This window comes from Mercurialis annua, linkage group LG4, assembly GCF_937616625.2.
Source record: "Mercurialis annua linkage group LG4, ddMerAnnu1.2, whole genome shotgun sequence".
Taxonomy (NCBI): domain Eukaryota; kingdom Viridiplantae; phylum Streptophyta; class Magnoliopsida; order Malpighiales; family Euphorbiaceae; genus Mercurialis; species Mercurialis annua.
In genome coordinates this window covers 15,549,576-15,603,119 of record NC_065573.1, presented here as the reverse complement: position 1 = coordinate 15,603,119, position 53,544 = coordinate 15,549,576, and the positions used below count along the sequence as shown (strand labels likewise).

The 53,544-nt window shown below is 37.1% G+C and overlaps 2 protein-coding genes across 7 annotated transcripts; one reads left to right on the top strand and one right to left on the bottom strand.

The window, feature by feature from the left end:
- Window positions 1–24,434: 24,434 nt before the first annotated feature.
- Window positions 24,435–28,547, bottom strand: LOC126676698 (amino acid transporter AVT1A-like). Its single transcript, XM_050370961.2, has 12 exons — window positions 28,257–28,547; window positions 27,645–27,898; window positions 26,888–27,102; window positions 26,770–26,793; window positions 26,513–26,693; window positions 26,212–26,431; window positions 26,004–26,139; window positions 25,886–25,903; window positions 25,461–25,608; window positions 25,237–25,280; window positions 24,762–24,824; window positions 24,435–24,672 (listed from the first exon to the last, which is right to left on the bottom strand). Exons 1-12 carry the CDS (start codon window positions 28,418–28,420, stop codon window positions 24,580–24,582), a joined length of 1,560 nt encoding a protein of 519 aa, XP_050226918.1. The 5' UTR covers window positions 28,421–28,547; the 3' UTR covers window positions 24,435–24,579.
- A 15,114-nt stretch (window positions 28,548–43,661) lies between these two features.
- On the top strand, window positions 43,662–49,679 carry LOC126678875 (RING-H2 finger protein ATL57-like). Of its 6 annotated transcripts, none has more exons than XR_007640757.2 (5): window positions 43,671–43,833; window positions 44,082–44,325; window positions 45,126–45,205; window positions 46,340–46,616; window positions 46,708–46,781. XR_007640757.2 is itself a non-coding variant. In XM_050373786.2 (4 exons), the coding sequence occupies exons 1-4, from the start codon at window positions 43,742–43,744 to the stop codon at window positions 49,644–49,646; spliced, it is 486 nt and encodes a 161-aa protein (XP_050229743.1). In that variant the 5' UTR covers window positions 43,662–43,741; the 3' UTR covers window positions 49,647–49,679. The 6 variants fall into 6 exon arrangements, 4 of the variants coding, with proteins under 4 accessions (XP_050229743.1, XP_050229742.1, XP_050229744.1 ...); XR_007640756.2 differs by lacking the exons at window positions 43,671–43,833; window positions 44,082–44,325; window positions 45,126–45,205; window positions 46,340–46,616; window positions 46,708–46,781 and adding exons at window positions 47,430–47,608; window positions 47,787–48,036; window positions 48,141–48,220; window positions 49,370–49,492; window positions 49,583–49,679; XM_050373786.2 differs by lacking the exons at window positions 44,082–44,325; window positions 45,126–45,205; window positions 46,340–46,616; window positions 46,708–46,781 and adding exons at window positions 47,787–48,036; window positions 48,141–48,220; window positions 49,583–49,679 and having other exon boundaries at window positions 43,662–43,833.
- The last annotated feature ends 3,865 nt before the right edge of the window (window positions 49,680–53,544 follow it).

Here is a 53,544-nt window from a genome sequence, read left to right as displayed (position 1 = left end):
CGGGATGATTTTCTCGAGCCGATTGGCTGTTCGGACCTGTGCCATTACTTATTCGGTGGATAAGGGACGAGAGTTTTTGAGTCTCCGGACACGAAAACGACATTGGTTTTAGTTTGCAAGCATGTGCAATTGGTGGCTGTGCGCCTCCCTGCTCCAGAAAACCAACAGTTGAACATTGACAAGATATAACGGGCCACACACTTACGATATGCTAGTGTCCACTCGTCACCATAGGAATTTTGGGATTACTCAAATTGCCGATTTTATTAGGACTCAAGTGTTGGGGCAGCGTGATATATGGATTAAGACGCTTATGGCGGGAATTTTAAAATCCTTAGGACTGGCCCTTCCATATAAATGGGTGTCGTATGGGAAGGAGAGGGCGATTAGCAGAGTCTATGAAAACTGGGAATATAACTACACGCAAATCACGAAATTCATGGATAACTTGGTCCTCGTGAATCCTGGATCCTTCTGGCATGCCGAAGGTATGAAATAAATCACTATTTTAAATTTAATATGTGTATAAAATTACATAATATCCTAACTATATCCATTTCCAACAGGCGGCCTAACTGATTACGGTGGGGTGGAATGTAGAATTTTTAAAATAATGTTTTGAACCTTTTTTCCGATGGTGGATGGATTTCCGTTTTGTAAGCCAGTTCTATTCATCGACGGGACGCATTTATATGGTAAATACAAATTGCACATGTTGATAGCGTCAGCTGTAGATGGCAACAACCACATAATGCCAGTGGCGTTTGCAATAGTTGAATCTGAATCTATTGAGAGTTTTGAATATTTCTTGGATCATCTTGGAGATCAAGTCATTCGTGATAGAAAGGTGGCCATTGTTTCAGATCACGCTTCCAGATTAATATCGGTTTTGAAGCGTCCAGAATGGGATGGGATTGATCACTTTTCAGCATTTGGCATTCAATGGCCAATTTCCACACTCATATCAGGAATAAGGATATGAAGACGCTGGCTGAGAAAGCATGTATTTTTCTATTACTCGCCAACATTTGTGGTTATTGAAAAAAATAGTTGTATAAATTTTGCACTAACAAGTACCCCATATTTATGTGTAGGTCGGGCGTTTCAATAGAAAAAGTACAAGAGATACATGGATAGTATGGCAATAAGATCTCCGGCGGGGTATGCTTATTTGACCGATGAGAGATATCTTAAGAAAGAACAGTGGGCTTTGCGTTGGGACACCAAGGCGCAACGGAACGGTGTAATGACAACGAACTACGCCGAGTCCATTAATGCGACGCAAAAGAATATAAGGGGGCTTCCAAACACAGCGATGATAGCTGCTATCTTTGACAGGCTCAGCGATATATTCGTCAAGCGTTGGGAAATGTATAAAGGGATAATCGCTCAAGGCGTCTTGTTCACTCCAATCTACAACACGCATATGAAAAACGCAACATTAAAGGCCCGCACCCATACTTGCAAGAAGTATAACCCGGACAACATAACCTGCAGGGTGACTACTAGGAAGGACAATTTTTGGGCAAAGGGAGGAAATATCCATAAGGTCAACCTTCGAAGAATGAAGTGCATGTGCGGTAAGTTTCAACACCGCCAGATCCCCTGCTCCCATGCCATGGCAGTCATTCACTAAGAAAATTTGAACCCTCACGACTTCGTAGGGTGGCGGTACCAAACCAAGAACGCCATACAAGCATGGAATACTCAGTTTAATCCATTACCTGCCGACGAGCTGTGGATTGGTTCTCGGGAGGTGCAATTTATTCCAGACGCTAACTTGATCAGAAAGAAGGGACGACCGATAAACCAAAGGATCAGAAACGATATGGACAATGGTATAGAGAGGACTGTTTGGGAGAGATAGGAGGTCGACAAGGACTGGTCAGAGCTCCTTTGTTACCACCAGTTGGTTGGTCGATCAGTTAGAAATTCACATGGTTACCTGAATCGGCTTCAGATGAGTAGGTAGACTGGGCAGTTCGGGCGTACTTGTTGATCCATCTACATACATTATGGACCATCAATTGGGGCTCGGCGGTTCTCGCACACCTGTACCACGAGATGTGCTTGTCCATGATGATTTTGGAGAGTAGGGCCAACATTGGGGCCGCTTTGGATTATCCAGCTATGGGCATTCGAGCGCCTTAGACCGTTCAGGCCGACGTTGAGACACCCTTCCATCACACCGCACTTACCGTTAGGTGATAGGTACATCATGTTATAAATACTTACATGAAAAATTATAACTAAGTTTTGTTTTTTTGTTGTAATTATAAATGTTTGACATCCGCAAATGGGCGGGCCCCCTAGATTTTTGACGGGTTCATCATCGCAATTTGGTGGCCATGAGATTATCACTTGATGTACCGCGATATTCAGATGTGAGTTATTTTTAAAACATTTCATTTTATAATTAGCACTTTACACAACACTATAACTAAGTTCTTGATTTTACGTGTGCAGATCTATTGACAGCCATCCTCCAAGGATGTTATCGGACAGCTACAACCTTATTTTTTGGATGATGCTCCGTTCTGGCGTGCGCGCGTGCCACTAATATACTATCATATTATCGAGTGGCACCAGCTGGACAGGGTGATGCAGCAGTTTGGATTGCTTCAGCATATTTCGGGCCCCCTTCGCAGCTCTACATCCACCACACCGTCCAATTCCGGAGAAGCTCAAGCTTTCAAAACACTTTCAGTGAGTTTGTCGCGATCTGGGACTCTAGGGAACTGTATTTGGTCCAAGGCCAGTTGCTCCAGCATCCGCCCCACTTCCATTCAGAGTACTTGGAGTGATACAGGCGCATCAGCAGGAGATGGATTTACCCATTACGGGGCAGAGACGGGTTCAGCTGTACGTAACCTAAATAATATTTATTTGAATTTTATTTTTCATTAAACATGATGCATGATTATCTATTTTAATTTTTAACAGCGTGATGCCATGGAGAGGATCCGCTTACAGTCAGCTGAGGCAAGGTCGAGCATTGGTACTTACGCTCGTAGTTACCAGTTTGGCAGCATGGAGGACCGGAGGGACGCACAATGGCCACCACCAGAGCCTGCTGTTCCGCCATAGCCATTACCTCGTATAAATCCCCTGACGGTCGATGTACAGCATATAGGAAGACGTCGTAGGGGCAGAGGCAGAGCTCAAGAGGAGACACGCGAGATGCCGGCGAACCCTATGCCACCACCGGTACGTTTCAATCTAAATTTACTTTTGTTTATTCTTAAATCAATAATTGTAATAAACAATTTGTTTTTTTAGGTCGACTTTCACGGGGATACCGAGGACTTCATCCGACAATATTACAGGTCTACGCGTATTACAGAAGCACCTCAGCGCAGACCTAGTGTCCACCAGCTTCATCCTTTTCGGTACCGCGTACGGACCCTCTCCTGGCACAGGTACGTTTCAATCTCAATTTAAATATTATTCATTCTAAAATCAATATTTATAAATACCAATTTTTGGCCGACTTATTTAGGGATACCAAGGACTTCATCTGGCGGTATCATGGGTCTACACAGTATCATAGGAGCACCTCAGCGCATACCTAGTGCCACCAGCTTCGTCTTTTGCGGTACCGCCTTCGTCTGTACCCTATGTAGACCCGTCATTTGGGCAGACGGATTATACTACTCCGCTGGCCATGCATCCTCCGCAGTTCTCCCAGCATTTGGGTTCCACTTTTACCCCATTTCATCACTCCGCCAGCGCAGACACCTCTGCTTCAGACACCTACATATTTGCCGACCGTTCTGGTATTTGATGATTCTTGGAACTCTACCTCCCTTACCACTCCCCCCTCACAATGGTCTCGGCTTCTTGAGGGCTACATTCCAACACCGCCAAGTGAAAATCCGGCCCCCTCTTCTCGCCCAACTCAGAGTCCCTCACAGATGCATTTTACTCTGGATGACCCGTGGATCTACAATTTGGATCAGGGCACACAGCCGTTTGGTGAGCTTCTAGAAATGAAGCCTCCTTCTTTTTCTCGGGGGTTAGGGTTGGGCCACTCCTCACAGCCTCCTGCTCCTGATGTCCGTGATGAGGACGAGACTGAGGATGTGGACAGTCCAGATGGTGATAGTAGCGAGAAAAGCACTGGGCCAGATGGAAGACGTTACCGCCGATTGACTGATACCCAGATGAGTTTCCGTGTGAACAAGGGTTACGGCTTGAGGACACGCTTATGGACTCCAGATAGATCAGACAATACTGAGTAGTTTATAATTGTTGAACAAATATTTATGTGTATGCACTATTAATTTATGTACGGTTACTTTTTATTGTTTTGTATGGTTTCTCTATAATTATGTATAATACATTATTAATTTATCTTTATCGCTTTCATATTAGACGGAACAACGCTTGACACGGTTAATATAACTATTTTTAATTATCGAAATTAAAATACAACTTAAATATATTTTATTTATAATATTTTAATTTTTAATTATTAAGTTTTAAAAAAATAACATTAAAAAAATAATAAGTTGTCAATGATTGGGGAGAGAAGCTCTCCAATCATTAGGGCTAAAACAGCCTGCAATGGCTCATTACGGGCTGTTTTAGCCACTAATCCAGCTGAGTAATCATCTGGATTAGTGCAACCCGCAATGGGCAATTGCTGGCTGCTGCCAGCTCGCAATGGCCCATTGCGGGTTAGGTGGGTCCCAGGCACAAAAATTATGTGACACAAAAATCAGAATTCCCCTTCTAAGGGGGAACAAAAATGTAAACAACCCACGAAACAAACCGGTGCAAGTTCAAGTTGTTTGAACTCTCAGGATATAGTTCAGCTCCCCTAGATCTTTAAGTGAAAATATATGTGGTAGTTGGGCAGTAAAGACTTGAATGACAGTAGAGTGATTTCCGGTGAGTATATATACAAGTAAATACATAATTTGAGGTCCGTAGATGTATTCAAAAAGAGATGTGTCACTCTTCGAGTTAGTAAACCCAATTACAAGAATAAAGGATGCAAGTTCATTATACCACGGGCGAGGAGCTTGACGAAGACCATATAGTGCTTTATATAATTTACAAATATAAGATGGGAACTGAGGATCCACAAGCCCTTGGGGTTGCTGCATGAAAACAGAGTCGGAATGAGTACCTTATAGAAAAGCATTATTAATATATAGTTATTTTAAGTTCCAACCGCGAGTGACTACAATAGTAAGAACAAAGCGTATAGTTGTTGATTTGATAACTGGACTGAAGATTTCAGTAAAATCAATATCAGGTTGTTGATGAAAGCCTTTAGCCAGGGGAAGAGCCTGAGATGGAATCATCTGAGTTTCTTTTGATTCAATCGACCTATTTACATCCTATAATATTTTGTGCGGGAGAAGGAGGTACCAAGGACCAAGTTTTGTTATGCTGAAGGGCTAGAAATTCCTCTTTCATAGCCTCCTGCTAATGAGAATATTTATTAGCTTGAGTGAAAGATGTGAGTTCGATGACACAAGAGGATGAAGCGGTTGCGGTGTGTAGAAAAAAAGAATTTTTAATTTGTGGATATTATTTTGAGCACGAGTGATCATACTGGATGGTGGAGCTAGTTAGGACGGTGAGGAAGAAGGAGATCTTGGTTCCGTGGGTTAGATAGGAGTATGACATGATATAAGACTTGTGTTAGTAGAATTAGATTGATGGTCGGTAGTGAAATGAATATAAGGGACAGAATTACTAACCTTTGTTAGAATTGGTCTGAGACATCCTGTGTTGGAGACGGAGTAGGTGGAATCACATGAGTAGATGATGATGATGTAGATGGCAGATGATTGAGAGAAGATTAAAAAACAAGAATTTAGGAAGGGACTCGATGTGGGAAAAATTCAGAGAGGGTGTCAAGAGGTGTATGAAAATGTATGGAAGAAGTTTGTATATTTTTGTTAGTAAAAGTAGACAGAATTTTGGAAAAAAATTGGCTAGTTATAAAAGATTAAGTATATGTGCGGTTTTATAAGGAAATTATTTTTCAAAAAATACAACATGTTTGGAAATAAAAGTACAATTTGATTTTATGTCAAAACATATATATGAATAATGAGAAAGAAAGAAACCTAGATACACACAGGGCGAGATCGTGGTTTGAGTTTATGGGTATTGTATGGTTTAAGCCATGCAACATAGGCTGTCAAAGACTTGAAGTGAAGTATATGTAGGATCTTGTCCAAATAGTTTACGGTATGGAGTTTCATGATTAAGAACAGACATGGGCTTGCAGTTAATAAGGTAAACATCACTTTGAAAAGCATAAGACCAAAATTTAATTGGTACATGTACGTTATACAAGAGTGTCAACCCTATTTCGGCTATATGCCGATGTTTACGTTCGGCAGATCCAACATGTTCTGGGGTATAAGGTGGTGAGGTTAAGTGTTGAATACTGTAGACACCTATTTTCCGGACAACTAAAAAGTGATAAGGAATTAAAGCGTCCAATGATGATTTCCAGAGAAATCCATCCGGGTGAAAAGCTATAGATTCACTTGCAGGAATCCAAGTAGGCGTAATCAGTGCAGTGCTGCAAATTTGGATGATTAAAACGTAATTAGGCGTAAATAGCCCATAAAAATCCAATGAGATTGTAGTCTAAGTCCAAAAATTGGACTAATTGCAATGTTTTAGAAGTTTATGAGTCAATTTGTAAGTTTTATGGACCGAAATTGACCATACCCAAACCCATCGGGTCCCAAGAGTCGTATTTAATATTTCGGGCACCAAATAAACACATTTAGACATAGTTATCACTTAATTGATTAATTAATACAAATTTAGCATGTAAAAATGTAAAGTAAATAATTTAAATCTAATTCTAATAATCTATCACTTAACACTTCTTTAAGTTTAAAATAAACTCTAATTAGATTAATAGTAATTTAAAACTAAGTTAATCTCTAGAAATCCCTAAGTTAGTCTTCACCCCTATAAATACCCCTGTTAGCTAGCCTAGCTGAAGATCGGCAATTAAACACCATAAATAGCATAGAAACCCTAGGAAAAATCCTACCCTGGCCGAACCAACAATACACACACACACACACACCAAATTGCACCAGTTTCTAGTACTAAAGCATCCTAGTATGTGTTAATTCTCGAAGAACGCAGCGCAAGCACCTGATTCGAAGCTGGATTCCGCATCCACTTTGCCAGCAGACGAGCCAAGGACTCAGATCGATAATTCTGAGGACCCTCTAATTAATTTCTTTTATTTTTCTATCTTTTTATTTGCCATGATCAATTAGGATGCATGTTAGATTTAAAGTTCTCATTTTTCCATAACTGCTGTCAAATTGTCATGATTTGCTGTAGAATTGTCATAATTAAATTTTATGTCTTTGCCATGAAATCATTGATAAGTGTGTTAATTAGCCATAATTAACTGTTTCAATGCTTAAATCCAAAAATCCAATTAGGTGTTTTTAGAGTGTTTTTGCCATAAAAATCAATGTTTTTAAAACCAGACCGGAGAGCGAACCGGCTTCACCGAGGGTTCACGGTTGGACCGGTTCAACCGGATTCGATCGGATTTTTTAATTTTAATAATTAATAATTTTTAAATTAAAATGATATTAATATATATAAAAAGATCAAATAGAAAATAGAAAATTAATTTTTGATATTATAATTTCATGTATATATTTTTAATTTTGTACAAATATTATATCTATACTATATATAAAAGCACGGATGGGGGGGGGCAAGCAAATTTACTGAATAATCCTTTTCAGTTTACTACTAAATAAAAGTTTTATAGTCATTAACTAATTAGTTATTTAATTAATCACTATTGTAATTAAAGTCCTAATTAGAATAGGTAGCTAAATTATTTCCAATTTAATTTCTAAATTGTCTCCAAATTAGTAGGAATACCTATCTTTTAGTTTGATTGAACTATAAAATTAAAATACTGTATTTGGTCAGTATATTATTATTTAAAAATTTATATCTTATTATTTTTAAAGATATTATTAATAAAATTAAGTTAATTTTTTTAATAATGGTTATTATAAAACCAAAAGAAGAATAAATTCAGTACGAAAAAAAATTTAATAACCGAATATATTAAATTTACTTTTACAAAAATTCTTAACTAATTTAATATTAATTATAAAAAATTGATATAATTATAATAAATTTACTAATATGTTCATTGACGAGTTACGTTACGAGCCACGTGCATAGCACGTAATGCGAAACTAGTCTTTTTAAAGTAATATAATATTGAAAATCATTTTTTAATTAATTTTATGATATAATAGTTTATTTATTAATCAAATCTTACAAATTTATGAGGTTAATTCGTATTTTATTTCATAAATATTGATTTTTAAATTAAAATAATTATAATATAAAAATTTCAAATAGGAAATATAATAAAATATATATTTATGATTTAATTACAATGTATATATTTTTAATTTTGTACAAGTACTACTATTTTCCTAAAAGTAAAATAATACAAAATCAAGTTTTCATTAATTTCATGATATATTAGTTATTATATTAATAAAATCTTACAAATTTATATGTTAATTCAGATTAGTTTTAATATTAGTTGGATTTCATACTATTAGAACATATTTAATTCTATATTTATTAATTTTAACAAAAACATTTGCAGGTATAACATTTAGTGTAAATTTATTTTAGTTTATTATTTTCTGGTTTTTCATGAGAATTGGGGACCCACTAAGGGACATTTCTTTCATTTAACTGCCACAGTAAAGCAATAAAAGTGGGTCCCGTTCTAAAAGTAACGGTTAAAATTGTCAAATTTCCTCTTTTTCCCTTTGTTAATCAAAAACCGGGATGGCCCATAAAGTGGCTTATAAATCCTTATATCCTCCTTTTTAGGAGTTATTCAGTAAATTTTGTAAAATGCGGCAACTACTGCTGAGAAACATTATATACTTCTATTTTTTCAAATAAATATAATAGTAAGTTTGACAAAAAAAACAAATGTAAGATATATTTTTTTTTAAAAAAAACATGTAGAACTTGTGTATTTTTTTTACATTAATTGGTCATGTTATCTTTAGATTTTTAATTTATAGTAAAATAAAAAACGCAGTATTACAATGATGATGAATAAAAAATAAAATACCAAAATCAGAAAATAATTATTATTTCCATATTTCTCACTATCTTTCCCAATAGACTTGTAGAATAACTATTTAATTTACAAATGTAATAAATTAATTAAAATAACTACTTAATTATTAATTAAAAAACCAATTCTATATAAGGGGCCTCCCAATCGGCCCCTCTAACTCCTTTTTTAGCAGATAACTCGGGAAGACTCCTCCAGCATCAGGTATGATTACACTAAACTATTATTTTATTTAATTTAAAAAAATAAATGAACATGTATGCTATGTTGAGGAACTTTTTCTAGATAGTTGTTCAATCTACGCTATTACATATTGCAATAAACTCACAAGATACTACTATTGTCATATTATTTATACTAACGGTATGTTTTTTTGTTTTTTTAATATTGCCAGTTTATTTTATCGTTCAACCATTTGTTTAACAAATTATTTAAACTTTGGTTTATCTTAATTTGTTAAATGGATGTGCATTTGGATGGCTTATATAGTAGCTACAAAGTCCACTTATTTTTATTTATTTATTTAAAGAATGGCTCATTTCCTTCATGTGATGGTCATTCTTCTATATACATATTTATATATTGTTACCTCTGGCAAAAAAAAATATCAAAAACCGGGATTGAACGAGTAACCGTCAACAACCGTCTTCTTCATTTGGTTTGCATGTTGCAATGGCCAACGTACTCTGATTTTATATGATAGTAATCCAAGAAGAAAGCAGATCCATGTTGATTTTAGAAGAAATCAGTAACCCATTCAACATTTGCAAATTCACATGATGGAACAACTTGAATACAAAGATAAGTAATTTTGTTTTGAACAAAAGAACTGAATTGTTATTTAGTTTACTTAGGTTGCACATTATTTATACAGATGGATTTGACTTTTGTCAATCCCATAAAATCTGTCATCTCCTTTTTTAAATTAGGAGAAATATATTCTATCCTAAAATAAAGCTAAAATCATGGGCTATACATAGAATAAAATCATGAGCTATACATGGAATAGAATATTCTAGATTTTCAACACTCCCCCTCAAACTGGTGAATATATGTTTTCCATTCCCAGCTTGCATGTAATTTCTTCAAAGTTGGAAGTTGATATTCCCTTAGTTAAGACATCCGTCAATTGATTACTCGATGATACATATGGAGTGCAAATCATGCCACTATCCAGCTTTTCTTTAATAAAATGTCTATCTACTTCAATGTGCTTCGTGCGGTCATGTTGCACTGGATTGTGCGCTATGTTGATGGCAGACTTGTTGTCACAATAGAGTTTCATAGGGCCTTCCCATTTGAGTTTAAGGTCATCAAGGATTATCTTGAGCCATAGTAATTCACAAACTCCATGAGCCATAGCTCTAAATTCGGCTTCTGTACTTGATCTTGCAACCACTGATTGCTTCTTACTCCTCCATGTCACTAGGTTCCCACCAACAAATGTACAATATCCTGAGGTTGATCTACGATCCACCACACAACCTGCATAATCAGCGTCAGTGTATGCCTCTATGGACAATCCATTTATCTTGAATAAAATTCCTCTACCAGGTGTAGCTTTGAGATAAGATAAGATTCTGTTCACAGCCTGCAAGTGTTTCTCTCTTGGATCATGCATAAATTGGCTTACTACACTTACAACATATGCTATATCCGGTCTTGTATGAGACAAGTATATCAATCTTCCAACCAATCGCTGATATCTTCCCTTCTCTACTGCATTATCATCCTTCTCTTCGCTCAATCTTAAGTTAGGTTCAACGGGTGTACTTGCTGCCTTGCATCCAAGATTCCCTGTTTCTTTAAGCAGGTCCAAGACATACTTTTGTTGAGAGATAAAGATGCCTTTACCTGAGTATGCCACCTCAATACCTAAAAAATATTTTAGCCTCCCAAGCTCTTTAATTTCAAATTCTTTTGCTAGGCAGCTTCTGAGTGATTCTCTCTCAAGCGGATCGTCCCGGGTGACGATGATATCATCTACATATACGAGTAGTGCCGTAACTCCTCTTTTTGAGTGTTTAACAAATAAAGTATGATCTCCTTGACTCTGTTTATATTGCATTGCTAGCATCACTTTAGTAAATCTTCTGAACCAGGCTCTTGGTGATTGCTTCAATCCGTATAGAGCTTTCTTTAACCTGCATATTTTCTTTCCATGGAAATTTTCATGAAACCCGGCGGAGGTTCCATGTACACCTCTTCTTCTAAATCCCCATGTAAGAACGCATTTTTAACATCGAATTGCTGTAAACACCAACCAAAATTAGCAGCTAAAGACAAGAGAACACGAACAGTATTCATTTTTGCTACGGGAGCAAAGGTTTCTTGGTAATCTACCCCATATGTTTGTGTATATCCTTTTGTAACCAACCGAGCCTTATACCTTTCTAGTGAAACATCAGCTCTATATTTCAGAGTAAACACCCATTTACACCCCACTGCTTTCTTTCCTTTAGGCAAGTCTACAATCTCCCAAGTCATATTTCTCTCTAGGGCATTCATCTCCTCTTTCTTAGCTTGTACCCAATTCTTATTTCTAAGGGCCTCTTCTAGTGTTTGAGGAATTGAAATAGAGTTGAGGGAGGTAAGGTAAGTTTTATGTTGTGGAGAAAGTCTATGAAATGACACAAAATTTGAGATTGGATACTTGGTGCATTCTCGGGTTCCTTTCCGAACCGCAATAGGCAGATCTAAATCATCAACTTTGCAAGGAACAAATTCAGATTGAACACACAAGGGAGAAGGTTCAGAAATAGTACCTGATTGCGGTATAGATTCTTGGATAGGCAGATCTGAATTATCAACTACACAAGGAATAAATTCAGATTGAACACGCACGAGAGAAGGATTAGAATTAGTACCTGATAGTATAGGTTCAGAATTAAGGACTTTCTTCCTTGAATAAACCTTAAGTGGCGTGGCAGGATTCAAACCAGTTTTAGCTCTTGCCAGCTCTGATTCAAGGGTAGTTTCAAGGGTAGAATCAGGTTCAATTTCATTATTAGCATGTTCAATTTCAGATTCAGCAATAGGTTCAACTTCAGGTGTAGGACCAGATTTGGAAGACTTCAAATTTGATCCAAGATTGAATTCTTCATCTTCCCACAAACTCTCCCCCTGAATATGAGCACTACTGCTATGAAAGTAAGGTACCTGTTCAACAAAAGTGACATCTATAGAGGTAAAAAACTTTTTAGAAGGCAGATGATAACACTTGTATCCTTTCTTTGTATTAGAGTATCCCACAAAAATACATTTTAGAGCTCGCGGATCGAGTTTTCCTCTATTATGTGCATGGATATGTATGAAAGCAACACAACCAAACACTTTTGGAGGCAATTTTCCAGAGGCATTAAAATCTGGATAAAAATCAGAAAGTACAGTTATAGGACTTCGATTATTCAATACTTTAGAAGGTACTCTATTTATCAAATATGTAGCAATTAAAACAGCCTCCCCCCAAAAGGATTTTGGAACTTTATGCTGAAATAAAATGGCTCGAGTGACATTAAGTAAGTGTCTATTTTTCCGTTCGGCAATCCCATTTTGTTGAGGTGTGTCTACACAAGATGACTCGTGTATTATACCTTCTTTATGAAAAAAAAGATGAAAGAGTTTGATTAAAATAATCTTTTGCATTGTCTGATCTTACTCTTTTAATTGAACTTCCAAATTGTGTATAAATCATTTTAATGAACATTTGAAAAATACTACCCACTTCAGATTTTACTTTCATAAGATATAACCAAGTAGTTCTAGTGCAATCATCAATGAATATGACAAACCATTTAGATTAAAAATACTAGAAATTCTACACGGACCCCAAATATCAGTATGTATCAAAGAGAAAGGTCTAGTAGATCGTGTATTACTTAATGGAAATGACGCTCGATGATGTTTAGCTATTTCACACGTATCACAATGAAAACTACTAAAATCTTCATTCTTAAAAAGCGAAGGAAACATGCTCTTAAGTAAAATAAAAGGTGGATGACCGAGACGGTAATGGTGAAGCCAAATTTCAGATTTATTAGATGGGTTACTTGAGGAACAGGTGAGGGATAGTTGATTGCTCTTGTTCTTGTTGTCACTCATGTCCTTTAAGTAATAAAGTCCATTGTTAACCTTAGCAAGTCCAATCATCCTCCCCGTAACCAGATCCTGAAAAACACAGTGAGTAGAATAGAAAGTTACTTTGCAATTTAGATCTTTGGTAATTTGATAAATGGACATAAGATTGGTAGATAATTTTGGTACATGCAACACATTATTTAGTGACAAAGAATCAGATATTTTTATTGTTCCTTGACCTGCAACAGTTATAGGAGATCCATCCGCAACAATAATTTTTCTATTTCCAGGTAATGGGTTATAGGAATTAAATCTAATTGGACTATGCGTCATATGGTCAGTGGCTCCGGAATCGATGACCCAAGAGCCTAGAGAGGACATACTCGAGGCACTTAAAGAATGAGAGTTGAGGCACTTACCTGACTGAGCTAATGAACACGTACCAGAAGACTTTTCAAGAGAACTTTCAAGGGAACTTAGAAGGTTTCTTAGCTTGTCAATTTCTTCCTTCTTAAGATCTCCAAAATCAATCTGGTTGGATTTTTCTGGATGTTGATCTTCGCTATTAGTTAAGTGGGCTTTTCCTCCTTTGAATCCACCTTTACGACTAAGGACTTGTTCCTTCCCATGGAGCTTGAAGCAATCCTCTCGCGTATGGCGTGATTTTTTGCAATAAGTGCACCAGATTAGGTCTTTGTTTGATTCTGGACGCCAATTACCAGTATTTGTTTCCTTATTCTTAAATTTTGTGGAAACCATTGCTGAGCCTTCTAATGTTTTGGACTCAAACATCACTTCTCTCCTATTCTCTTCAGCCCGAATCAGTGATATTGTCTCATTTAGAGATGGTAATTTCTCCTTCCCTAAAATCTGAACTTTTACCTGATCAAATTCCATATTGAGACCAGCAAGGAAATCATAAACTCTATCTTTTTCAATGAAGTTGTTCAAGGTGGCTGCATCTTCGCTACACAGCATCTGAACACATCGATATTGATCCATTTCCCGCCACAGATTTTGTAGAAGGTTAGCATACTGAGTGACCGAAAGATTACCTTGTTTAGTGGCTGCAATCTTCGTTTTGATCTCATAGATCAGGGCTGCATCTCCTGACTTTGAGTAGGTCTGTCGAACAGCATTCCATATGTCTTTAGCTGTTGGCAGGAACATACAAGTGTCACTTATTTCAGATAACATGGAATTCCACAACCATGACATGACCATGGAATCCTCTTCATCCCAAGCATTGAATTTAGGATCCTCCTCTTTTGGTCCAGTTCCAAGCAAGTGACTGAGTTTGCCTTTTCCTTTGAGGAATGTTTGAACAAATTGTGACCACTTTAAATAATTTTTTTGCATTCAGCCTATAGGCTGCCTGGATATTCTGTAAATCCCCTATTTGTTGAGCGTTTAATGACTCAGTACCAGAATTAATTTTTGACGTTTCTGACATGTTGAAGTTTTCAACAAGAACAGGAAGGGCAATCAAGGCCGAGAAAAGAAAAACCAGCAATGAAGGCTGAGAAAAACTGCACTTCACTTTAGAGGCTTTTAAGAAGAAAATACTCAGCAATGAAAGCTGATTAAAGGAGGTTCCAAGAGCAACAAGGCTCTGATACCATGAACAAAAGAACTAAATTGTTATTTAGTTTACTTAGGTTGTACATTATTTATACAGATGGATTTGACTTTTGTCAATCCCATAAAATCTGTCATCTCCTTTTTTAAATTAGGAGAAATATATTATATCCTAAAATAAAGCTAAAATCATGGGCTATACATAGAATAAAATCATGAGCTATACATGGAATAGAATATTCTAGATTTTCAACATGTTTTTATTTTCTTTCAATTTAAATTATCTGTTCATGTTTAATATTAGTATAGTTTTGCTGGACCAAAATTTAATTTCTTGTCTTCCAATAGCATTAGATTTTGCGAAGGACAATATCAATAACACAGTCCTCACATAATAATTTTTTCAACCTTCTAAATAGTTCCATCTTATATCACCGTAGTACTTCCTTTTTCTTTGTTTCTTCTTAAGTTATCTGCCCGATTTAAAATGTATGGTTTGGCCGTTTGGCCCAAGTCTGGGCATATTTGTGTCAAAAATGCATTAATGTCGCTGAGGAAATGCTGTAATAAGAATAGGTTGAGGAAATGCTGTAACAAGAATCAAATTCCATCATCTTCATCATATTGCTCCTCCACTGTTAGGTTTGAAATTTAACACTAATCATATATATCATTACGGTTTGTTTTAATCATTAATTTTATGTACAGTTATTGATAATCATATTTTTTTTAATCATTTGCTATACCATACTCCATATAATCAGTTTACAAAAATGATTTTTCTTTAAATCAACTTCCATGATTGTTGATGTCAACGGTGACACCGCTGATTAGTCGTTATCAATTGCTGTCATGTCTTGATGCTGCTGCTCTTTAACGGGATATAAATTTTCAAACTTTGATCTATAAAAATTGTTTACCAACAAATATAGAACATTTAAATTCTGCCCTTTTTTCAATATCAAACATTGATTAAAGAATAATATAATTGATTTTTGAGTGATTTTTTCTCGTGTTTTATGAGTTTTATTTAATCTTAAAATTACATATTTCTTTTGTATACTTTGTGAATTTTTTAGTCATCTTTTAAGAAATTTTTTATCCCCAATTGGGTGTTTATTGCCCCTTTATGGGTGTTTATATTACATATGGAAAATTTTCTTTCTCACGTTACTTATGCAAGAGGGGTTTCTCAATGGTGGAACTCCGCTATTATCAGGTAAGATTATATTGGTTTATTGTATTATTATTATTATTATAATTTAAATGATCAGGTAAGCTATGCTGGTGAGTATTATTCTGAATGATTCCGACATTTCAATTTTGCGCGTACTTTAGTCGATATCAACAGGGGCCTTATATGCGGCCCCTCTAACTTCCGCCATCCGCCGTCGATTGGTGGAACTCCTCTACTATCAGGTAAGTTTAACCTTAATTTTATATTATTTTTAAAATTAAATGATCAGGTGTGTACCGGTGTGCTTTGGTTTGGATAATCCAAACTTTTCAGTTTTTGCATTTCTACAAATCAAGGTAACAATATATTACTTTAGTCGGTGCCAGTAGTGAGTAATTTTTGTTTTTATTTATTTATTAGTATTGTTTCATATATATTCGTTCAGCAAATTATCCATATATGGGTATTTTAATTGGTTAAACAAATGTGTAATTGGATGGCTCAATTAGTAGCCGCTAAGTCTACTTTTATTTTCTTTGTTCAAGGTGGGTCATTTTCTTCATGAGATGGCCTATCTTTTTTTATATTTATATATTATTAAAAAAAGTCTAAATGTTTTACAAAATACTAATTTATAAATATAAATATTAATATTTAATTTAATTGTGTTTTTAGTTTTTTGGACATATACTTCTAAATGAGGGGCCTACCAAGCACTTCTTACTCTCTCCGTTGACAATTGGTGGTTTTTCTCTACTAATGGACCGCCTCTACTATAAGGTAAACTTTAAATTAAATTTTTTTACATACTATTTCATAATTTAAATGTTCAGGTAAGCTATGGCGGTGTCTTTTGTTCTGAATGGTTCCGACATTTCAGTAATGCGCTCTACAATGAAGGTAATACTTATACTAATATATTTTTTAACGGTAAGTAATTCCCTCTTTTAAGTTTTTATTGTTCTATATTGTTACCGTTCGTTTAGCAAATTATTTACGCTTTCGTATTCTAATTTGGTAAACGAATGTGTATTTGGATGACTCAATAGTAGCCGCGAAGTCCACTTTTATCTCTTTTGCTTAAGATTGGTTCATCATCTTCAGGAGATGACCTTTCTTCTTATATATTTATATATTGCTCTCTATGGCAAAAAAAAAATATCAAAAACCGGAGTTGTCCGTTTTTTCCATTGTTAACCAGATTTCACCGGTTTAATCCGGTTTTTTCCGATTTTTTTACTTTTAAAATCTTAGCATCTAACCGGACTGGAAGACAGACCGGTTCCCGGTTAATCCGGTCCGACCGTCCGGTCCGGTCAGCTTTTAATAACATTGATAAAAACACCCTAAAAATAGTTGTTGTCCACATATATAATTTTGTTCAAATCACGTAGAATCACTTCAATAGTGTATTTTTTAGATTCCTTGTTTAATTTTATGCGCTTTTGACTACTTTCGCATGAAAAACAGAGATGAAACGAGTGAGAACAGACAAAAAACCGAATACCCGGACCTGCTGACCAAAATGGCCGCCGCCATCACTGTTGGCGCCGTCGCTAAATAAAACTGGTGGCGCCGCCAATCCAATCTGTCGGCGCCTCCACCTTCTCTTGGCGCCGTTTTTTTGATGAATCATGTTTTCAAATTAACTCATAGATCTTCCAAACGACTCCCAGATCTTCAATTTAGGTTTATGCGCTCGTTTGAGCTCAGAATTAGATTTTGTTTAGATCCAGATTTATTTTTTTCATGTCTTTTATGTTCTTCCTTTGTAACGGGCCAAGCCCGATGTAAAACGGACTCAGAAGTCCCAGAAAGTAACATAGTGTATATACCTGGCCCACGAGCCCGAGGCCTAGCAAACCACCAACTTCCAGAGCCGATTCCAGGTTAACCTTAACTCAGAATTGACTCGAGAACAAACCAATAGAATCGGATGGACGAGACGCACAACTCTTGTGATCTGACCGAGAGTCAATTCCGACCAGACCAATGGTCAAAACCCGCGCGAGTAAAGTCAACGAGGTTAAAAAGTATCCCCAACCTTATATGTATATCAAAATTCCCTTGAGCATGGCAGCATTATTTACTGCTTTCCAAAAGCATATCAATCAACCGGTTAAAGGACTAATCACATAAATTAACCAAATAATGCAATTCCAGCCCATCACCTAGACATCGTAGGACTGCCATGAATGAGTAGTTACGGTTGTATAGGTTTTTCAAGATCAACAAATAAAATTAATCAATCAAACATTTACATCCGTTTTAGGCTTTGTGCATGTAAAATACCCAGACCAGCCATAATTTTGTTATTTGCTAGAGACCTTTATGGTTAGATGTATGTTTAGGAGTACATATTACTTGCCTCAAATGTCAGTCCAAATCGAGTCATATGCGCGTCAAACATATATTTACTGCTTTCATACTTGTTTATTTAAAGCTTTCATATCCCATGAACTGCATATACTGTTGAGTTGAGAATAAAATGAATATATCCAGTAAATAAAACCGGTAACAGATAAGCCTAACATAAAAGTCTCGGGGAGGTCCACAAACCCTAGTCTTCGGTCCGATGCACGGTAATCTTACCCATAAGCGAGTAAGGTTACCTAGTCAGTTAAAAGGCATTTCCTAGTTGAACTAGATGGCGACTCTGTTTTTCCAACCATTTTCAAATCAAGAAGTCAGCCATAAGCCTTGGGAGAGCGGCCCCAAACCCCGCTCTGCTCACAGTGGCGACTCCGCTGGGGATTAAAAACAACTGTTTTTAAAATATAAAATATTTTCATAATTGTTTTTAAAAACGGTTGTCATAGACCTAAACTGCACGGCTTGCTCCTTATCGATCACCTGCTTTATTTTCCAAACATATTCGCACCTACTTCATCACATTTCTCTTCTCACCTACTCTCTAGGAGTCCCTATCCAGTCCCGATATTCATAGCCGATCTCACGCTTTGGCGTTGCACTCCAATGTCCAGAATGTCTTATGCGGAGTAGTATCACTCACAGCCTAGTACCTCGGTTGTTTTAACTCGTAATTGAGGAGACCTATCAAAGGTATGTAAGTCTGTGGGAGCCTTAAACCGGTTACTACAAAAACCCATCGACTCAGCCCACATGCATCCACCTTAGACACTATCCTATAGGACCTACCCAATATAATGATTGTACTTGAGACATGACTGCCAATGTAAAGATTCTAAATCCGATTGTAATATCCCGGATGTTTCTTTTATTATTTTTAAATAATTTTTTAATTTTTATTCTAATTTTTGCATTACATTGAGCTTTAGGTAATTTGTTGTTATTATTAATAAATTTTTTTATTTAATTTTATTTGATTCGTCCGTTAAGTCGGTCGTAGTACGATTCTTATTTGGTTTGTATTATTAAATTAAATATGTTAACCATGCATAATGTTTATTCAAAATAAATAAAATAAAATATGTAAACCTAATGCATGTTGGCCATGCAAGTGCATTCACGCCTAAACTATTCATGTTACACTTTTTTTTACATTTCAAATTTTCCACTCTTTATATGGCCCATTCAATTGGTAGAAGGCTAGACCTATGAAGCCCATTCACGCATGGTCTTATTCTTCGATATAGAAACAGAAACTAATTTGGTAGCTTTAAAAATTGTGCTGCGTGTTTCTTATTCTCTCCCTAATATATACCTCATTTTAAACACCGATTTAAACCGTAATTCATACATCATATTCTCTAAATCCTAGCCGCCGCTCTCTATCGATAAACACTGAATTGTAACGTCCAAATACATCATCTTCTTGGTTGAAATTCGGTAAGTTCTTAATCTCAATTTCAGTTTTGGTTTAATAACGACTCTCCGTATTTTGATCCGACCTCGTTCGTTTTAGCACCGAATCGAGATCCGTTTATTTTCGGTCGTAGATAACTCACTCCTCTTCGAATTTAAAGTTTGAAATTGTAATTCAATACGTAATCTTATCCGTTATTAGTGCCGTCGTTTCATCATTTTATGAATATTCTTGGTTTCTGTTTTGATCTTAAGTTACCGCATGGCTTATTTCTTCCTAAGGCAATTTATATTGTTCCTAGGGTTTTATTCTGAAGCTTATTAATCATATCATTTTGGCTTTTCCTCATTGATTCTTGCTCTTGACATTGTTGGCTTCGGCTGTGTTGAATCCATTACTAACGTCAATTGTTACTATATTTTGAGTTTGTGATTTCAAATGTTTATTGTTAAATTCAATGGTCACTATGATAATTGTTAGGTTGAATTGATCGTTGTGGATTGAGATTTTGGTTAGTTTCGTGTTTTGCTTGGCCGTTGTAAATTGTTTTGTAACTGTTAAAAATTGGTTTTCAAGAAGATGATTATGCCTTTGTGTTTTGGTGAGTTCGTTACTCTTATTTTGCATGGGCCGTTATATTTGTTTCTAAATTTTAATTGGAGTATGATTTGGCTTAATGAATAAGTTGTATTATGAGCCTTGTTTTCTTTTAAGTTGTTGGGGTTTGATATTGTTTCGAATATTTATTTAGGTCATTTGGTCCTTATGATAAATTGGTTGGGTTTTAATTAGTAATTTAAAGTTATATGATGTCATGAAATATTGATTTTAAAGTCGGACTTTCAACTATCGTGTGACTTCTAAATTATTAATTCAATTATTATTTAAAGTGTTTTGAATATTTAATCGAAAACTATGATTATATTTTTAACCTATATTCGTATAATTATTTGGATAATTATGATTTATTTTAAATCTTTGGCTTAATGTGCCTATGCGGCTATGCTACGTTTTAGTTTTAAATTTACGTTTTAAGTTTTAAAACGTTTTCTTACCTTATTTTAGTTAAATACTTATTTGTGAATATTGATTACTTCCGTCTAAAGCTATTGAGTTCCGTTTTGACCGTGTTTGATATTTTATCAAAATTAATATTTTTAGAATTACATTATGTGGTTTATATTTTTGATAAAATGGTTGGGTCGGATTAGACATTGGTCGCCCAACATGTTAGAAGAAACTGAGTTACGTGTTGACTCAGTTGACTCACTACGTTGGAATTATTAAACTGGGTTTAATATTTTGATTTGGGTTTGAACCGTGCATTTAATTAAATATATGTTGTTTATATACACTGCTAGATATAGGTTGGAGTCTCACTTGCCCCCGAGCAAGTTCTATGCAAGTTTAATTGTGATGTTTAATGTTCCGCGAGGCTAATTACGGGTTTTGGTACGACCATACCCATACCCTGGCGCTGGTCACGATATCTGATTTTGGGTCGTGAAACCAATGTTTCAAAAACTGCTATTTCAATCTTAATCTTAGGTCTGGCCTAACGAACGTTTTCAGTCTCAAAATCGGTCTTTTCAAAAATATCCTGTTAGGCCAGGTCTAAAAGAATCAAATACAATCAAGTAAAACTCTTTTGCTTGATCAAACCTCCAGTTACTTGACTAGTGAAAACTCTGTTCACTATATACATCCGCAAGGCTAAATCAAACTCCAGATTTCAAAACGGACTTTTACGTCCACCCTACATGTTTCAACTCCTTCCATTAAGGATAAAGAATCGATACATTGACGAATGATGTCTATCTGCCTTAGAACTACAAAAGAGAGATTGCAGGTATACGCCGACTCTTGTATTGCCGCAAGGCTAAATTAAAATGAATGTTAGGTGTGTATACCTTAGTTATAAATGTTGTCTGTTCCCTTGAATGCTGCTAGCTTGCTTGTTTGTTTGAGAGCTTGTCATTATTTGAGTTGCCATTCCTCTCTTTTGGCATAAATCTTATTGATGGTGTTTGATCATAGCTATAATGTATGCTTTTGAGTTTGGTGTTTGAGATTACGGCCTCGCTTGGTTGGGGGTAAGTGAGTAAGGGAAGTTTAACTTTCCGGAAAGTAGCAAATTTTTTTTACTTGGTGCAACTTATACGTGTTACTTTCTGGGAAGTTAGCGATTTGACTTCCCGAGTCAAACCTAAGTAAATAGAACTTCCCTAGTTAACTTGATAAAAAAAATACAACTATATTCCTACATTTAATTAGCCTAGTTAGTTATTAAGGATAATATCGTCTTTAAACTTTAATTAATTAAAATAAAATACAACTTCCCGGAAAGTTAGTAAGTAAACCAAGTAAAACAATTATTAATTTCCTTTTTACTAACTTTCTCAGCAATTAACTTACCGGAATGTATACTTCCCAGGAAGTATATATTTACGAACCAAGTGAGGGCTACATTCTACTGGGTTTATGACAATGGAATTCCATATTTTGACTTGGTTATTTCATGTACTGTTTTGATAGAACTATTGTGATTTTGATTTACAAAAATAAATGATTTGTAATTCAGATTTGTGTATTATATGCATTTGATTCATTTGCCAGCCATGAACACCAAAGTTAACAAATAAACATGATCACACATAAATGATTGAGAGGATTTAAAAAAATGTTTTTGTTTATTTTTATGTTTGTGCTGAGATTTAGTTATAGAATAGCGTGATGTATAGTCTTGGTTATGAATGGCTTCTTTTTTCTCTAGCTATGAATACCAAAACTGAAATTCTATTTTTTTGTTGAAAATTTCTCTCTTTTGAGGAGAGTATCTCTTTTATTTTTATGCATTCTCATGATTGATTTTGAGATGTTACTTCTATCAGTTTTGAACTCCAAAACTGCTTGAAGGAGTTTACATTTTGGTTAAAGAGAATTTTTATGGTTAGACAGAGTTTTTAGAGAGTCTATGCTAAAGGAGAGGAGGAAAATAAAGACTTTGTTTTTCAGCTAAGTAGAAGAAAATGAAAGAAGAAAAAACTGAAGGAGTAGAGTTTCTTCGGGCATATTGCTATGTTATTTCCCGATGGTTATGAACAAGAGAAATGAGCATGTTTATGTAGGTAATGATAGTGGCAATTTTGTAAACATGAAAAATGTAATTAATTAGGTCTACTTGCATTTAATTAGATGTAATTTTGATTAAACCTTTTTTTTTGAATTCATCGGATCTCATTAAATTAAATATGAAACAGTTACGTTTGTAAGAAATTCGGGATAATTTGAAAACTAAACCCGATGACCTGACATGGAACAGACAACATGCTGCCTGATTCGCAGACCTTACTTACAAAAATAAAAATAAATTACTAATTGTTTCGCAAATTAAGTGCAGTCTTCAATCACTCTTCGTTCAAACTTCTCCAAACACCCGCAAACTCATAGCATCCGATTCAATCAACATTTGATATAACTTCTTCTAAAAAAGAGACAATAACTCCTTCTAAAAAGGAGACAACAAACATTTTACAGAGAAAGCACAACAAACGTTTCATAAAGAAAGGACAAAGTAAAACATTCATAAAAAAGACGAACAATAAAAAATAAATAAAACTAGTATATCTCATAGACGAATCCATTTTGTTACTGAAATATCTTCAATCTATCGTCGCTGCTTGATAATTGAATTGTGCTTCGTGATAAATTTTAATCCGTCAGAAAAATGAAAAAGAATTGGCTATTTATTATATTCTATGAAATTAAAATAACATAAACAAAAGGGGTGGCTACCGTCAATAGAAAAATTAAGCCATTGACGACTGCCGAAGAAAAAATAAGAAAAAAGCTATAGGCGGCTAGGGTTTGTTAGAGAGAAAAAAGAAGAAAAGGCGGCTAGGGTTTTTATCTATAACTCCAGAAAGCTTTTTTGATTAAACCTTTTTAAACCATATTTATAGCATTCAATTATGTTTAAGCTACAATGTTTTAACTATTCCGAAACACTGCGGCAAATAGTGTCACAAAAAACAAAATTTGGTAAATTGTTTGTTTTGGTCCGCCACCTTACCATATTGTCCAATTGGATACCTAGAGATATTAAATTTTGGCCCCTGATGTTCAAAAGTTCCAGAATCAGTCCTTGATCAAAAAAGGCATAATAGCCCGCTGGTTTATTTATATTGAGTCCTTGGAATGTAATTTTATTTTTACTTATTTTTTTATGTATTTGTATGTAATTTTGTGTAAAGTTAGTATTAATAAATTTTTTGATTGCTTTGACTTTTTATTTTATTTTATTTATTTGCTTGAATTGAGCTATTAGTTAAGTAAATCTAAAACAATCAATAAAATTATCGTCGTCAAAAATTGGAAATCAACAAACACGAACTTACAATTTTGGCAATGTCGAACACAATTTTTAAATTTTCGCAATTCAAAATACCGAGTAATTTTCCATCAAAAAATACTAACATAGACGCTACAATAATATTTATTCCGGTCAGTGTTTCGAATTGCAAAAAGAAAAGATAGTGCAAACAATGAAATAATTAATTCCTTTGAATTCCTCCAACGTCACACTCACTCACATGGCATAGATTGAAATGAATTCATATGAATTCACAGAGATATGATTTGCCCATGTTCAGTTTTAGATCTAAAACAATAGAAGAGAGAGTAATTCGCCCATTTTCATTTGGTGTTGGCATTTTATCAAACAGGTGGTGGTCAATTAAAAATGTTTTGCCAATAATAAATATGCAACAAAGGTTACCTTAAATCAACTTATGGATCTGAATAAACAATGAAATTTCAGTTTCAATACTGCTTAACAATTTCTGACAAGGATGAGTATGCTCCAAGGATTGCACAAATGATGCCCAATGTAGCAATCGTCCTGCTCCCGACGATCTGTAAGCAACGTGTTATACTATTAACAACACGAACATTGAAAACTTGAGCTGCACGAGTGGTATAATATTGAAGCAATGTGTACTTGCCTGTGATCTTGTAGCACTTTTCCCCTTTATCCGTAGAAAGCATAACGGCGGCAGAATTGCAGCCTGAATCATATGAAACAATGCAGAAAACGTAAAAATAAACCGATTAGTATATCTGTCGATTCTCATTAGAGAGAAGGCGGAGCTGAAGTTTTTTTCACAACTATCTAACTACTAGTCTATGTTTCAGAAACATTCAATTCCGTGGTTACGTACAAAATACAGTTGGAAACAAATGGAGAGTACACTTACCAAATGAATTTCTATGTAAACCAACCACAATTATACTAATTTAGAAATATGAAAAATAAATGAACTTTATTTGAACCAAACTCGCTATAAAAGCGTTGGCAAAATCTGTCGAAATAAATATATTATGAGTTGGTTTTGATAAACTATACAGGAAGGAATATTATATTTCCGAATCAGCAAATGATATATCAGAAAAGATGGCAATGGTAACTGAATTACATACCAAAAGTAAACAGAGGACGGAACCAATTAAAGCCATCACGAGACCTGCAATATATATATAAAAAAAAATATTTAACAACATTAATGTCAACAGAATGAGAAATTAGAGAACTTCATACATAACAATTGTTCTATTGAAAGTAGAGAAGAAAATAACACAACCCAAGATCATAGCCTGATCCGAAATCCTGTTTTCTAATGGCAGTAAGAAAACAAGCTGTTTACCGAAAAAGGGGAGAAGAAAAGCCACGATAACAGTAGAGAAGACGAGGGATGTTCTTAGAAGAATGAAGCACCACAAACTACTTGATATTCCAACAGGCAGTAGCTCCTCTATGCTCCTAGCCAAAGGGTTCATCAACAGTGCATATTTATGTATAGTTAAGGAATGCACAATTAAACAAAAGAAACTAACATGAAATTAAGCGAAAAAAGTGGTATGAAAAACTCAGGTATGAATTATGTTGCACGGAAATGAAAGTGCTGAAACACACAACGCTAAAACTGAAACAGCGAGATTATAGTCTGTACACACCGATTGGTGAGTACGGATTCTATAAGTTTCTGTGCAACATAGGCTAAGAGTTTGAGCATTGTTCATGTGAAGTGAGCTACTTAAAATTTCAGAACTTGACACAAAAAGGATATTTGGTGAGAGGGTTGATCACCTGTAAAAGATCAAGATCGAGATCAAGACATGTAAAGCTATCAAAAACCACATGATAAATCTCAGTAGCGGAAAAAAGATCCGAATCAAAGGATACTCACTGTAGTCCACAAGGCAACTTTTGAAGTGACGGAATGAGGTGGCATATTCAATGTTATCTGAGACAGTGTATTTTCACCAAACATGAGAAATCCCATCACAGAAACGCCTCCGTAGAGCAGAAAGCACAAGATAAAGCTGCAGAACAAGAAGAGAGTTAAGAGGCAACAAGAAAGAAAAACATCCATCAAAGGAATCAAAGTTTACTACCAAATTATTACTGCCTTGGTAAATTTTCTTTTATCGGCCATTGATTGATAGATATTCGGAAGAACTGCGTGCCCACCACAACAGAACCCGTACACACCAATTGCAAACGGAATGCCATTCCACTTCACCAATGGACTAGTGTGATGAAACCCGACTCCGCCTGCAGTTCCAAGGAAAAGCACAGAAAGAATAATCACCATAGTTGCTAAAACTCCACCAGCTGCAAAACAGAAACCAAAGCAAGGAATCAGATCACGAGCTTTCAGTCACTCGGAAGTTTCGAGCAAGATATTTGCATCACCTGAGAGGTACGAGATGACCTGGATATCCTTTAGCCAAACCGTTGGCAGAACAACAAAAGCAGTCAGAATTCCAAACAAGTGCATGGAGTCAAGACGAAAAGCAGCCAAATCCAATGATGTTCCAGGAAATAGCCTGCTAAGATTATCACCCTCCAGGGTAATAAATTCCACACAATATGTCTGCACAAAGAGAGGAATTCAGTGATTCCATAGCAAGTTGGAAAAGATATAAAATCCGTAAAACTACAATACTTACATATAGCTCTATGTAAAGAATTATCTGCATTAAAATTCAAGAAAACAATTAGAAACATAGAGTTCAAAACCAATAACCAAAAGTAGTAAATAAGAGCACATTAAAAAAGAAAGCTCACAGACACAGCAATCCGTCCATATTTGCCGAAAGCAGCTTCTCCTATATCCGGGTAGGTTATAATACCCTTTTTGCTCTCAAAGCAATGTCTCATAAGATTGGCTGTATAACAGAATGCCAATACAAAAATAGCAAGTACTATCAAATTTGCCCACCCTGCTTCTTTCATTGTAGATGGTGTAGATAGAAGCCCAACTCCAACCATTACATTAACCACTGTTGAAAGTGAAACAATTCCACAGTTTAAGTCCAACAATAAAACAAAATGTTCATGTCAAGGACTCAATCTAGCTAGATACCGTAAGCTGTCGTAAAATTTGCATTGACAGCACCTCAACTTCCTTCTCTCCCGTCATATATAGTCCTTTGTCATTATTTTGCAAGTTGTAATAATAATATACCTCAACTCTGATGTTACTGCATCAAGAATCTGTCAATGGTTTGACTCTATTTCCGTTAATTTTTAGACGATGTTACGATGAGCTAGACGCTTATATGAATAATTAAACTAGTTTCTAATCCATATGAATGTCACATATTAGAACCACATAACACCACGTCGGCTGTGACATGAGGAAATTGAGGGACCCTGAGTGCAAATTACCTAAAAACATTATTTCAATCATATATTCTCAAACCAATCTGAGCATGTGGATTTACTCAATTAACAATACAAATTTTCAGACATTTTACCATTGCAAAGACTTGAGATTAGGACATAAGCATGTAAATGGAAGTACAAACACTATAATCCTTACAATTGAAGACAGTCTGAGTGACGCTACATCCATGAGTAACGGGTGATTCGCCACTAGCAAATGGCAACTGAGCTTCTGTATTAAAGTCTTCCTTGTGATAATTATTTTCACTATGAGACAGCAATGGAGACTTGATCTCCTGCTCTAAACTACTGTCATGACGGCCCTGAATGCGTGAATATAAAAAGATTTGCGCACTTTCATGAAATCCGAACTTTGGTGACATTGAGATTGAATAAGAATCTGTTGCTTCTCTGCCACCCAAAAACAAAAAACAGAGCCAGTGGATCAGGCTCACATTGCTAATTCTAAGAAACATTCACACAGTTATCTTGTATTCTGCATGAATCAACAAATTAACATTTTTTTTTGTAAGCTCATCCAGTTTTCCAGGACTTCGCCCTGACTAATCCGAATCCGACCCGCGTCGAGTACCTGGCATGGTGGGTGAGTCTTACAGTAGGGATTTTCTGCATTCATAAGACTCGAACCCGAGACCTTGTGAATGCAGAATTTGTACATAATTTTTTGATATACAATGTAGTATCAAAATTGTACAAAAACAAAAGGATTCAACTAGATGGGCATAAAAAAAAAGATTAATCAAATGACCTGAAACTCTGTGGCCATTGCTGAGAAGAAGCGCCACCAATATCATTAACCTCTTCTCTGCTGCAGCTGCAACTGTTTGTACCACCGCCATCATCATCAGCATCACTGTCATTGAAGGAAAATTGTGTTGTTTGTGTATGTAGATCATTCCCCTGCAGGTCCATCAACACAACAGAACAATGCAAATTGAAGAAACACGAAACAGAAGAGGATTCGATTCAGAAAATTTATGGCTGGCAGCTCGGAATTTATATGCCAATTTGTTAAATTCCCTAACTAATAATGGTTCACCAGTCTACGTAATACTCTATCGTACACACATGCCACCCTCTTTAAAAGGTTATAAAATTGGCTAAACTTATCTTTAGGTCCTGTTTACACCGGCCCAAATAATTACTGGATAGGAGCTTCATGTGGGCTTACAAGGGATTCGGGCCCAACGAAAAGTCTTTTACTTATTGCTTTTTCTTCTTATTAGGAGTTTGAAACTCATTAGGAGTGTTTTATCTTTTAGAATTTTAGTCCTAGTTGAATTAGGAGTCTTAGTTATGAGGAGCTATAAATAGCTCAGAGCTTCATTATTTTTGTATCAACAAATCAATCAATTAAAAACCAAGCCCAGTGCTTTTTATCCCGCAATCTCCGGATTGTTTTAATTTAGGAGTAGTTTTCGGTATTAATCTCGCCTGAGTCCGTGACTCCCAGATTATTACTTCTTAAATCACGTGGTTAAGTGTCTTTAACCAAACAAGCCCTGTGAATATCTGCATAGGTTCGTTAAAGTATCAAACCTCAAACCGATCCCGATTATAAATTCAAAGATTCGAGTCCGGAATATTTCCAGGCGAACATCTTTTGGCGACTCCACTGGGGAACAGTTTATGGTTAGCACAAAAACGGACTTTAAAGACGATTCCAGGCACGCTCGGTCTATACGCCGACAACAACGGAAGGAAGGTGACATAGTAGACGAATCAGATTCGGATAGAGCAGAAACCATGGCCAAGGACAAACAGGTGAACCAATCAAGCAAGGCGCCGAATACAACGGACGCCGAGGGGAGCCTACCCAAGGACAAGGTCGACGACGCGACCGATGACATGATAGACTACTCACGCCAACTTCCTCCATCTCGCCCTTCTTTATCACAGGCCGACTTCTCGGCCATGAGGGGCGAAATAGCGCAAGAGAACAAGCAAATGTTCGACGGTGCTATGCATCAGATGTCCGAAGTAATGAGGAACATCATGGCCGACCAAACGTCGGTCCAGAGGCAGATCCAAGGGAACTTAGATGGCCTCAACAAGGCAATGGAGAACCTAGGGCGATTATTCTCTGGGCAATCCGCCAACGATCAAGGGTACAGAAGGGCCGAACAGAACCAAACACCGAGCCGTTTTGGTCAACCCGGTGGTTCGGCCGAACAACAACCCAACAAAATGGGGTATACATATGGTTCCGTTAAGCTCTTAACAAGGAACGAGGCCGAGTTCTCAGGAAGGGCCGATCATCCGGGAGCAAGCTCGTCCAACCCACAAGGCGAAGCTAGACCACAAGGGGAAGCTACTGGAGCCAACCCCCAGGAGCCCAACACGGGCGAACGATCGTATTCCGAGGGGGGCGATCCAAGTATATACAATCAAGGGCAACTCATGGACATGCTAGAAAGGCTCGGGGTGGACCTTCGGCCTATGCCTCGCCCATCGTACATGAAACCGTATCCAGACTGGATCGACAAGTTATATCCTTTCCCAAGGGGGTATAAAGTGCCAGAGTTCAGCTTGTTTTCGGGCGAGGAGAAGGGCCAATCGACGGTTGAACATGTCGCCCGGTTTTCAGCCCAATGCGGCGAAGCGGCCGCTCACGATTTCTGGAAGCTCCGGCTTTTCGCCAGCTCTTTGACGAAAATGGCGTTCACATGGTACTCTAGATTGTCGCCCAATTCGGTGGACACATGGAAGGATCTCGAGATCCTCTTCCACGAAGAGTTTTACAGAGCACCACCTGATGTCACCCTAGCTGACCTCGCCCGAATCTCACAGCTACCGAGTGAGTCGGTAGAAAAGTATATCGGCCGATTTAGGAATCTCAGGACTAGGTGCTCCACCAAAATGTCAGAGGCCGATTGCGTACCCATGGTGGTAAGAGGGATGAGTTTCGCCATGAGGGAACACTTCGAGGGCCACAGGTTTCGTGATTTGTTCGAGCTAACAAACAGGGTGACGAGCTACGAAAGACTCCTCCAGGAAAAAGAACAGAGGAGAGGCGCATCTAAAGGGACCTATTACAAAGACCAGCTTGACGTGGCCGTGGTGTCCGATAGCGAGGATAGTGGTTCCGAGGATGAAGTCAACATGGCCGAATTTTTGGGGACGAAACCCCTGGAATGTTCGGCCTTGCGAAAGCCTGGCTTTGTTAAAAGAAATAAGACCGCGGTGGTACAAAAAGAGTATTCATTCGACTTGACTAAGGCCGACGACATATTCGATGCCCTGTTGAAGGATGGGCAGATTGCCCTAAGCGAAGGACATACGATTCCGCCGTCGGAAGAGCTAGTCGGTAAAGATTATTGCAAGTACCATAATTCCTGGAGGCACAGTACGAACAACTGCGTAAACTTCAGAAATGTGGTTCAGAAGGCGATTAACGAAGGGAAACTTTTGTTCCCAACAAAGAAAGAGGCCGATGCCAAATACGTGTCTATTAACACAGTTCGGCCTCACTTTGATAGCTACCTGGAGCAAGGGCAGATACGGAGCAAGTGGAATCCAAGAAGACCCAAGCCAAGAGTAGAGACCGATGGTTCTAAGTGGCGAGGAGAAAAAAGGCAACCTCAACAACAGAAGAGGAAGCGATATAACTCGCCTACTGCAGATATGACGTGCCCATCATGCAGTACGTGTTTTAAAGTCAAGGGAAGCGATAGCACGAGGAAGCATCCCAAGACCTTTAAACCAAAATCGCCCACAGAACAGTGGCAGAGGCATGAGCCACAACGGAGGCCTGCCACTAATGTATTCAGGAGGATATTTCGGCCAACGGAGGAGACCCCTCGTATGACGAAAACCCAGAAGAGGCGAATGCAAAGGCTGCGACAAGAGTCACGGGCGAATCACGGGGCGGATTCGGCTCCCAGGGAGCAGCACGGGAGTAGGCCAATAACCGAGAGACTGGGGGCAAGGAACCAGGCCGACGCGGACACCAAATCACCTGATAGGCGAAATGCCAAGGTAAGGAAGGTATGGATGCCGAAGATCGAAAAACAAGCGGCCGATGTATCTGCTGCGGCAGTAGTCCACAAGGATGATGAAAATTCCAACGGCCGATCGTCCTACAAGGACGTACTGGTATCGCACCACGATGGCCAACTTAAAGCAAGATTGCCCAGAGACCGCGAGGTCGTCGTTTCGCACAAGAAAGGCATGTTGAAAGCCTGGGTCCCGGTGGTAAGGGACGAATACGGAGTGAAAGTGGTTACGCTTCCCAACTCGTACAGAAGCAAACCAGGGCAGAAGGCAACGTTGGAAGGCGATGTAATCGTACCAGAAGGAGATAGCGCCGATGATACCGCGGTAGTATCCCTCAGTAAACCTCCAACAAGGATGACCAGGCATATTCGGCCGCTATACATCAAGGCCGATCTAAACGGGGTGTCAATTAACAGAGTCCTCATCGACAACGGGGCTGGCGTCAACATACTACCGGCGAAAATGCTCAAGAAATTGGGCATAACTCGGGATCAGCTTGACCCAACCGACGTTTACATGACTGACTTCGCAGGGGGCGAGACGCCGGCCGAGGGGTACATTACCCTCAGAATCAAGGTAGGGCGAGTAGAAACCGAAGAAGGGTTTTTCGTGGTCAACGCCCGGAGCAACTACAACATTTTGCTCGGCCGCGATTGGATACACTCCAACATGTGTATACCCTCAACTATGCATCAGATGCTCTTCATATGGCGAGATGACGGCGAGGCCGAGGTTGTGCAGGGTGATCCCAACCCCTTCGGCGAGGACCATAACGTACTCGAAGCACGTTTGTACGATGAAGAGGTGCGCAACATACAATCCCTTAGTTCGAAAGGAGAAACGAGCGTTCCTCGCTTGCTTGTTAACTCGGATCGGCCGGTATCAGTGACCCTCGGGGGCAAAGGCCGATCCACCATCCTCAAAGATTCAAAATGATAGCACGACATAAAGAATTGAGAGAGAAAATTAGACAGTTAACCTCGCTGTACGATATCGATTCGGCCGAATGCATCTATGAGGACCAGGAGCAAGACCCAACAGGATCGCTGCGGATTGAGGACATACGATTGGCAACCGGGAAGTTAGAAGATGATCCCGCCCAAGTACAGGACGATCTCCTCGAAATCAATCTGGGGACAGGTGAATCGCCTAAACCCATATACATCAACGCAGGACTGGACGAAGGATTCAGAGAGCAACTGATCGCCCTACTCATTGAGTTCCGCGACTGTTTTGCCTGGTCGTACGAGGAAATGCCGGGCCTTGATCCTGATATCGCCGAACATAAGCTTCCATTAAAGAGTGGATTTCGGCCATTTCGGCAACCTCCCCGGCGAATGTCCAGGGAAGTGGATACTCTCATACAAGATGAGATTAAGCGGCTGGAAGATGCCAAGTTTATTCGGGAAGCCCAATACACCGAATGGCTCTCTAACATCGTACCAGTAATGAAGAAAAACGGGAAGCTACGAGTATGCGTTGATTTTCGGAACCTAAACCTGGCCACGCCCAAGGACGAATACCCAATGCCCGTGGCCGATATGCTGATTGACAGGGCAGCTGGACACACGATACTCAGTTTCCTCGATGCTCACTCCGGGTACAACCAAGTTCCAATCAGCAAGGAGGACATCTCCAAAACGGCTTTTAGATGCCCCGGGCCGATCGGAGCGTACGAATGGGTCGTGATGCCCTTTGGCTTGAAAAACGCAGGGGCAACATATCAGAGGGCGATGAACAAGATGTTCAGAGGCCTTGAATGCCTTGAGGTCTACATCGACGACGTCGTAATCAAATCAAACACCGGCGAAGTTCATTTGGCCGATCTCCGGAAAGGTTTCGAGCGTATACGACGTAATGGGTTAAAAATGAATCCTCTGAAATGCGCGTTCGGCGTTTCGGCTGGAAACTTCTTGGGTTTCTTGGTTCACCAGCGGGGAGTAGAAATAGACAAGAACAAAGCCAAGGCGATTATCAATGCCGAACCACCCAAAACCAAGAAGCAGCTCCAGAGGCTCATCGGTCAAATTAATTTCCTAAGAAGATTCATAGCAAACACAGCGGGCCGACTTCGCAGCTGGAGTGTTTTGCTAAGGGGAAAAGAGACCGACGAGTGGATATGGACGGACGAGCAACAGCGGGTTTTCGACGATTTGAAAGGTTACTTGGCGAAACCTCCGGTTATGACCCCTCCAAAGCCGAACAAGCCGTTGTTGCTATACCTATCGGCTGCACACGAGTCCCTAGGATGTATGCTCGCCCAAGAGGACGATGGGGTCGAGAGAGCAGTCTACTACTTAAGCCGAGGATTGACGGACACAGAGATTCGCTATACCGACATAGAAAAAATGTGTCTATGCCTGTACTTCACATGTTGCAAGCTGCGATACTATATGTTGCCGGTCGTAGTGTATGTATTATCCCAGACCGATATCATTAAGTATATCTTATCGAAGCCATACCTGAGGAATCGGATTGGAAAATGGGCGATTGCAATGTCCGAGTTTACATTGGTGTACGTTCCTCAAAGAGCAGTAAAAGGACAAGTATTGGCAGACTTCTTGGCCGATCACCCTGGTATTACCCTCAAGGAAGAGACACCTGGTCGAGTAGACATCACGTCCTTCGACATCGCCGTGTGGAAGATGTGGTTCGACGGATCCAGGACAAGCCAGGGGGCAGGCGCGGGAGTACACATCGTCACGCCCTTGGGGGCATCCTACCAGCTATCATTCAGACTCCAGTTCGAATGTACCAACAATCAGGCGGAATATGAGGCCCTCATATTCGGTTTTGAGATTTTAGCCGAGCTAGGGGCAAGGGCGATCAGTGTAAAAGGAGATTCTTTGCTAGTCATTAAACAAGTGACAGGAGAATTTAAATGCGAGTCCGAGCTATTGGTGAGGTATTGCAACAAGGCGAAACACCTGATCGAAGGCTTCCAAGAAACGAGAATAGAATACACGGAGAGGGCCGATAACGGCGTTGCAAACGACCTAGCTCAGCACGGTAGTGGGTACAAGGTAAACCGAGAGTTCGACGCCATAGAAAGGGAGACACCGAATCTCCACACCGGGGGCACCACGATCGACGAAAGACAATGCTCGGTTTACCAGCTGGACGTCACCCAAGATTGGAGGGACGAGCTCCTGAAGTGGTTCGAGAACCCAGACGCCACGAATAGGAGGTTGAGGACTTTAGCCCTTAGTTACGTAGTCTTAGCCGGCGAATTATATAAGAAAGGCTTTGAAGGGCTACTCTTCAGATGCATCGGTTCAAAAGAGGCGATGCTTGCTATGGCCGAGGTACACGAAGGTATAGCAGGCGCCCACCAGGCGGGCCCCAGAATGAGGTGGCTTATCCATAAATACGGCTTTTATTGGCCGAAAATGGAACACGATTGCATAAGATATGCCAAAGGTTGCGAAGCTTGTCAGAAATTTGGCCCAATACAACACGTCCCGGCCGAAGACCTGCACTCCATCATCAAGCCATGGCCATTCAGAGGATGGGCGGTCGACCTGATAGGGAAAGTATACCTCGGCTCGTCTGATGGTCATACTTTTGTGATAATCGCCACTTGTTACTTCACTAAGTGGGTCGAAGCTAAACCTTTGAAGTCGCCGACACAAGAAGCGGTGATCAAGTTCTTCAAAGAATACATCGTCCACCGACACGGCTTGCCCGAGTCCATAACCACAGATCAAGGGACAATGTTCACAGGAAGCGATGTAAGTTGGTGGGCCTCCCAAATGAAGATAAAAATGTTGCACTCAACACCATACTACGCCCAGGCCAACGGGCAAGCCGAAGCCACGAACAAAGCCATCAAGCTCATAGTTCAAAAGATGATTGAAGAAAACCCAAGGCAATGGCATGTGCTTTTATCCGAAGCTGTTTGGGCGAATAGAACCAGTCAGAAGTCGGCTACTGGGACCTCGCCTTTCAGGCTGGTTTATGGCTACGATGCGATGTTGCCAATGGAGCTGACCGTCACGTCCACTCGCCGCAGATACCAGAGCGAATTGTCCAAAGAGGACTACTTTGACAAAATGGTGATAGATTCTCTCGACCTTGACGAAGAACGTTTGACGGCGTTGGATCACTTAGAAGCCCAGAAAAGAAGGGTCGAGAGAGCTTACAACAAACGGGTAAAACGAAAAGTATTTACGGTGGGCGACATAGTATGGAAAGCAGTCTTGCCTATCGGCCATAAAGACACTCGGCTTGGCAAATGGAGCCCGAACTGGGAAGGCCCCTTCATTGTGGTCAACAAGTTAGAAGGCGGTGCTTACTTACTGGCAAATATTGATGGAGAGGAACACGAAAGGGCGATCAACGGCCAATTCCTGAAAAAATACGTCCCTAGCTGTTGGGAGGGCGTAGACCGTCGGTTGTTTGGAGCCACCGAAGAATAATAATATCGGTTATAAACTTCCGCCGAACATCCCGGAGTGAGGAAATTCATGGGGTGTTCGGCCACACTATGTAAGCACCGATCATTTGGTAGTACCATTTATGTTTCGGTATTTCACATCTGTTGAGTTTTTTCAACGGGTTCTCCGTTTTTCTCAACGTATTGTAATCTTTTTAATAAACATTATTTCGTATCGGACCAATTACGGACCGATAATATGAGAATAATCAGACATTGAAGTAATGCAAGTGAAATTTACGGCTCTCTGGCCAAATAAACATTGATTATTGATAAAAATCAAACAAGATACGGCCACCCGACCGATCAAATGGTACTAAAATTCGGAGCCATTACAAAACGCACAAAGCAACTGAATTGTTCCGGACTTGCGAGAAGCTAAAAGCTAAAAATTGTTCTGAACTTATAAAAATTTAAAAATGGCGGAAACAAGCGCCCAGTTCGCTACGAACTTGATTGAACTCGGTCATCGCCGTATCATACTTCGGCTTCATCTTTGAAAGATCTCCCTTGAGCAGATTCCGATGCTTCTTCACCTCTATCCCCTCGGCCATCTCCTTGTCCATCGAAACCTCGAGATCGCCGATGCTTTGTTGTTCAGAACGTAACTCATGCTGCATCAGAGCAATTTTCTCTTCCAGCTCCTTGACACGCGATCGGTGGCCTTGAAGGGTGGTGACAGCAGTCTTAACACTGGCCTTCAAGGAGTCCAGTTTTTCCCTCGACTCAAGCTCCCGCCGAACCAGCTCACCATGCTCAGACTGAATCAAGACCGACTCGTTATACATCCTCTGAAAAGCCTCCAGGGAAGCCGAGAGCCTCGCTACAGCCGAGCAAGCATCTGGCGTTAAAATTTTAACAGGGGCCTCGGCCAGAGCAGCTGTCGCCTTCTTCAGTTTTTCAACGTTCTCAGGAGATTTGAAAAGCTGGATGCCTTCGTTCTTCATACGGGCCATCACGGCGAGATGACCTTCCCAGTTCGGGACTTGAACGATCATTTCAGCCACCGGCTCGGTTTCAAGAACAGGAAGAGGCTCTTCGTTGTCACTGTCCGAATCCAGAAAAGCTGCCGCCTTGGCCGCCACATCGGTGATGTGGGGTGGAGAGACTGGAATCTGCCAAGTTCGACCACAATAAAAGATTAGCTGCTAGGCGATATGTTCTGAGGAAGAAAATATAAAGGTCTTACCTTAGAGGTTGGAGAGTGAGTTTGGTCAGCCCCAAGGTTGAGGAATTCGGAGGCCAGGGGCGATAGAAGAGCAGGAGTCTCCATTCTTCTGAGGATCTCCGAGACATTAGGTGTCTGGGAGCTGGTCGCCTTAGAACTTTTGTTAACCTCTTCGGCGCCCTGGGAATCGCCCATGTTCTGCTGATCGCCTTCGATATGGGTGTTTCCCTTAGATGAGGACTGGCAGCTCTGAGACGGCGTAGGGGATGGATTGAACAAGGCCGAACCTTGCAGCTCAGAAGGTTTCTTCCCGGACTTTCTCGAAGATTCGGCTCTTCCTTTCTTAGCCTTCGGTTCTTTGTCAGAAGTTTTGGCCGATCTTTTCTTTTTGCCCTTCTTGGCCGCAGGGTTCTCCTCTTCCTCGTCGTGCTCCCAGTTGTCCTCCTTCTCAAAGTGAGGAATGCCAACTGAAGGAAAACCAAAGTTAGTACATATATGAGGTCAGTAAACTGTAAAAAATTGATGATCGCCCGTACCTGGGATTCTCTGGTAACCGATGCGCACCAGCTCATTTATAGCTTCTTCATCAGGTGGACATCGGATGCCAGTGTAAGTTACTCCTAGATCAGTTAGATCTACCTTAAGTTTTTTAGACTTTCTTTTCTTGGGTTTTTTAATTGGGGCGATGATAGTCATGTTACATTTGGGGACAATTGGGGACTTATACTTAAACTTCGGCCGAACTTTTTCTAAGAAGAGTTGATAGGGCAGGTGTTTATATTTTTCCTCCCATATTTTATCCCATTTTTTATAAAAGTTTTGCCGAGCTATTCTCCTATGATTTTGCATTTTTAAATTCATTCCTGGGCGATCTAGAGGGTCAAATTTGAATTTATAAAAGCGTTCAAAACGAGCAATTTCATAATGATAGCCAATAATACCTGTGAAAGTTTGGCGTTTCGGAGCCTGCAAAAGAAATAAATCGGCATGAGTAGGTTTTCTGTTTAAAGGAGGTAAATCAAAATTATGAAGAGAAAGGATTTCTTTAGGCGATAGGTCGAAAAAAGTTTGGACGGTGGAAGTCCACCAGTTGGTGAATTCCGGAGTACAGGAAGAAGTGATGATAGGGCGAGATAGCTCGGACAAGGGAGGAAGATAGGCTTTATTAAGGCGAATGATGTACTGGAGTTTGGAGTAGTTATCTATGGAGGTTCTATGGGTCCCGCGATTATTGAAGGCGATCAATAAAGGACAGGGAAGGCCTTGGCAAAAGCCAAATTGGCGAGACACAAAGTTCGGACAGTATGGTTCAACCCCACTCCGATCATAATCAAGCCCAGCTACCAAGTTTCTGCACTTTAGGGCGATTCCCCAGTAAGGACCACCAAGTTTTAGTCTCGGATCGGCTTGTACTGCTTCTTCAAAGTCTTCTACTTCCCATCCGGCGAGTAACCATGACGGTGGGTAAGTGAGCTGAAGAGCAGGGCACATCAATTCGGGCGACCTTATTGCATGATTATTGAAGACTTGTAAAACGTCAAGCACATGAGGAAGGCGAGTCCCGGCCGATATCAATTGAAACCCACATAATTCGGCTTTGATAGGAGGACCGACCTCGAAAAGCTCGGGGAAGTATAGGGCGAGCCACAGTTGGACAATCCAAAGTGGGCCTCCTGGGCATTTGAAGGTTCTTGGGTCTTTCAGGGGTGCGATATCGCCCAAAGAACGATATAGATGTGCCAGTATGAATTCGCCCAGGTTGCATCTTCGACCGTCGGCAAGCGCAGTAGCTAGGAGAAAACAGTCTTCGGTCACTCTGAAAGATGAAGTGCACAATATGTATTTGGCGATGAAAAAGGCCAGGAAGGCGATATGCTCATTACGGTCGGGCTTGTAAGGCTCCTCGCCCATGAAAAGTTTCACGAAAGCACCATAACTTTTCTGCGCCTTAGTTAAATTAAACTGTGGAGCATCGGCACGGAGATTCGGATTGATCCTTTCGCCGTCAAGGGGAACATTGAGCATGAGAGCTAGGTCGAGCAAGGTAACTGTCATCGGCCCAGATTTGAAGCAGAAGCAGTTGATGGCGCTCGACCAGAAAAGAGAGGCCCCCATGATGTAGTGTTTTGCTATCGGCCGGCTTGCCTTGCACAATTCAATTAGATCATGGATGCCAGTGTCGATCCAAGATTGTCGAAAGTGTGGTGAAAGTCTTACAGCCCATTGAGAGAACCCAGGATGTTCGATCGGCCAGTTTCTGAATGTAGTGCCGACCCAAACCGACGATTGATGGGGTAAAGAAAATCTGGGGGGAGCAGCATCGTGAAAGGGAGAGGCTAGGTCGCATAAATGGCTCGGAGAGGTGACAATAGGACCGACGCATATTTGGCCATAACCCGCATCAGTAATTACCTTAAATTCTGTGTTCGGTGCGTTGGTTCGGACTTCGTCTATTTTTGCGGTCACTTGTTCGGCGAGGTTATTGGGAGCAGCCATGATTCCTGAAATGGATCGGTCAGGTCGGGCGAATAAAGTAAATAGGCGAGGTCAGAGAGGCGAGTGCTTACCAGGGAAGTTTTGCAAGAGACTTGGAGTTGCTGAAGAGAGAGAAAGCTTGTCAAAATGCGGAGAGAGTAGGTGAATGAGTAAATGAGGTGATATTTTTCTTAAGAAACAAAGTTAGAGGTATCCGAGAGGTCGTGGGGCCAAGATGTGACATCGTGGGTGACAGCTGGTAATGACGTGGCATGAAGGGGGTACCGAAACGTCGATAGATGCGCACCCCTTTAGAATTTCTCTGCAATGATTTGGGCCTCAGGGATGGGCCTGGCAGCGTCAGAGAAAAGACTAAGTGAAGAAACAAGCCCAAAAATAAATGTTTCAAGCTTGTTGGGGGCATTGTTTACACCGGCCCAAATAATTACTGGATAGGAGCTTCATGTGGGCTTACAAGGGATTCGGGCCCAACGAAAAGTCTTTTACTTATTGCTTTTTCTTCTTATTAGGAGTTTGAAACTCATTAGGAGTGTTTTATCTTTTAGAATTTTAGTCCTAGTTGAATTAGGAGTCTTAGTTATGAGGAGCTATAAATAGCTCAGAGCTTCATTATTTTTGTATCAACAAATCAATCAATTAAAAACCAAGCCCAGTGCTTTTTATCCCGCAATCTCCGGATTGTTTTAATTTAGGAGTAGTTTTCGGTATTAATCTCGCCTGAGTCCGTGACTCCCAGATTATTACTTCTTAAATCACGTGGTTAAGTGTCTTTAACCAAACAAGCCCTGTGAATATCTGCATAGGTTCGTTAAAGTATCAAACCTCAAACCGATCCCGATTATAAATTCAAAGATTCGAGTCCGGAATATTTCCAGGCGAACAGGTCCTTAAATTATACTATTTTAATTCATCAAGTCACTCAACTCTATTTGCCTTCCTCAAGTCTCAAAACTCTCATTTTTTAAGTTCTTCAATTTCTATTTGATTTCTTCAGATTCATAAACTTTTGTTATTTAATCCATTAGATCCTTAAACGGAGATGCATTTAATAAATTAATGAACCAAAAAAACGATCTTGTGATCTGTTTTTCCATGGGAAGAACATATCGTTTTTGACTTTTTGGTTTCAATTGCACCCTCAAACATTAAAATCCACACCTTTTGATTTCGGTTACATTCTCAAACATCAAATTAACCTTTTTTCAAATACTTTAAATTTTAATAAATATTCTAAATAGTCCTCAGTCTTAATCAAAACAAAAAATCGATCTCCCCTAAAATTTTAAAAATTAATAATAATTTTTTATTAAATATAATTCAAATAAATAATTTTAAAAAATAATTAAAACACGTTCGTCTTCCTCAAGATAAACTCATGTCGTGTTCGTCACAAAAAAGACGAACAAGTTTTAATTATTTAAATTAAAAAAAATTCATATTTAAAAAAATTATTTAAACTTTTTTAAATTATTTAAATCTAATAATTATTTTAAAATAGCCCAAAACTTTTACCACCGGAAACTACCCACCACCGAAAAACAGACCCAGCTGGGTCTATTCATCGCCATTGATGAACAGATCCAGCTGCTGGGTCTGTTCATCAATATTGATGAACAACACAGATATGTTCTTGAGTTCAAGAACAGACTCATCTATTCTTGAACTCAAAAACGCTAACAGATTTGTTCTTGAGTTCGTGAGGAGCAGATTTGCTCCTGACAAACTCAAGAACAAATTTGTTCTTGAGTTCAAGAATAGACATTCTTAAGTTTAAGGACATATATGTCTGTTCTTGAACTCAAGAATAGACCGGTGGGTTTGTTTTTTTTCAAGAGCAGATTCTTTTCCGATGAGGAGGAGGAGCTCCTCGCCAGAAATGGAAAAAAAATTAAAAAGGTTTTGAAAAAAGGTTCAAAACGACCCCTAGATTAATTAGAGATTAATTGTGATTAATTAGTATTTAAATATAATTAATTAGAGAAAATTATGATAATTAGACACCCACTCTCCAATTAAAGTGCCATGTCAGTAGAGGAGTGTTTCCGAGCCGGTTTTGCCAAGTTCAGAGTAAAAGCGTTCTGGTTTTCCAGTTTAAATTTTTTTTGATACTTTGTGTCAAGTTGAGTGGGTAAAGTGATCCTTTGTTCAAAAACACAGTGTAAGGCTATAAATAAAATAGGAAATAGTACAGTGTAGGAAATTAGCACTACTTTTATAGACTGCTATGATATTTTATAAATAATTGGTGTTTAGCTATGTGGGTATGACATGGGTATTGTTTATTTAATTTTTTTTAATTACGCCATATGATTTATTTAAAATAAAATTCAAACTGGAATAAAGTTAAATGTAAAAATAATCCAAAATTAAATTAAAATAGATTCGCATCTAATAAAATTTAAATTTAAAATCAATTGAAATTCTTAATATCTAAAATTTATATAGATTTTTTAATAATTTAAATTTATAAATCATCTTATTTCGGACATAGTCAAATAAAAAATATATAAAATTTGTGGTTAAATTATAAAAACGCATAAAGTTCATAAATATATATAAATAACTCAACAGGTGCATTGTGATGTCACTCACATGACCAATCAATGATAACTATCTTTAGCTTCCACGTCAACAATCTTCTACAAAATCTTAGCCGGTGTATCGATGCGCCAAAAATGGTAGTTGACACTTGTGACAGCTTTTATAAAATATGATTAAACTATATAAGCGTGTATAATTGACAAATTTAAATGATATTGTCCTTAAAAGAAATTCTTGATTTAGTTTTCCAATTTCCAGAAATTATATTTAGGTCTGTTAGATAGCAAGAAAAATCTTTATCGATGCTCGCATTTCAAATAACTCATTCAGATGTGAATCATCTTTTGTAAAATGTTAACCAAAATTTGTCAAAAAGAAATGTTAATTAAAAAATAAGGATTACTATATTTTTAGTATTTCAACTTTTTACAAAATGACGATATGGTGTTTGAACTTTATTTTATATTAAACTGGTGTTGCAACTTTTTGAATAATTACGAAGCAGTGTATTTGCCAGTTTCTGACTTTAACCAATTTTCAAACTTTTTGGTTATTTCAATTTTAGTCCTTCATCTTTAAAAACGTTGAAATAAACCTTAAATAAAAAAGATTAATTATTTTTTAAATTTTTTAATCTTTTTTAAATAAAAAAAATTAAAATACGGAGTTACGGTTTCGGACCCACGAAGACCTGCCGGAAAAGGAGCAGCCTGCTCCTTCTTTGAGAAGGAGCAAGAGCGCTGGTCCTTCTTATTTTGAGAAGGAGCAGCAGCTCCTTCTCAAAACGGGAAGGAGCGAGCAGCTCCTTCTCAAAATTGAGCAAGCAGCTCCTTCTCACCGCCGGAAAAGGAGCTCTGCTAAGAGCTCCTTCTCCGGTGGGTCTAGTGGGTCCAAATTTCGGACCCATCCGTAATTCGGAGGGTCTGTAATTTGGCTATTAAATTTTTATTATAAATTAAAAAAATTAATTTTTTATTTATTTTTCGCGGTGTATCCGCAAATGGGATAATGGTGGATTCGTGAAACGGTAGACGATGTTGGGTTGTATTGAATATTTTTAATTTTAGTATTTAATATAAATTAAATAAAAAATATATTTAATTGTTTAATTTTATGATGAAAATGGTTTTTTTGTATAATTAATAACATAAATATCTAATTTGTATATAGAATAAAAATAAAAGATTATTTTGAACTTTTTTTCAAATGAAAAAATATCAATTTGATATATTAAAATAACCTGTAATTTGTTGGTGACCTGCTAAAAACACCAATTTGTAATTTTCTAACAAATCCACACACCGATTTGTAATTTTCTAACAAATACATTATCATTGCATAAGAGGCCAATCAACAAGTGCCATGTCAATGGTTGTAGGAGTTTCCTACAAGATTGTAGGAAGATTTTATTCTTTTTTAAAAAGTTCACACACCAAAAGTTCAAAAACTAATTATTTTTTATTTAATTAATTAAATTCGTTATTAAAAAAAATTCGTTATTAAAGTAGGATTACATAACACAAACGTATAAAAGCCAGTATCAATTGAAGTACAAGTAGGAGACTAAGTACTATACAATCGCTCAAAAGAAGCAGCCATGTCGTGCTCTATTTGTGTCCAAATTCTCAAGTCCGCCGGAAAACATCTCGCCACCGTCTCCATTTGCGGCCATGTCTTCCATCAATGCTGGTACAATTATACTTTACTTTCAACATTATTGCTTCTCTAATTATTTTTTAATTAATCTTGTTTCAAACCCTAATATTGCAAAACCCTAATTATGCTTTTCTTGCAAGATTCTTGTTTCTTTGATTATTTTTCTAATTAATCTTCCTAATTATGCAAAACCCTAGTTATGTTTTTCTTTAAAGATTCTTGTTTCTTTGATTATTTTTCTCCTTAAATCTTCCTAATTATGCTAAACCCTAATCAAAAAGCCTTGAAAAGTGGATGGACCGCTGCTCAATATACAACAAGTACACTTGTCCAATGTGCAACCAGGTCTGCCAAAGAAGCAATGTCACTCGCCTTTATTTCCCGTCCGACTCAGAGGATGAGGGATCAGATGGCGACGATGATCCTGTTGACAACCCTGATCTAACAGTTAACAGTGGAATTCGTACTATGGTAACTACGGCTTGGAAGCAGATAGATTGGATGACAGTTTTATTGATTGTCAAGGTATGATTTCTTTTGTGGTGATTGAATAGCAAATTCAATTTTATTTATTGTGTTTTACATAACTGTGTTGACTGCCAATCATAGTTATTAAATGCGAAAGGCGACCCGAGGCGACAAGGGTCAAAAAGCCTGAGGCGCAAGGCGTGGGGCGAGGCGAAAGCCTTTTGGAGAAAAGGCGAATAATTAATATATATATATATATATATATATATATATATATATATATATGTATATGTATATATAAATTATATATATGTAAACCCTATGCATTTTAAAAAAAAATCAAATATAATTCAAAAGTTCAAAAGTACTAATCAAATTATTAAAGTCTAAGTTAAAAGATAACTAATTATCAATGCAATGATGGCTTTGAAGAAGAAAAGAGAGTCTTTGCGTGAAGAAGAAGAATTGGAATATGTATCTTTGAGTTTCTAATTTTGTTAATCTAGTATTATACTTATACTAGGTTAAAATATTAGAAAAATAGGTTAAAAAGGTGGCCCAGCAGCTTTTATAAATGTGTTTAGGGCTTAATTACACTTAAAAAGCCCATAAAAACAGATTAGCATTTAATTTTTTTTAAAAAAAAACACTAAACAGCCCTGAAATCACAGAGGCGAGCGCCTCTGGCCTCTCGCCTCCCAACTGAGGCGGCAAAGGCGGTCGCCTTTGCGACATCGCCCGCCTTTGGCCATGTGAGGCGACTCAGCCCTCGCCTGAGTCGCCTCTCGCCTGAGGCGCGCCTCAGGCGCGCCTTTAATAACTATGCTGCCAATTAATTTGTTGATTTTGTGTTGTAGTCTGCCATAGACATTGCTCATTCGCTGATTCAGATTGCTGATATGTCAATTAAATTGTGGAGATCTTTTAAATCTAAAAGGTAAATCCTCTATTGCTTTGATTGTTTGCATCTTAATCAATTAAGTTGATGAGTTAATTAGGATTATCAAAATAAACCAAAAACAAAACATATGTTGTGGGTATGTATTAGTTAATTTCATTGTGTATTATCTGATGGGTTCTTGTTAGATAATGAAACTATTTCAATCCCATGATATTGTAGAATTCTGTTATGAGTTAATCTGTACTAATTATTGACTAATCTTTGCTTTAATACATTATCATTGCATAAGTGTAATCCTACGATATTTTTTTGAGAATTTATAATCTGCTCGTGTATGTACCATAAGTTTTGTTTTGATGGTGCCTTCTACCATTGTATTATCTGATGAGTTCTTGTTAAATGATAAAACTATTTAAATCCTATGAAATCATAGAATTCTGTTTTGAGTAAATCTTTACAGATTATCTACTAAACTTTACCTTAGTTTTGTTTTGATGGTGCCTTCTACATTTATAATTTTGTAATGTATGAGTCATGGCACTCCAGTTAAGAGCTATGTAGCACGAAAACAAAAACGCTGAAATAGAAAAAGGCGAAATGATTTTTTTACAAGAGTAAGTTATAAATTGAGTTTTGATATTTTAGAAGTATTTTGGAAATGGAAATGAAAAGTAGAAACATTGGACTCAAAAAGTGTTTGGACAATATGGGTTAAGGATGTTTTGTTTACCCTCTCTTTCGAGAAACCAACGAAGGTTCATTTCGCCCCTCTAACTTGAGATAAAAGATAAAAAGAGTCCAAAGTTTGTGGTTTTGGACACAAAAATCCATAGTTTGTCAATTTTGGGTCATTTTACACCCTAATATAATGTTAATCTGATGGTCCCAAAATTGACAAGTTGTGGGTATTTTTATCAAAGAATACGAAATTAGACTCTGTGATTTTTCGCCTCAAGTAGGAGGAGCGAAACAAATTTTTATTGTTTGAGAAACCAGTGATTGAAATTAAAATGTTGCATGTCTAGACGTGTAAGGCTTTGTTGCAGAACTTTCTTATATGGTAATTCTAGACAAAGATAGACTCTTAATATCTTGTTAGGTTTGACACTATTTTGAGTATTTTTAATATCTTCTTAACTTGCACTTTAATAAATTGCGTTGCTTTTGCAGTGATGACAAAGATGATTGAAATAACTTTTGCAGTGACGGCGAAGATGATAGAAATGACTAATAGATTCCGTATTAATTTTTTGGCCAAGGATTAACTTTTCGATTCGTTAACATGTTCAGGTGCTGTTCAGCTTTTTTCTTGTTGTAGAGAATAGACAAAGTTCTATGTGGACAGTTTTTTGTATATAGTGTTTTAGAAGATATAACTGCTTGAAAGGGTCCGGAAACGCAAGGTTATCAGTGTAGGTTGCTCCTTTTGGAACTGCTTTTTTCCACTGTAAGATTGTTCATGGGAAGATCACAGCTTCTGGTTTTGTTTTTGTTTTTTCTATTATTATATAATCATGGGCTGCAATGTGTTGTGCCAGGCGATTATTTCACGCAATGGTTGTACCATGTTAACAAGCCAATGAATGTTTTAAATATCCTGACATTGCAAACATCTTTCATCTCCGGCATCAGCAAGCTCTGGTCCCAGTTTTTCACTTTCCGGAGGCAGCCCGGGCTTGAGTCTACCCGAGCTTAATAAGGTTGTGAATAAATTGCAAAAACATTATGATTTCTAACGTGATTAAATTAAAAAAGATGCATAAAATTTGTGATTTAATTGCAAAACCGTACAAAGTTCATGAATTTATATATAAATAACTTGAAAGGTGTGTTATAATGTGTCACTGGCATGACCAATGGTAACAACCTCCGGCTTCCACGCATGCAATCTTCAACGAATTTTTAGTCGGCGTATCAATGGCAAAAATTGTAGTTGACGTACTTTTATAAATTGTGATTAAATTGCAAAAACGTATATTGTTGGTGAAATTATATGGCATTATTTTTTAAAAATATTTTTAACTTAACTTTTCAATTTTTGAAAATTATGTTTAGATTTGTTAGCCGTACATGTAATTAGGTGATAAAAAAATCTTTATCGATGACTGCTTTTATCGTAATTATTTAATTTTTGAAATAACTCACTCAATGTGTCATTCATCTTTTGTAAAATGTTAACTAAAAACATGTGAAAAATCTTTTTAATTTAATTAATTTAATCCCTTAAAAAGGAAATTAAAATTATTTTGAAAAACAGAGTAGGATTACACAACACAAACGTATAAAATGCAGTAGTATGAAGTGAAGTACAAGTAGTAGGCTAGTACTATTATACTCAAAATTAGCCATGTCTTGCCCAATCTGCTACCAGATTCTCAAGTCCGCCGGAAAAAATCTCGCCACCGTCTCCATTTGCGGCCATGTCTTCCATCAATGTTGGTACTGCTTCTTCTTCTTTTTTTTCATAGAATTGTACTTTCCTTTCAAGATTATTATTTCTTTGATTAATTTTGTTTCTAACCCTAATTATGCAAAACCCTAACTATGTTATTCTTTCAAAATTCTTGTTTCTTTGATTATTTTCCTAATTAATCTTGTTTGAAACCCTAATCAAAAGCCTTGAAACGTGGATGGACCGCTGCTCAAAATTCAACAAGTACACTTGTCCAATGTGCAATCAAATCTGCGAAAGAAGCAATGTCACTCGCCTTTATATCCCGTCAGACTCAGAGGAAGAGGACGAGCAATCAGATGACGACGATGATTCTGTTGACAACCCAGATCAAATGGCTAATAGTGGAGATCATACTGTGGTAACTACGGCTCGAAAGCGTATCAATTGGATGAGTGTTTTATTGCTTGTCAAGGTATGATTTCTTTTGTGGTGATTGAATAGCAAATTCAGTTTTATTATATTGTTTTTTACATAACTGTGTTGAGTGACAAATAATTTGTTGATTTTGTGTTGTAGTCTGCCATAGGCATTGCTCATTCGCTGGTTCAGATTGCTGATTTGTCAATTCAATTGTGGAGATCTATCAAATCTAAAAGGTAAATCCTCTATTTGCTTTGATTGTTTGCATGTTAATCAATTAAGTTGATGAGTTAAGTAGGATTATCAAAAGAAATCAAAAACAAAATATGTTGTGGGTAAGTATTGGTTAATTTCATTATGTATAATCTGATGGGTTCTTGTTAAATAATGAAACTATTTCAGTCCCATGATATTGTAGAATTCTATTATGAGTTAACCTGTACTGATTATCGACTAATCTTTGCTTTAATACATTATCATTGCATAAGTCTAATCCTAAGATTTTTTTTTCGTTTTTTTGAGAATTTATAATCTGCTCCTGTATGTACCTTTAGTTTTGTTTTGATGGTTCCTTCTACCATTGTATTATCTGATGAGTTCTTGTTAAATGATAAAACTATTTAAATCCTATGAAATCGTAGAATTCTGTTTTGAGTTAATCTGTACAGATTATCGACTAAACTTTACTCTTAATTTTGTTTTGATGGTGCCTTCTACATTTGTAATTTTGTATTGTATAAGTTATGGCACTCTAGTTAAGAGCTATGAAGCACGAAAAAAAAAACGCTGAAATAGAAAAAGGCGAAATGATTTTTTTGCAAGAGTAAGTCATAAATGTTGAGTTTTGATATTTTAGAAGTATTTTGGAAATGGAAACGAAAAGTAGAAACATTGGACTCAAATAGTTTTTGGACAATATGGGTTAAGGGTGTTTTGTTTACCCTCTCTTTTGAGAAACCAATGAAGGTTCATTTCGCCCCTTTAACTTGAGATAAAAGATAAAAAGAGTCCAAAGTTCGTGATTTTGGACACAGTTATCCATAGTTATAGTTTGTCAATTTTGGGTCATTTTACACCCTAAAATAACGTTAATTTGATGGTCCCAAAATTGACAAGTTGTGGGTGTTTTTATCCAAAACCACGAATTTAGAGTCTTGATTTTTCGCCTCAAGTTGGAGAGGCGAAGTAAACTTTTATTGTTTGAGAAACCAGTGACTGAAATTAAAATGTTGCATGTCTCGACGTGTAACGCTTTGTGGCAGAACTTTCTTATATGGTAATTCTAGACAAAGATAGACTGTTAATATCTTGTTAGGTTTGACACAATTTTGAGTATTTTTAATAGCTTCTTAACTTGCACTTTAAAAATTGCGTTTCGTTTGCAGTGATGACGAAGATGATTAAAATAATTTTTGCTGTGACGGCGAAGATGATAGAAATGAGTAATAGATTCCGTATTAATTTTTTTTTTTGCCAAGGATTAACTCTCGATTCGTTAACATGTTCAGGTGCTGTTCAGCTTTTTTCTTGTTTTAGAGAGTAGACAAAGTTCTATGTGGACAGTTTTTTGTATATAATGTTTTATAACTGTTTGATAGGGTCCGGAAACGCAAGATTATCAGTGTAGGTTACTCCTTTTGGAACTGCTGTTTTCCACAGTAAGATTGTTCATGGGAAGATCACGGCTTCTGGTTTTGTTTTTTGTATTATTATATAATCATGGGGTGTAATGTGTTTTGATGAATGATTATTTCCCGCAACGGTTGTGCCACGTCACCAAGCCAATAATGTTTTAAATATTTTAACATTGTAAACGGTTTCATTGGTTTGTTGTATATATGACGTGAGACAACCGTTGTGTTGAATAATTATTCGTATTCTGCCAGACCATTCGTTTGACCTGAATCCAGCTTACTTTATGTAACACATAAATTGCTGCATTGCAGTAACATATGGGCCATCTCAAACAAGTGAGGACATATCATTTAGCTTTTAATATTTGGTATTGAGCAGTATTGATCATCAGGGGCATGCGTTTTAAGTGCCATCTGATTTTTTCAAAAATACTTCAAAATAAAAGAAAAATTAATATCAGCTAAAATAGTAATCTAAAAATACTAGACATATCAAACAAATTTTGTAATATATCAGGAACTAATATTGTACTCATTAGAAAATTTGAGTCATTGTGTCATGTTTTCTATTTAAACTTAAAGTAACAAGATGTTAACTAAAACATTATATTTACTTAAATTTTAAAAATTTCTTGAACTTTTTACTGAACACATTTATTCAAATATGTTTCAAAATCGTAATAACAAGTAGGCTTCTTTAAATAAGTACCCTACATGGCTATATTTAATTAGATTTTTACTATTGACTAAAAAAAAGTTGATGATATATTTTTTAAGTTTCCAAATTGCACAAATAACTTTATGATATTTGAGGATTACTCTCAACTATAAAATAGGAAGGAAGTGGTTAAAAGAAACAAAATCTCCTACAAAATCTCAAAGCATAAATATATAACAATCAATATTCAAGAATCTTTAATAATCCTTAATTATAGTAATTGATGATTTGAATTATATGCCATAAACAGTAAAACAGAAACAAAAAAAATAAAATGATTAAAAAAATAAAAACAATAAGTATTTGAAAAATAAAAAATATCCAGCAAAACAAAAAATTCATAAATTCATCATAAACAATCAACAAATATGAATACACAATATAAATTCATTTATTTGTAAAAAAAACTGATATACTGTCAGTTTACATGTAGTTAACCATTAATAAATTAAATTTAATAAAAAAAACTATTAACATCATAAAATCATTTTTAGATAAATCTAACAATAATATATTCCCAAAATTAACAGTACACCAAATCAGTTAACTGTCAGTTAATCAGTAATCACTTATTAGTTAACTTTAACTAATAAAAAAAATAATTAACATTATGATAAGTACATGTTTTAGATAACCGACACAAGTATAGTTAACTAATAGTTAACCGTTAGGTAACATATACTTACCCCCTAAATATTTTTAAAATTATTTAAATATAACAAAAAAAAAACAACTGAACATCAAATTTCAATTATTTTAAAAATAATCATACGTATAAAAATAACTGGTAGTTAACTATTAGTCACATATTAGTTAACTGTAACTAAAAAAGAGTAATTATCAATATATATTCATGTTTTATATACAAAATCATACAAAGTTAGTTAACTATTAATTAACCATTATAAAACATATAGTTAACCTTACAATAATTAACCATTATTTTTACATCATTGCTAATATCTCAATTACAATAAAAAAGACAACAGCTACCCGCCATCGCACCTTCGTTCATCGTTCACCTATCTTCGTCCCACTCCAACGACTGCTTTCTTCGTTCAACTCAAACCGCCTTCGTTCATCGTTCGCCTATCTTCGTCCCACTCCAACGACTGCTTTCTTCGTTCAACTCAAACCGCTTTCGTTCATCGTTTTTTCATCGGTTTGACAGAAAAAGCTGCAATATAAAAAATAACAAAAACGATTCAAAAACTTTAGAAATACTTGCAGAATTAAAGTTTCTGTTATAAGTTAACTAATAGTGTACTAATAGTTACCTAATGGTTAACTAACATGGATACTCACAGTAATTATTATTTTTTAAATGCAGGAATGACAACGTTGAAGGTTGTTGTTTATTATAAGATCAAAGTAATTTTAATTAAAGACGATGCGGAATTCTGAACTCTAAAAGCAATAACATATAAGGAATTTTTAGAACAATTATCTTGACATCAACGGATTTCTTGACGTTTCTGTCGTCTCCTCCATGGCTTCATATCTGCGATTTTTGGACGTACGGCGGCAGCTTGGCAGCGGCGGGTGTGAGACAAATAGTGGCTGACGGCTGCAGCAAAAGACGAACTCGATGGCGACCGCAATGGCGGAGGGCTTGCGTCGGAGGCGGGCTGAGAGAGATGAAGAGATTTCTCGGTTGGAGGTGGGTTTTTTGGCAGCCCTTGTTTTTGCCATTTGCAGAAGATATTCAACCTAATTTCTAAACAAAATGGGAAATATTTTTCTAATGATAGGAGTTGCAGATTGAAGGCAAAAATCTAGGGAAAATATATGAGGAAAAGGAAAATGCATAAAGATTGTGAGTGTTACCAAAATAACGACATTGTATTTCTTTAATTTAAAAAGTGTATTTGTGTAGAACATAAATTGTTAATTCAAAAAAAAAAGATGGCAACAGTAAATATCAAAAGATAACTTACTCACTGTATAAATCTAATTAAGTTGTCCTAATCAAGTAACTGAGCTAATTTTCTCTAACAAGTATTAGTAGGAAAAATTACACAAATTCTTCTCAATTCTTTCACCTATGCTAAATTATGGTTTACACTAATGAGCTAATAACGGAAGTTCTTTACATGCTTTACATGATTCTCCCTTGCCTTACAGATGTCACGTTGATTTTATTTTTTTTATCCCTTGCTCTATACTTGTTGATTTCATTTTTATAAGAGAGATCATGACATCTTATATATTTCTTCTTCCTCTTCCTTTTCCATTTTTTTTCTATAACTGTCATTTCAAATATTCTGTTCTTAAAATTGAAAATTTCATTTAATCTATATCATCATTCTCAGTTTAATTATCTCTCCCATTTTTATAGCCACGATTTTTTATCTTCTTCGCTCCATTTTTTATTGTAACTGTATTTTTTAGAAAAATATTACTTTTATAAATAGCAGAAATGGTTGTCTCTACTAGATCAACCTCAAATACTGAGGAAAAAAAATAACAAACCTAGGACAATGAAGCGTAAATTAGTGAAAAAACAGTGGGAACTGTTGGTGACAGAGCACAAGTTTTCAATTCTAAGTTAAAGGGTAAGACATTGCAAACTGGTGTTTCAAAAACAAATTATAGTTTTTTGCTGGGAAAGAGGAGAAGCAAATTGTGATTGTAGAGCCTACTCTGACTGTGAAGGTAATTTTATTTTATCCTATTATTCTAATCATTGTTTTAGGTTTTTTGAGATTTAAATTTTTGAAGTTTTTTATAATTTTATATATGTATTTTTCAAATATAGATCTACAACATCACTTTAATATAGTTTATGTCTTTATTTTGATTTAGTTATAGTATATATACATATTAAATTTGTATTTGATTTTTGATATGAATCTGATGTTATTTATTATGTATATTTTATGTATCTAATACTGAATTTGCTATATGTATTCATATGTATTACTGTTTTTAGGGTTTAAATGAGATTTTATGTTTTTTTGTCTATACATATCATATAAATTGTTTTTATGTATATTTTATGTATCAATGAAGTTTGATTTTGTGTTTTAGATAATTACATGTATTTGACTTATATCTATGTATTTTTGATTATGAAGAATGGATTAATTTTGGAAGGTTGAAGATTGCTAGACCAAAGGAGTAAGTATTTTTTTAGAATTCGGTTGTATTTTTTATTTTTTTGTTGTTTTTTAAACTTATTCTATATTGTCATGTAAGGGAAGGTATT

Bases quoted from the DNA above. Each gene is read 5' to 3' on its own strand.
- LOC126676698 (XM_050370961.2), bottom strand. From the start codon at position 28,420: ATGGACCTGCAGGGGAATGATCTACATACACAAACAACACAATTTTCC. The intron at 25,281-25,460 runs GTAAACAGCTTG...TATATATTGCAG, and splicing joins TTTTCTTCTCCCCTTTTTCG to GTCTCGTGATGGCTTTAATT. The intron at 24,825-25,236 runs GTATGTAATTCA...CATATGATTCAG, and splicing joins CCGTCCTCTGTTTACTTTTG to GCTGCAATTCTGCCGCCGTT.
- LOC126678875 (XM_050373786.2), top strand. From the start codon at position 43,742: ATGTCGTGCTCTATTTGTGTCCAAATTCTCAAGTCCGCCGGAAAACAT. The intron at 43,834-47,786 runs GTACAATTATAC...CCTAATCAAAAG, and splicing joins CATGTCTTCCATCAATGCTG to CCTTGAAACGTGGATGGACC. The intron at 48,221-49,582 runs GTAAATCCTCTA...ACTGTTTGATAG, and splicing joins AGATCTATCAAATCTAAAAG to GGTCCGGAAACGCAAGATTA.